Source organism: Ambystoma mexicanum, chromosome 12, assembly GCF_040938575.1.
Source record: "Ambystoma mexicanum isolate Mex_15411 chromosome 12, UKY_AmexF1_1, whole genome shotgun sequence".
Taxonomy (NCBI): domain Eukaryota; kingdom Metazoa; phylum Chordata; class Amphibia; order Caudata; family Ambystomatidae; genus Ambystoma; species Ambystoma mexicanum.
In genome coordinates this window covers 186,812,847-186,884,935 of record NC_090936.1, presented here as the reverse complement: position 1 = coordinate 186,884,935, position 72,089 = coordinate 186,812,847, and the positions used below count along the sequence as shown (strand labels likewise).

Genomic DNA, 72,089 nt, shown 5'->3' with positions numbered 1-72,089 from the left:
TGCAAAGCCTTCAAGTTCCGGGGTGTTTACTAACCATGTTTCCTGTAGCAAGATCAAATTGTTTCCCCCAAACAACAACGCACTCATTTTATTATTTTTAAATGAACTAGATCCCCGAAAGTTCCAACTAGTGATTCTCAATTTGTCACTATTAAAGAGATCTCTGTGATACACCCAGCTTCTGGCAAACTTGCATAATTATCTCTGGTAACATTGACCAAGATGATATTTGTGACCCGCCATTAATAATATTTTCGTTTTTTCCCCGGTTAGTTTCATGCGGTAGGGAGATGTTTCCCTTGGTTAACTCATATTCCGCAGTTTCGATCGTTTCTATTACGTGAGATGGCAATTGCTCATATACTTCCAAACCCACCTCCCTTAATCTTTCTTGTAGATTTAAAAAAGCTTTTACCCCCAATTTAGAAACAAATCCAACTTCAACTAAGCTAATGCATTCTGGCTCCGGGAACCGAACATATTCAATGTCTTTTGTTGAGAATAAATATAATTCTGGAAGTTTTTTAACCAGTGATAGAATCGAGCTCCTATTCAATGGTTTACCAGACTTACGATTTTCCTCATTAGTAAACCACAGTCTCTGGATTGCATATGGATTCAGATCTTCTTGGGGATATGTTGTTCTTTCAGTTACCATCTCGGAGGATGAGTTTCCCGCTGGGATATTTATAGTCTCTTCTCTTCTTACCTCTTTGGTTTGATCGTGGTCATCCGTATTCGATATTGATGTTTGAATGCATATTGTATCCTCTGCAAGTCCCATCCTAGAACTTTGGGTGGTCACTAAATCACTAGTCTTTGTTTTTATTTGGTTGAATATTGGAGCGATTCTTGAGCCAGTCTGGGTCTGCGTTGGTGCTTTGAAGGCATTTTTCTGTTTTGGAAGAAATATTGGAGCTGTTTTTAACAATTTCCCTGTAATCTCTGATCTAATCGAGTCATGTCGAGGTTGATTTCTATCCAGATCAGCTGTTTTTCCTTCTGTTTGAGTACTTGTTGATTTCTTTACCGGATGTACTTCTCCATCTACTTCGGGAATTCTATCAATCTCAAGTCTTTTCCTTTGTTGTTTTCTGGATTTATTTATCCCGGCAATTCTTTCTTGTTGTGGAGAATCGTTACCTTTACTTCTACCATCTTTATCCAAGATATTTTGGTTCTCATTGATTTTCGCAGGATCTGAAATCCCCTTAACAAAGCTGTTTACCTTTGATTTTTTTGATCCAATATTCTTCACATTTTTTGTTTTCTTTTCTTGTCGACCTCGTGACTTTGAGTCTGTATTATTTTGTTTTTGATTCTTCCGCCTTTCTCTCCTCCTTCTCTTATAAGATTGTTGCGAGCTCTTCTTCCACATGTAGTTGTTTTCTCCCTCATCTTCAAGGTTCTCTATAATTTCCCGTCGATCTTCCACCAGCTGTTCCACCGTTGACTCAGCAATCTGTGCTAATCGGCAGAATTCTTCCATTATTGATTCTGATAATGGAGTATCATCCCCAAAGGTGCTCATTTCAGGGACTAAATCTATAGTTTTAGTTGCTAGATCTTGGTTTAATGAAGAAGTCGGTACATTTCTTTCATTCATTTGCAATAACAATTCCTTAATCTCCTTATTCTCACTCATAAGAGAAGTCATTTGGTGCTTAATTTCCATTAAATCTCCACTGTGCTTTGTGTAGCCATCTTCCATCTTTATCATTAGGGGCAGAACTGAACAGTTTATTACATTGTTTTGGCCTACGACTGAAAATTCTAGTTGTTCAATATCTTTTGTCATTTCCATTAAGATCCCTGTATGGGTCTGAACATCTCTTTTTAGAAGGTCAAAAACCTTCACTAAGGAATTTAGAACAAAATTTAAAGCAGAGAGAGAGGAGTCACCATAATTTGGGTCTTGGTTCTTGTTTCCCTGTATCATACTCGGTATTTGCACTGGTAAATCCAATACGATTCCATCAAACGCAACCGTGTCCCCTCTCGATGCCACTGTTGAATTTAATCTTTCCTCATGCAATTGAATATTCTGCACCGAGTTCAACTGATGATTTGGGGTCTTTAAAGGTTCCATAACTAGGATGGATAATTCAGATCCACTAATCTCCGTTTGTGAGTTAATGTTTTGATTGAAAGTTTTTAGGGAATGTGGCGTAGGTTCATTTAAATTTTCTTGAACAGGTTTCTGGAAGTAATAATCAATAGTCCCTTTTATATTAATGGCATGTTCTTTGTTAAGTCTCTTGTAATTTCTCCCTCCATTAATTTATCCGCTTGAAGTTCTTGATGGATTTGTGCCTCTGTTATATTGTTATTCCTTGTCGAGGCAATCGGAGTTTGGAGATTAACGGGATTCACATCCTCATGCAGGGATTTTTCGATATAGGAACCATCCCATTCTGGAGCTCTTAAGTCATCAACGTGTTGTCCACTCCTTAAATTATAGCGGGCCATTTCTTATCCCTTCGTTGATTGAAGATTAGGCCAAAGAACAAAGGGGGATCAAAGGAGTAAAATCTCCCACAGTCTCCCCCTTTTTTTTACTTTTATTGCCTAAACCCGGTCCCAGCCACTTCCTTTCTACTATCCACTCCAAGTTGCCTAGGCTCCAAAATTTCTATTGGTGAACTGCGGATTAACTCAGAGTTATCTCTGATTCACTCATTTAAGGAGATTAGTAAAGGGACTTGCAGCCCGAGAGCACTGCTGTCTAAAAATAAATGTAAATGACAACAGCCCACCCTTTATCAATACCGATATTAGTGTTTGTATACTAGCACAAACCCAGGATTCGCTCACTGTCTCACTGTCTATCCAGCAAGCTTAGGTTCATGCAAGGATGCTGTCGGTATCAATAGAGCTAATCAGGGTGGTTGTCACTAGTTTGACAATATTGGTCACGCGTTAGTACTAGTGTTAATACTGGCGTTTATATGTCGCCCACCGAACGTGATAATTTGTGGAAATAGCAGATGTAGCAGAGGTCGCCGCCGCGGGCTGCTTCAAGCTGCTTCAAGCCGTTGCGAACACTCACCTCTGTGGCCCTCTGTGGCCCGCGAGTATGTAAATAGAAGAACGCTGGGCTCGCTGAGTTCGCTCCCACAGGCTGCTTCGGGCCACCGCCTCCGCGGACACGCCACAGGCACCCGCCTCTGCCTCTGAGCTCGCTGAGCTCAATCTCCACTTTTCGTTCCAACTCCGACGCCGTCCAACGCCGTCGTCTGCTCGATCGATGGTCCAGGTCCTACGACTTCCTGCTAAAGGAAAGGACCCACACATACGCACGTACGCACGCACGCTTACTCAACGCCGGCAGTCAAAGCAGTCAAGCCGCACTGAGGATCTGTACCAATGGATACTGTGCACAGAGTGTCAGCCGCTTCCGACCACCAAAATCTCCATCAGATCCTGCTTTTGGTTCTTAAGGAGAGGGACGACCATGACCGCTTTGAAAATGGAGGGAAAGCAAGTAGTGCCAAAGGACAGGGTGAAGAGTTCAGCTAGGTGAGAGGCCACTAAAGGGGAAATAGGCTTGACTAGATGAGGGTCTGATTGTGCACAAGAGGGGTTAGGCTTCATCAGTAGAGATAGGACTTCTTCAGTATTATCTATGAATGCACATACATTGCACATATGTAAATACATGCCCAAAAGCCCAAATGCCCATTCCTAACCAATTGGTGTCCTCTTAACATTACAATCACTGTGAATTGTAAAGGCACTGTGTGCAGGGACAGCTTCTGCTATCTGTACTATACTGTCGGGTGGTCAAGGAGGGTCCCCATCATTATGCAGGATTCATGTTGTGTGTGCCATATTGATGACTGGGGTGCAGTGAATTGAGCGTGAGTCCTCCTTTTTTTTCAGAACTGATACATTTTAGCATGCGCGCACACAGAAAAATAAGGTATTAAATCCACCAAATGTAAAAACATGTATGCACATTAATATAAATACATGCAGAATTCGTGAATCTCAATATAAGTGGCTATTCACAATGAATCAGAACTCAGTGGTTAGGGCTTTCTTGCAAAATGCACTTTGACTTCTAAATAGGATTTTCAGACTGTAGAAGGCAGTTCAATGTGTAATGTTCTTCGTAAGCATGGGCTATGAACAGACATATCTATTTATTCAATCATTCATTTATTGGAGTCTTATAAGTCACCAACCACAAGCATAGGTGCTTTGTAGCACCTTTGAAACAAACAAAAGGAAAGTGGGAAGATTACCCCTTCACAGGATTGGAAAACATTCAGACCAGCTAGGTGAGAGGGAACATGCCATGGAAGAAGAGCAAAATAAATACAATAAGTGCAGTGGAAATAGGAGGTAACAGTGTTAAGTTCAATAAAAAAAGAAACGTGAACACCAAAGCACAAGTCCATAAATACAACAGATATTAGGCCTAATTTTGTATTAGGAGGTAAGTGGATAAAGTGGCGGTAGCAGAATTGTCACCAAATTCTGGCTGCAGAGTTAGCACCGTCGGATTTACCACTGGCAGAATTACCACCAAGATATGGCAGAATTAGCGATGGGGTTAATTGCGCTGGTAGAAATTGTAACAAAAACAAAAATGGCATTACTGCTATATTACAAGCGGAAACACTGAAAATCGGCCCCAACTCTGCCAAAAACAGTGCAGTTATCTCCACCCAAAAGCTGGAGGTAAATGCATAGAGGTAATGCAAATCAATTCACATGTGCACCCAATACACTCAGGAGTAGTACATAAGGCCTACACTCGACCCAAACACACATCCAAGCAACATGCAGCCACAACCAAAAGCAAATTATGGGATCCACAACCTGCTAGTATTCATCGAGCTACAGGGGCACGCAAGACCTCAGCAGGGAAGGAGGCAGGTACCACAAATATGTAGGAGACATGTGCTGGGGAGGCCACCCATACCACATGCCTGCCATTCCATTGGACACTGACGGACGACCAATTAGTAACACTCATATCGCTTTGGACCATCACACCATTTCAGATCTGCTGACCCTGATCAAGGCTGACCTCCAGAGTACTAACACCATCAAAACTGCCATTCCGCTCCTGTGCAAAGATGGTGTCCGTCCTATATTTCTGCGCCACAGGCGGATTCCCACCCGCTTCTGGGAAGCTGCATGGGATGTCTCAGCCAACATCTCAAAAGTGCTGGAAAAAGTCTTGGATGTGCTGATGAAGCATGCCCATCGGCACATCTTCCTGCCCACCAAAGAGGCGCAGGTGCACGCAACTAAAGCACAATTCAACGCCATTGCCCAGTTCCCCAACATCATTGCGGCTCTGGATTGCACACATGTGCAGGCAGCGGAGCAGGCATATTTGAGCCGGAAACATTATCATTCCATGAACATTAAAAAAACATGTGATGCTGATCTGACCATCAGCCACCTGTGTCTGATTCCCTGTTGCCACAAACAATGTCATGACATTGAGGAACAGAACCCTACCAGCTTACATGAACATACACAGAGGACAGCATACCCAGCTTGTGAGTAAGTAGTCAATCTCACAATGACATGGCACAGAGACACACATGGAGATCGGAATGAGAACAAATGTGAGCAAACTACAATTCCAATTAATGTATTACCAAGAATACAATGAATAGTGCAAGGCCCATGACTGACTATCTGCAGTCCAGATAGTGACCTGAGGTAACTACAAAGGAGATCCTGGCATGCACGGAAGCAGACACATAATTATTGATGCCAACCAAGGCCCCTGTCTAATCCAAGAAGCCAATCCCTGCCAATGCAGCACCATAGGGCAGTACATGGCCTAGTGCCATCACCATAGTGTCAACGGCAGGGGTGATGTCAGCACAAACAAAGGTTCTATGTCTATAGGTTGTGCACAAAAGGTTGCACCTGTGATTGCAGCACAAAAGGTTGCAATCCCGCAGGTGCAACCTTTTGTGTGTGGCCCTCTCCCCTTCCTTGTCGGGGGGTCTGCCCCCAAACTCACTCCTGTCCGCTACGGGACTACCTCTGTCCCCATCCCCCTGCCCCTCCCCTACTTACATCCTCGGAGATCTGGCCTTCAGCTGCCTAGTTCCTGGTTTCTTTGGCGCTCTGCAGAGTGTGTACCCAGAAGCCCTGGGCACAGCACACCGTGCTTTTGTGCATGACCTTTTGTGACCCAGACTTCCGGGTACGCGCTCTGTAGACAGCACGCGCATAGAAAAATACATGATGAATGATGTCAGACACACTGTGAAGGACTCCAAGTGCACTCTGCAGGCCAATGCCCCTCCACTTCAACTCATGCATGGTGCATCATCCACATGCACAGATGAGCACACATAGGCCACCTGCACAATAGGACAATATACATGTACCTCGGCAGACAAACACCATGTGTAACACTGCACATCCTATTTGTTTTAGGTGACTCAGGCTATCTGCAGTTACATGACACCTGTGAGGAACCCTGGTACACCGCACAAGATAGCCTATAATGATGCACACAGGAGAACAGGACATATATTGAACGCACATTTCGACTGCTAAAGACAAGATTCTCGTGCATCCACCGGACAGGTGGTGCACTGAAATACAGCCCTGTGAAAGTTGGAAAAATTGTCATGATATGTGAAATTCTGCACAACATGTGCATATGGCATACCATTCAAATGCCTCCAGGTGAGGCCTACTCCCCTCCTGGCTCTGATGACGAACAGGTTGTAGATTACAACAGGGCAGCTCAGGACATACTTGGGAAGGTGAGAGAAGGTTGTATTGTCTGTCCAGACCTAATTAACAATTTCTTTTCATTACACACATATGCACCTCTCACTGTGATCATTCACTGAATGCACATACATCACTTCCATTGAATAAACACTGGAAACATGATTGGAATCAACAGTGATTGTATTCATATGTAAACACCCACTTCCCAAAACACACCCCCCTCCCCATACTCACATCCCCAACTCCATCGCCTTCACTACACGCATATGCCCAACACCCTCTTCCTCCCAACACCCACTTCACCAACACCATCGTCACACCCACATCCCCAATGCCACCCCTCCTCACACCCCGGTGGTATCCAGTCTGTCTCATTTAAGAGTCTACTTCCTATTCCTCTTGTCCCGTTTCTGTGTGAGCATGTGAGCATGACTTGTGTGGTGCTGGGAGCTCCTTGGTGGCTGCTGGCCACAAATCCCTTGGTAGGGGTGGCTGACATAAAACTAGAAGTCCCGGAGGTACTGCATTGTCATGTTGATGGCCGTAGCCCTGGTCTCATGTGAGGCCGAGATTTGCTCCGCCAGCTCCCACACCCTCTCACTGACTAGGGTGTTACTGGTACTTCATTCAGCAGCATGCCAGCACAGACAGTCAAGGGAACGGCCACCCACCTGAAGGCACCCTGAACCGTGTCATGCATCACCTATGAGTGTTCTAATTATTCCTGGGCGTTCCGAATCCTTGCCTCTTCTCGTTCCTCAATTTTGGTGAGGCGCTTCTAGGCGGCATTCATTGTGGGGTCCTGCACTGACCCAGGAGATGGATGGCGGTGCATATCTTCAATGCTTGATGCCTGGCCTACATCCTCCCCATCATCATGTCCATGCAAGTTCATGTCCTCATGGTGGTCAAAACAGAGAACACGGCCAGATGACAAGGGGTGGGCTACATGGGTGATATGATGGGCAGGGGGGCAGCTGCCTTCCAGGGGAAGCTGCAGATCTTGAGGCTGAGCCCATGCCTGCATGTCGTTGGCACTTGGGTGGGTGAGTTGGTGCCCGGCAGTAGTGGGAGGTGCCTCCGTTGTGGGTGGTCCAGCAGCCTCCATCATGACTGGAGTTGGTGGTTCAGTCATGGCCGTTTTGCCGGTGCCCACAGAGGTGGCTGAAGCAGTGCCCTTGTACAGGGGTGTCTTGGGTGTTTTATGGCTACTCCTCTTCCTGGGTGCAGCATGTCCTGTGGCCCTTTTCTCACTTGCTGGGATCAGTCTGACAGAGGTGCTGGCACCTTCAGGAGGTGCTGGGTGTCTTGTGTGCCTGTTAGGGGACATGAAAGAGTGCATCAATACCTTGATGGGCTACTGTACGGTGTGCTGTCATGTTCTATGAACTAGGGTGGCAGAGGATTGTAGGGCTTTGTGGGGGGATAATTCATGTGGCAGACAACATGGTGGTTTACTGCCTTGATGATTTTGCTTGCATACGGTCAGTCTGGAATGGGTGCCTTGCTTGGACTGTGGATTTATGTGCTTCACTGTCGTACAGGGACGGATGTGTCCATGTAGGACATGACCAATGTTGTTGCATATCCTGTGTTACTGTATGCTGAGGGGTGCCATGCTAGCTATGGTGACATGATTGCAACATTAGGTGGGACACAGTCTTCATGGGGACCTTGCAGCTACTGATCTGTGGCACTGGTTGTTAGTTTGAGACACACGTCTAGTGGTGTTCATGGTTTGGCTGATGTGTCTGCACATAGGTGCTTGGCGTACTGGCAAGGGGTGGTGGTGATGTGTCAGGTGAAGGGGTGACTGTCCTTGTTACTTGCTGTGACATGGTAGTTGTGTCCTACATCATGTCCTTGTCATCTTACTTGGTGGATGTTTTCAGGGGTTCACACCTTCCATGACTCATGTTGTACTGACCTTCAGTGCCACATTGATGGCTCATGCATTGTCTGGGTTACTCTTGCCTGTATGCATGAAAATGTGTGTTTATCAACATGCCATTGGTGTTGCTGTGCAATGGGCCCATCATTCGCTCATGTACTCACTGCGTTCTTCCTGGCTGCTGGCTCTGACCTCTGCCGAACCCACACCCTCCAGACCCACCATGTGGAGGATGCTGCTCACCGTCTCCAACCACGGGATCAGCTGCAGTGGGTCAACTGTTCCTCCACATGTGGCTGCTGTCTCCCAATGGTGGTTGGCGATGATGATGCAGACTCATGTTTTGAGGTCGTTTCACCTCTTCCACATTTCCTCACTGTCCCGTTGAACATGTCGAACAGCCGCTACCATGTCCCTGATCTCTGCCAAGATGGCGTTCTTGTGCTGCTGGCTAGTCTTGCGTTATTGTGACCCATACAGCTTCTCTACATGGGCCACCACCTGATCTTCAAGAACAGTGAGCTCATACTGAACTTAGGTTTCCGTTGGCGCATTTCAGGGATCTTCCCCTAGCCTTTGCCTCCCGACATGGTTTGGGTTTCTTCTGGAGGTGGATGGCACTCCTTTCCAGTAGATTTTCTATGGATTGTGTTTTTAAAGATGGACGCCTCTGTGCTTCCCGTTCCGGTGATGGCGCTATTTCTGCCAGCGGGAATTTCGCCAATGTTAATTCCATCAGCTGGAATTAACACAGAATGTGCATCAGTAAAGGTAATTCCACTAATTTTCACAGAATTACCATTGGGGTTCAGGTTTTCGGCAGTAATTCCACAAGCGGAATTAATGTTACTGCCGATGTGTGGTGCAAGTGCCCACCTACTTAAGATTGGGTGGACATTTCTCCGGACACAACAATGGTATTACCACCCTCCTTTCCGCCAAATTCATAAAGAGGCCCATTGAACTATAATCAAGTTCAAGTGGTATAGGTGCAAAAGAGCCAATCAGCCCAAACGTTTTCATATTCATAGGCCATAGTAAGGATCAAGACTCAAGTTAAAACACTTTCCTTTACAATCTTTGTCAAAGACAATCGTTTGGCAGTTTACTGCTGTTCTTTGCATTTTGCATTTATAGACACCAGGGTGCAAGGAGGAGAGTGCACATTTGCAATGGAGGCTGCGATAAGGGGCACAAGTGTGCAAGAGAATGAGAAGGCAGGAAAAAAGAGCAAGGGAGAAAACAATTGAGAGATGGTGCCATTGATGATGAGCAGGAGGAAATATGATCGCGGAGGGAGGATGAGAGGGATAGAGAGTTGGGGTGAGGGGGTGGGTTGTAGAGATAGTTGAGTGGGGTAGAGAGAGTGGGGGTAAGGTTTGTGGGTGGGGGTAGAGAGAGCTGGGTGGGTGGGGATAGAGAGAGTGGGGGAGGTTGGTTGGGGGTAGAAAGAGTGGGTGGATGTAGAGAGAGTGTGGGTAGGGGTAGAGTGAGTGGGGGTGAGGTGGGTTGGTGTAGAGAGAGTGGCAGTAGGGTGAGTGGATGGTGGTAGGGAGAGTGGAGGTAAGGTGGGTGGTTGGGTGAACAGAGAGTGGGGGCATGGTGGGTAGGGGTAGAGAGAGTAGGGTTTTAGTTGGTTGAACATAGCAATATTGGGGTAAGGTGGGTGGGAGTAGGGAGAGTATGGTTATGTAGGGTGGCCGGGTGGCTGCGAAAGAGTGTATGGGTAGGTTGGGTGGGGGTAAGGTGGGTGGATGGGGAAAGAGAGAGTGGAGCATGGTGGGTGAGTGGGGGTAAAGAGTGGGGTAAGGTGGGTGGGGGTACAGAGTGGGAGTACGGTGGGTGGGACAGAGACCTGATATCAGTAGAGGGAGTAGAAGTAGAGTGGGTGGGCGGGGGTAGAGGGAATGGAGATGAGGCGGGTGGGGGTAGAGAGAGCGGAGGTAGGTTCGGTGGGGTAGAGAGAATGGGGGTAGGGTGGGTGGGTGGTGGTAGAGAGAGCCGGGGTAGGGTGGGGGTAGAGAGAATGGGGATAGAGTTGGTGGTTGCGGTGGAGAGAGTGGGGTAGGATGGGTGACAGAAGAGAAAGTAGAGGTGGGGTTGGTCGTTGGATATAGACAGTGTAGGTAGAGTGGATGACTGGGGCAGAGAGAGTAGAAGTAGGATGGGTGCGGGTAGATAGTGAGAGTAAAGGTAGGGTGGACAGGTGGGGATAGAGAGAGTGGAGTAGGGTGGGTGGGGGTAGAGAGAGTGGGGCTAGGGTAGGGTGGATGGGGTAGAAGGAGTGGGGATAGGATGGGTGGGTCTAGAGAGAGTTGGGGTAGGGTGGGTGGGGGTAGAGAAAGTGACGGGAAGGGTGGCTGGGTTTGGGCATAGAGTGTGGATGTAGGGTCGGTGGGTAGTGTTAGACAGGGTGGGTAAGGGTGGGAATTGGGAGGGGGTAGAATGGGGTTTGCGTGGGTAAGGGTGGGAATTGGGAGGGGGTAGAGAGGGTGGGGGTAGGGTGGGGAAGGGTAGAGAGAGTGGAGGTAGGGTGGGTGGGGTTAGAGAGGGTGAAGGTAGGGTGTATTTGTACGGTGGGTGGGGAGAGAGTGTAGGGTTTGGGTGGGTGGGGTAGAGAGAGTGCAGTAGAGTGGGTGGGTTAAGGTAGAGAGAGTGGGGGTATGTAGGATTGATGGTCAGTAGTGAGGGTTGGGGTAGGGTGGGTTGGTGTATGGTGGTAAAGTGGGTGGGGTTAGGGTGGGTTGGTGGGAGGGTAGAGAGAGAGTAGGGATTGTATGCGGGTTGGTTGGGTGGGGGTGGGTAGAGAGAGAGAGAGAGAGTAGGGTGAGGGTCGGGGTAGGGTGGGTGAGTGGCTGGGGTTAGAGAGAGTGGGGACGGGGTGGATGGGTGATGGTAGTTGGTTGGGGGACAAAACATGAAGAACACAGAATCCTTAGGAGGACTTCTCAAAAGTAGCCCAAAATAGCACAAACAAAACCCAACCAGTACACATAATGGGGTAGGTTTGGTGGATGGGTTAGAGAGAGTGGGAGTGCAGAAGTAAGAGTGGGAGTGGGAGTTAGAGAGAGTGTGCGTGGGGTGTGTGGGTGGCTGTAAAAAAGCAGCCTCAAGAGGACAAAAAACAGATCTGCTGTCAAAAGTAGCCCAAGAATAGCCCCATTGTCCATGAAAACTATCATGATTTATATTCTTGGGTAGGGGTGAGATGATTCTTTTGTTTGGGGTAGCAGGCATGGATCTACATGTTCCAAAGAGTCATCAATGCTTGTAACGTCTGATATCAGCTCAGATTTGTAAATCGGTTTGAAGTCAGAGAAGGAGGCAGTTGCCTTAGGGTCAAGGGCCAGTGGAGCATTCAATCTGGACATGCCAGATACACTTCAGTTTATGCCTTCAATCTTCTCGACCTCATGGGAGGAAAGGGAATCTGCACGTGCACGGGAGGCTATGCGGGAGGACGAGTCTTAGGGGATCTGAGATCTCTATGAATTCCAAAAGATTCAGCGGGTGGGTTGGAGGCCACATGAAGGTTTTTGTCTTTCATAAAATGTTTGCTTGGTATCCTCTTTGTAACCTTTGGCAGGCTTTTTTGTCTCCTTGAGCCCTAGTCTTGCACCAATGCGCCTCAAGAGCAGTGTTTTTCTCTGCCGGGTACCAACTTCCAAGAAGAACCACAGGTTTGATTTAAACAGAGGCTTGATTTTCTTTTTAATAATTGTGGCAATGGCTTCCAAGGCCCTAGAAAGTACTTTTGAAAGGGCAGCAAGGATGGATTCTCCTGAGCCATGGATTACTATGGAACTTTCAATTGCTTCTCGAACACTGCTGGGATCACGTGCCTCATTGGTCTGATCAGAATGGATCCTAGGTCCACAGGTGGGGCAGGATTCATTGTAATACATTTGGCAGTTCCTAATTGTACATACTTAAGTGCCTTACCCTCAGAAGTAATGCTCACTAAGACCCACACTCACTCAACGATTACATACATTAATCCACGCACCACTTACTGCGGGCACATTATGCCCTCCAATTTGAATGGACAACTGCACACCTATGACATGAGCAACATCATGCAAACTTATCCCAATCCGGCTCTGACCCGACCAGCACACATTGCTAACCCCTATCTTAACTCACCAGCGCTTTGGCTAGAACATTTTGCCACTAAACCTACCCCGAACCAACCCTGCACCATACATATTAGGAACCTCAGACTTGGCTCCAGATTCCTGAATCCAACCCACCGCTACACTGCCGCCCCCATGCACTCAAACCCTGCATTACTTTCTAAAAGGGCCTTCGCCACTCCACCGCCCACCTTGACCAAGAACACCAAACTCAATACTCGCAATTCCCACCCACACAAAACAATGATCAAGGGAGCTCTGATTAATGCCAGGTCCATCACTGCTCATGCACTTGACATGGCTGACCTGATCACAACACACGACCTTGACTTCATCGCCATTACAGAAACCTGGCTCCATGCTGCCTCAGGACCTCTCCTATCACTGGCCATCCCCACAGGATACACTATAATCAGAAGTGACCGCAACACCAGTGAAACTAAAGGAGGCGGTATTGCCTTCATATATAAAAATTCAATCAGCCTTCGTATCTCGCCCACACAACAGATCCCATCAGCTGAATTACTCTCCGTGAAACTAGCTACATCACCCAACCAAACTATCACACTACACATCATTTACAGGCCTCCCAGTCCCATATCTACATTTGTTGAAGACATCTCCTACATCCTTGCTGACAATACCAAAACTAAATCACAAATTATCGTATTAGGTGACTTTAACCTTGGCTTCCAAGATCCTAATGATGCTCCAGCATGCAATATCACTAACTCACTATTGAACTTAGGCTTTAAGCAACGTATCAGTGAACCGACCCACATCAAGGGTAGAACTCTTGACTGGTTAGTGGATTTAAACTGCAAAATCAATATTGAGTCTAACCAACCGTGTGCTTGGACTAACCACCACTTAATTACCTTTGACATCCTAGCAAAAAACGTTTGCGCTACGCAGGACATCACGCCTGCCATTCGCACAAGAAACAAGAGACACATAACATGCGAAAAACTGCTCCCACTTCTCCTTCCATCGCTCAATGAACACTCTGCCTCTTGCTCTGATCCCACTGTCTTAGTAGACACGTTTAATCAGACTATGTTGAAAGCTCTCGACCTTATTGCACCTATTAAATCTAAGAAACCCAAACCACGTGCTCACGTCAACTCCTGGTTCACACCACAGTTTAGTCTTACGTAAAGAAAAACCTAACCTGGAAGCTTGTTGGAAAAGCAACCCATCTGAAATGAATAAAGCTAGTCTTGCTTGCCTTAGCCACTTTAAACTACAAGGATGCCATCCTCCAGGCCAAAAAAGACACTTACAACAAACTAATCCTTCAAGCCAAATCAAACTCTAAAGAGTTGTTCAAGATTTTAAAAGAACTGGAAGCCCCCGCAACACCTCTTAACACGTGTACTAAAGATAGTACCTGGTGTGCCAATATTCAGAAAGTGCTCCTTGGTAAAATAGCCACACTCCAAGCCAAAAATACAGACAAAAAAACCTGCCTCCAAATTGACCCGCAATACAAGTCCTAGTACGATAGAACTAAACCTAGCACACACACTCAAAAACCATTTAGCTTCACGCCCCTTTCTACTACTCAGGTTGAAAATATCATTAACAATCTCAAACCTTCTAAATGCCAGGGTGATCTGTGTCCAGCCCCCATTATCAAGGAGGCCTCACACAACCTAGCCCCATTCATTATCACCTTCATAAACTCTTCTTTCAGTACAGGTATTGTCCGAGATAATTTGAAGGATGCTTGGGTCATCCCGTTGCTTAAGAAACCTACACTGGATGCAAGTATACCTACAAATTACAGACCCATCACTACTGTGCCCTTCTTGTTAAAAATTTTAGTTCGAGGAGCCTACCTGCAGAACCAAGACTATTTAGAAATTAACAAACTCTGGGCCTTCGACAATGGGGCTTTCAACCCCGCCACGGTACCGATACCGCGCTTATTGACCTAAAAACCCAGATTGAAGACCTAAAAGACAAGGGCAAGTTAGCCCTACTACTCCTTCTTGACTTATCAGCAGCTTTCGACTTGGTAAACCACCAAATCCTCTGTCGCCACCTTAAATTAGCTGCACACTTCTCAGACAAAGCTACTGCATGGATCAGTGCATTCCTAGACAATAGATCCATGAGGGTCTTCTCCCCCACTGCTGCCGCTGAACCTTCACCAGTTCCTTGCGGTGTACCACAAGGATTGTGCGTTTACCCTGCACTCTATAATGTGTTTACAAAACCACTGTTTGATATTTTAGACTATCTGGGTGTCACCTACACGAATGACGCGGATGACACCCAGATACTCATTTCTATTACCGGTGACTACACAGCTGACACACTAGCCGTAAACACCATTTACCAAGTCATCCATGCCTGGATGGCTCAACACAAACTCTGTCTCAATGACGAAAAGACAGAGCTTCTCATCTTGGGATCTCACCACAGACTCAATAAACTAGACCCCTCCTTCAAATCCTTTGTCATTGACGGTAACACCATTGAAGTTTCTAATGACACCAAAACGTTAGGTATTTATCTTGACTCCACCCTTTCCAGACAAACTAAGCAGTATCCTCGGCAGGAGCCTACACCTGCAAGCTCATCACAGCCTGCCAACCCTTTCTCACACCAGCCAAGTGTACTACATTAGCTAGGACCCTGGTCATGTCCAAAATGGATTACTGTTACGCCCTCTATCTAGGCACAAACCAAGGCAATCTCAACAAGTTACAGGCCATCCATAATAATACCATCAGAGCTGCATTAAACATCCCTAGGAATCAGCACAATTCGGACACCAGGCGGAGCCTTCGCTGGCTACCAGTAACACAAAGAGTTTCACTCAAAACACTTGCCTTGATGCACAAATGCCTTTCCGAACAAGCACCAAACTACCTGGCCTGCAGATTTGCACACCACGCTTCCAACAGACCTCTCAGAAATGCCCAGGCCAATTGCCTCTCCATACCTTGCTTTAAGTTGCAGAGATCAGGGGGGGTGAGCTTCCCAGTACTTGCTGCAAAACTCTGGAACTCACTTCCTAACCCTCTCAGAGCCAAACCTTCATGCCTGGCCTTCAAGAGCAAGGTCAAAGTATGGCTGTCTGCCCAGGACCTTCCCTGCTCTAACTAGCCTCCGCATGTGCTCTCCACAGCACTGCAGTATTCTGCTTGTACATAACCTGTAACTTATCTGCTTACCGACATATTTGGATATACTCTGTGTTCGTTCCTGTTATCCTGCTACCTTGCCAGTCCTGCAGGCCTCCCTTCCGCCCCTTAGACTGTAGAATATGTATATTATTGTAACTGTTGCCTCATATATATAATATTGTAACTGTTGCCTCCTCCTGTATACTGTATTTTATTTTGTATGTTTTGCATATGTCAACTTGTTTTGTAACCTAAGATATGTGCCCGGATGCCTCAGGGCCTGGTGCGCTATATAAATAAATAAAATACAAATAAAAATACAAATACGAAGTAGAAAGTAGTCATACCAAGAAAGAACACATCAGACAGGTGAACGTCTGGCATGGCATTGAGGGTATGACCCACAGCTTATGTTGAGGGGCCAGAGGGACAGACCTTAACAGTCATAGAACGATACAGCTTGGAGAAGTCAAGAGAAGGTTTCACGGAGGAACAGTCCGGCCAAATATTATAGTCACCTTGGATCTAAACCTTTTGAGGTGGTTTGCAAATTGCCAATGAAATCTGCCCGTTGATCACAGAAAAGCCTAGGGGCGCATAGTGGATGGCACATTGTGATTAAGGTAATGCAAATATTGGGGTCGATGAGGCATTCAAAGGAGAAGGTTTAGAGCATTAGACATCAAGGAGGTGGGGATAGAAGAAGAGATGATCAGACCAGCATCAACTGTTGGACACATTAAGAACCCATAACTTAAAACATCTGTCAAACAGTGCCAACCAATGTTGTGCAGTTCTTAGTAAACCATGTCTGTCAATACCGGGAAATCTAGCTTAAGGTTAACGCGAAGGTCCCAGAGAAGGACCTCGTGCTGAACAGGCAAACTGGCATTGCATGCAGCCATGGATCAATTTGACCTTGACTTGCTTGGATTCAATTTGGTTGGCTCAACAATGAAGTGAGGGGGATTTGCTAGAAAATAGAACAATGGCGGACGAGAAGGAAGTTCAGCGTGATGAGCAAGGAGAGACATACAGCGACTAGACGGGCAGGTGGAGAATAGTGGGAGGTGGGAGTGGGGACGAAGAGGCAGAATCAGTAGAAGAGACGAGCAGGGGTGTTGCTACATCTGGAAAAGATCAAGGGCTACACTAATGTTGGGACTGTCGGTACCCGGGGCTAGTAGGCCTTTTGGTTGTACCCCCTGAGCTTTTATTTGGGGCTACAACAAAGAGACCTGGGGCTATAGCCCCCTTAGATAACCCCTAGCAATGCGTCTGGAGAAGAGGAAGGAGAGCAACAAAGAACAGGAGCTGTTTGCAGCTACCTGCAGGCATAATGGGGCCATTCGTGTAGACATTGATGACCTATTTCAAATAGAGAAGAGAGGTATTCTGGATGGTCATTTTTTACCCCCATGTATTTCAATGTAACCTATGGGGGGGTAATACTTCATATGTGTTTTCCCAATCTCTGAGGATATCTGTCATGGTCTCTGTGGAAGAAACAATAATATAGGAAGAGGAACTCATGGGTGGTTTCAAGATTAGCTTTTTTAAAATGTCTTTTTAGCAGATTTGGACTAATTGACAAGAAAGGCACATAGAACAGTCAGGGTGCAAAGAAGGAAGGGGCTAGTGAAGAGATGGGTTGGAGGGCTACAGAGGAAAGAGATAGATTGATGGCTCAGAAATACAGGCTCAAGCCGCGCAGGACGTTGCAAAACGATATTTTTGCTTCAAACAACGTGAACAGCTTCTTCCAATTCCAATTGACTACCACAGCCTGTCCCATTAGCTCAAAATACAGTTTGAGCACATTACCTCTTAATCTCACATTAAAGCTGTACACGTGTGTCACAATGTTAACGTTGTATAACTTGTATTTATCATTAAAAAAACGACGTCAGATGGCGTGCTTTAAGACGCCCCCTCAAAAGCGTTGGATGAAAGGATTTTAAGTGAACGGTATTCACGGTGGCTGGTCCATAGAGAGAACATTTAATATCTGTGTAATGTGGCACAAGTGTCAATGATTCTATTATGCTTCATACGTTGTTCTGGGGAGACTGAGCTTGAAGGGGGGGAGGGCGGAGCTGAAACAGGAACATGGACTGGCAGCACGCAGCCACGTCGCGCCGGAAAGTGTAAAGAGGGCCCTCTAATGCATTTGATGCGGATGTCAGCAGTGCTCGCCACATGACGGAAGGGGCTTGTGTACTTAAGCTGCTCTCGGGAGACTCCATTGGCACGAGGGAACCTGCCTGCGCCAGCTGACACTCTGTGTGTGGGGACATAGACTCTGGTTTCCAGGTGAGAAAAGGCTCGAGATCTCCAATGCCTACGCGGCGCGCGCGCAAAGACGTGGCGGCCATTGTTTACCTCGTGAGCTGCGATGCTTCGGCAAACCTTTGCTGAAACATGGCAACTCACAATTGCCAAAACGTGTGGGAGCGAAGCTGGATTGAATGGGTGAGACATTTTAAAGCATTACAAATGGCGCATTGCAGGTAACACGCAAGCTGCGTTTACAATGCCTATTTAGCTTTTTAGATTCATATTTAATGAATGCCGGTCTTAAACACACCTACCACAAAGCTTTTTGTAGACCACCACCAAACAATATACCTTGCACTAAAAATCTTAACATAAAGGAAGGGTTACGTCATATTTGCATATTGCACATCAGTAATTGATATGACGTTACAATAAATTTTTTGTTTTGTCATCTATATAGCGCGCACATAACCCAAAGGCATTTAGGCACTTTTAGTTTAAGAGATTGGTTACATTAGGAGCTTGTTGCATGAAGTTACATTCATATGAGGTCCAGCACAGTTGGACCAGATTACATGTTACGTAATCATCTTACATTACAGGTACAATTAAGAGTACATGAAACAAAGAGAATTAAGATGGTGTCCATTTAAAACAATAGGCGATGCTAAAGTGTGGTTGATCTGCATGGGCCAAAGTTTGGGGTCTCCTTGGAACATCCTACAATGTCTGTGGAATATACAGTACAGTGATGGTCGCCAGCTTTGGATGGCATGTAGACGTGCCACAAGCCCCACGCCTGCACTCATGTGTCTATCCATGATGGGGTTGTATGAAGGAGGTACTTTACATTAAGACTCTCTCTGAGGCCATGCAACTTTTCTCACAATAGATGTTTTGAAAATGTTGAACTCTATTGGTTGTATTGATTTGTGCACTGGTTGAACTGTGCTAAAGATTATTTGATTTAAAAAAAGTTATGTGTACCTGACAAAGGGGATGGTATGACAAACGTTTTTGCTGACGACCCGAGGATTAGCTGTGCAAATACTTTTACTTTTTATATTGTTTTCTTTCTTTCCAACTGTTTTTTGAAAAATTATTATTATGTACATATGGGTAAAGTATTATTTAAATAAAAAAAGTAAATAATTAAGGCTCTCTTCATGAATCGCTTGAGATATAAAATAAAAGAGACCAATTAAATTGCTCGGAATTAACTGAACCCCCTCTGTAAAGGTGACCAGGAGGCTACTTGGGATCCCCTTTTTTCCCTCCAAAAGGCCACCCTAGGTCTGCATTTAGCATATGCACCTCATTCCGCGACCACCCGGGTGGACAGAGTACAAAGTTTGTCCCTAAGCCTGATTGCCTGTGTACATGATTTATTAAAACAATCATGCACCCAGGAAATGGGATTCTACATGTTCATGGTGTCAGTGGGATTCATTTTGGGCACCCGCAACCACTGTGGGTCCATGCAGTATGAGCAAAAGAGTTTTGAAGCCCCTACTCTGATACCCATGCACCCTCCCTGCCATTCACTCAGGGAATACGCTTTCTGCGGTGCAGCTCCTGGTCACGATCTTCCCTGTGGCACTGGTGTTCAGCACACTCTGGGTAGGTGCTGTCCTGCACATGCCCTACAAAGCTATTTTTGTATTAGCCCATGGAGAGTGTCAAATTGGACGCTCCAATTCCCAAATCTAAGACCTTGTGATGTTGTTTTTTGTGAGTTTTCCTTTTTACACACTGGCCTCATCACGTGTTGGGCTGTAGCCCTTAAATGCGGTGGTAATGGTATTGTCGCCACATTTAAGGGCTGGCTCTATCACGAGTTGGACGCTAAATCAACTGTTTTACCTCCAGCTTTTTTCTGGAGGTGAAAATCCCTGTTTTCGGCGGTATTACAGCCGGCTGTATTAGCACGCAGTATTATCACCGAAAATTCCCCATTGGATCTAATCGACCCAATCAGGAATTGGGATTTAACACTAAGGCCCAACCCGTGATCCGGTGTTAATACCACCGGGCCGGTCAGTGCTAGGGCTATTACAGTCGGCGGTATTACAGCCGGGAATACAGCCCAACTTGTGATGAGGGCCAGTTTTCTTTAACATCAAAATCCAACCAATAGGGCATTTTGGCTACTATGCATATACTTGCAAACAACTTTTTTTAGCAAATCCTCACAGAGTGTGACATTGCTGGGAGCTATTTAGTTCCTGCGGGTAGCCTTGAAGATCATGTCTACCTTCATTCCAACAGTTCCAGGCACATGAGATTAACTGTGGGTGTAAAGGTGTGTGTAAAAAGGAGCATTAGGGCACATCTAGGAGACATTTGAACCATAATGGGCAACATGTCCTAGTTTCCAGCTCCCGTGGAAGTTCGATTTGCAGAACACTCGTTACAGATCCTCCTTCCACAGAGGAAGCTCCCGCTCACAGTTGTGATTCTGAAAACCGGGAGGATAGCTCAGGGGCAACACAACACAGGTTTGAATCCCAGTCTTGCGCTTAGAAACTGGTCTCCGGTATAAAGCGTGTTATAAGAGACCAATTAATTAACCAGGGCACTACTTTTAGGACCTGTTCACTAAATCTTTATTTCGATCCATGCCTAAGCTATTTTTAATATGTTGGACATATCACAGAAAGGGCTGGAGTTGGGCAGACAATGGCTTACTTGTTCAGGGAGAAGAGCTCTTCAAGTGATCAGAAGATTTTGCTGGAAAGCGTGAAGCTAATTTACTAAATTGATTTATCCATGGTCGATAGATGACATCAATTGCCAAACTAGCTGAGATTGAGGCGACGGATTTTGGTTTCTTATGCAATTATTCGTTATAATTGTTCTATTAGAACGTGCTTAGTAGCAGTGAGTGGTTTCAAAGCATGGGATCAGGATTTGAATCTGTTTTGCTCTGCGTTGTCTTGCTTCCAGGACAAACGCGCTGCCGCTGAGCTGTCGTTCCTCACCATGTGCTATGGATCACTTCCACATGCTCTGCTGCAGACAGTCTACACTGTGCTGAGCAATGGGAGATTGTCAGTGGAACACAATCACAATCAAGAAGATGAGAAAAATGGTACAACAGTAAGCCAGAGGGAGACACAAGCAATTTACTTAAAACAGATGTCCGTGGGGCAGTAGGTGTTGGGAACAACTCAGGGTGGACCGGGGCGTGTCACAGACACCATTTCCGGCAGTGAATAATCAATCATCCCACAAGTGAATATTATCCCAAAATGTCTTCACTGCCGTCTGATGTTACTAGGAGGTGCCCTCCACCTTCTAATGATTCCTCAACCCATTGGCCTTGTGCCGGCAGTGGTAATGGTCAGGCCTAACTACTGCAATGGAATCTATTCATTATCATGTAATGTTATAGTTTTATAGAAGGTGGACTAGCTCCAAATGGGCGTCAACACACTGTACAGCGGAGAGAAGAGGTACCACGTCACACAAGTGGATATTCAGCAACATAGACAGTCCGGCAATATTGACACCACTTCTTCTTGAGACAAAAGTCACACTGGACATTTTATGTACTAGATCTGTTCTATGCCAAGCTCGAAAACTAGACCATGTTTCATTTATTTATTTTATTGTGCATTTGCAAGACGCTTTTAAATCAAGAAATTGTGTTTCAGAGCGCAACACAATATTCCTCTTGCACAGGTAGCTGTGTGGGGATAAGGCAAGCGGGCCCCTGCAGAGTAAGGATATGCTAAAAGGGGGACATGGGGAAGAATGAAGCCCCTCTCATACGGGGCAGTCGTAGGGTGAATCAAAGGGCCAAGGTATGTTCGTTTGGAAATGCTATTTCACACAGATAGGCGGTGGCGAGAGACATGTCTTGACATACGTGTCTGTCATTAGGACTATTAAGATTCACAAGCTGGGGCCAGAAGGGAAGGCAGAAAGGAACCCAGCTATGGATGCTGTGAAGTAACCAACTCACAAATCACTGTACTTGTACACTACTTACCATGCCTGTACACACCATTCTGTACCTTTATATTACATGTCTGTAAACCTTACTGCACTTTCATATATGCCATGTATATAAACTACCTTTCTGTAACATATATTTTATGACATGCGCCCAGATGTCTTTGGGCCAGGCGTGCTATATAAATAAACAAAATACAATTACAAATACAATACAAGGGAGACATGGGCTTCTATAGGGATTCATGTAGCTTTGCATGGATACTGGAAAGTGGTTGAGGGGTGATGATGGGGGAGAAGGGGTGTACAGGCATCTGCTCTGCAGGGAGGCCCATGTGGTGGCCTAGGGTAGAAGCAGCGGAAAGCAATTTCTTCAGAGACATATGTCCCTTTGCAGGAGCTAGCAGTTAAACCAGCTGTGCTCTTGTGGTTATGGCCAAGTAGCTTACAACGGTGGTCGGTCAAAATCTCGAAAAAAAAATCTCGACTAAAAATAAGGTTGAAAAAAAAAGTCGAATTTCTCTTTTTTTAATTATATATTTATTTTGGGGTCCGGGATTAAAAAAAAAATGGTAAAAAAAAAAAATTAAAAAAAGGGGGGTTGGGGAGGGAACTCCCCCAGTTCGAATAAAAAACGTCATTTTTTTTCGGCCTTTTTTTCGAGATTTCTTTTTAGAGATTTTTTTTTTCAGTCTTATGACCATTAACCGCTTACAACAGATGCAAGGGGATCCCAAGACGCTATCATGGCTGGCAGATAATCTGTGTAGCATAGGGGTGGTTGGAAAAGGGATACAAGAAGCAAGTTCGGCTCACAGTTCAGCCAAATGCCCTAGGTGCTTTGTGAGGGTGTGACGTATGGCGCGCAGAGACGCTAAATCACTAGGAAGCAAAGAGATCAAATGAGATTGCAGAGGGATAGGAAATGTGTCACGCCAGGTAACCTGGCACTGCCAGGGATATTTCAGCAGTCGTCTGGTAAACTTCCTACCAAAACACTGCAAATCCTTTGAAATATTTAGAATTGTGTTCTTCAGGATTTTTACTCCCTGAAAAAGACAGACCACATCAGCTGCATCTGAAGTCCTTTCATTGGTTGCCAACTGATACTTTGCTTACTTGCTTCTAACGTATGCCGACCCTAGCATCCAACCAGATGTCTAATGTCGACTCCCCACAGCTTACTAGAGTGCTGCCTTCTGTGGACAGCACTCTGTGTAGAAGAAGATGTTGTGAATGGCCATGGAGAGAAGTGTAGTGGTGACTGTTGGAGCAGTAGAGCTTGTGCTTCAGTTTCCAGCGCTAATATAGACCATTGCCATCATCACCACAGCACCGAGGCGTAGCCAGGATTGACGTGGGGCCCGAAGCTAATGTAGTCGGACCCACTGCAAGGGCATTGACATCTGCCCACACAGTGCTGCTGAGTGGACATTTATGGATTTTGGGTGGCCCTTGCCCGCTCAGGCCCTACCTGGTCTATGCCTCTGCCATTGCATGGCCTGGCCTCCAGTGTGAAGCAGATCAGGGAGTGGTGGAGGACATTCTGCGGCAAGCCCTCCCACTCCCCACATTGCGGGGACCTGTTCCGCTGATGGCCCAGCCTCTACGGCGGGGACTGGATGATGCTAATGTCACCTGCTAGGCAAAGCAAGGAGCCCGTCATTTGATGAAGGCAGCAAAAGGGGGAATAGGCTGGGCCTGGGAGATAACGCCTGATCCCCTCCATCACCACTTCACTGGGGCGTTCCTACGCCTAGGGCAAGAAATCATCCATAGGAGGAAAGTGGTTATCTCCCCTACCCCTGTCTTCATAAACCCTTCCTGGGAGTCATTGTTATTCCCTGCCCAGGATATGAGGAGTGGAAGGAAGAAAGCAGGGGTGCCTCAGTCTTGACACCTTCTAGCCTTTAACTCGTACGGGGTCCTGTGGGCGACCAAAAATAATTTGCGAAACACGTCTTTGTACAAATTAGTTCAACCTCCAACACCTCTGTCGCGACTCAGTAGGAGATGCCATACCCCTTAGGCCTCACATTGGCTTCATGAACCCTGCACAGAGGAACTGGTGAGAGGTGAGGGTGGCACCAGTTTATTTTTGAGAAGCCTTAGAAATAAACTAAGAGGGGTGAGAGGGGTTTGAGATGCCCGAAGGCCACCTGCAACCTGATAGGTGTGTTGAGATGTTTCAGGAAACGTTTGGAGTCTAGAGGGGTGCTTAGAGTCTGAAAAACACAGAGAGCACGGTAGGAATATTGAGAAGTTTTAGAAAGTACATAGAGAGCGAGGTAGTGCTGAGAAGTCTGAAAGGTGGCTAGAAGGAAAGAGGGGCGTTGAGACATTTTAGAAACCACCTAAAGGCTGAGAGTGGCGCTGAGAAGCCCAACAAAGCGATTAGAGTCTGAGAGGGGTGCAGTGAAGTTTGAAAGACACCTATTTGGTAATCGGGCATTGGTGCGGGGTAGAAAGCACTATGTTGGAATATATTTTCAATGTATCCATCAGTAAACATTGGACCCGACTACACTTCTTTCATAGTATAATCCTGGAATGGCAACCTTCATTTAAGGCACATTTAATTACAAAACCATTAATTAGCCAATTCTACCATTAATTATAGGAATCTGGGTGCAGGTAACATTGCCGATTCATCCTAACGGGGCTGCTGTGCCCGGCAGGGACAGACCTGCTGGGTGCAACGGCCCCTGCAGGCAAACTGGTAGTGCTTACCGGCACCCTTGTCTCTGGACCGCAACACTCATAATGAGGCCATCTTGAAAATGCCTCTTCCTTTAGGAGTACATTTAAATCATATAACTGCTGTTGCATGATGGTCCTGAAAGGGAACATTATGCGCCTGCTGCTGGCGAGGCCAGCCAAGAGAAGCATCTGAACAACAAGCATGAAGGCTGGACAGTGAACATGTGTACTAACTCTTCTTGGACCACACTCCCCCTTGCTGGCAAGCCGATGGCCTGTCGTCTTGATCGCTCAGACCACACCTACAGCCCAGATGGAGTTAAGCCAAACAAGTAAGAAACTAATGAATTACTGCCACTTTACCACCTGTCACCTGCACCACTAGATCCATAATTGGGAGGAAAAATTGAAGATTTGCCTCCAGCATGAAGCGAGAGGTAATTTCTCCCGCTGTCCTCCAAACATAGTTGTATTTACTGTGCCAGAATTACTGCTCAAGCAAAATCAGCTGATTGCCCTGTGGAGTAATGGGAATTACCCCACTGTTACCCTACTCACACCCCTGCAGTAAATTTGTAGGGCCGTGTGGTGGTAAGGGCACATGAGTTTGGAGGCAATTCCATCAGAAGGGGGTTCCTTGTGTCTGAGGGCCATTGGCTCTGTGATTGATCCCTTCCTCGTGGAGTCATAATCCTGCATGAGACTAATCATCGTATTGATTTGATAAGAACACGTGTTGCATACTATGCTTGTGGACCGTTTCTAAGTATTTAAATCGAATTGTGTATTACATTTGGGGCCAATGCGGTCAATGGGCCCCATGAGCAATTTGTTGATGTGGCGAAAAAGTGGCAGTTATTATGTTACCACCACTTCTTTGCTGGTAAAAGGTCTATAGCCACTTTTACCTCACTGCCTAATTCCAAGTTTGACCTTGAAGTGAAGGATTTACTTCCTGTAAAATTCTGGGGCTAAACCCTCCACTTTAAGGACAAAACTCGCAGCATTTACTGCACTGGATTACGCCTAAGGGTAAATCGCCAAAAAATCCCCAAGGAGTCATGTGGACTCCAACAGTGAGATTTACCACACTACACCCCCGCTCGTCATCCTGTGGGAATGCTTTTTGCGGTAAGTCGTTATATTTATGGCTGATTAACAACTAAACTCTTACTGACCCCTAAGGCTGTGCTAGGAAAATGTGACCTCAAAAGTTGAAGAAACTAGCAAACTATGCATTCTAAAGTGAATGCCTGTACGTAGATCTCCTGCTCTTAGGAAGGTGGATAGAGCAGGGCAGCAGAAAATGAACAAAGAGGATATTATGTAGTTAAAAAAGTGAATCTGAAGACAGATGTTTCTACAAATTGTGAGAATGTACTACTTGAACTGTGTGAACTAGCAAAGTGTATTTCTTTGTATTTGCAATTTCATTATCAAACTGCTGACATGTTATTCAGTTTTGTCAGTTTTGTAGAATTTGAATAAAAGGTTATCCAACTCCAGTCCTCGAGGGCCGGGATCCTGATGGGTTTTCGGGATATCCCTCATAAATATTCGTGAGTAAAAAAATTGCATACATTAAGAATCATTGTATGCAGATATATCTCTTGAATATTAATGAGGGGTATCCTAAAAAAACCTGACATGGATCCGACCCTCGAGGCCTGGAGTTGGACAACCACCATATTATGATTAAGCAGAAATTGAGGAGGCGTTGGCAGTTTTCTCACCAGTTTTAGCAGAGACATGGAGGATTTGGAGTGGCTTAGTAAAGGAGGGAGATTCATTTTGAGAATAAGGGAATGTGTGAGGTGTGGAATGGTCGTAGTTAAGGCAGCGAAAAAGTCTGTAATGCATAGGAAGTACAATCTTTCAATATTTCAATCACTGCTCCAACTCGCCACTCCTACCAATATTCTGATATGTAAGTGCCCGTTAAATACTCCAATTTATAAGAAAACTACTGAGACTTTCACAAAGTAAGCTAAAACTCTTAATTGGAAAAGCTTCAAGTCTTCTGCCCAATCTAACTAATGATGTGGACCCATTTCTGAAATTCAAGATTTGATGTTGTGAATGCAGTTTTTACATTTATATCATTTCAAATGTGCATTTCAGTCTTCAAATTGTTCACCTGGTGATGGGTTTCGACCCTAAAATCGTTCCCTTTAAATGTAACATATTTAAACCGTTCTAAAGACCGTAACTTGAATGTGGTGGATCTAAACTCGCTACCACCTGATGTGTGCCCTGGTTTGCTGAGTTTTTCAAAGATGTTTACATGCATTTTTTAACTTCCACAGTTTCACAGTTCATTGGCTGCAGGATTTTCCAAAATGTCCAAAACTGGAGAAAGTGTTGACCCTAAACCCATCCACCTCATTGTTGCCGCCTGCCGAAATAGAGGGATTGGACAGAATGGAGACATGCCCTGGAGTTTACCGTAAGTTCAAAAAAAAGAACACCCCGAGTGAATGGGTTTGGAGGAGTAAGGAACACGCATTGGCAAGTCTGACATTCTCGGCTTCTGTCTAGGCATTGGATAGGGATTTTCCAGGCAGTGCCATAATGGTACTACCTGCAATACGCTGGCAACAGCTGGCAAATAATGTTATTAAATAATGGATTTGCCTGGCATATGCCTATCTAATGCTTATGCACTTGGGGCCTCATTACGAGGTTGGAGGTAGTCATGGCGCTATTAGCGCCATGACTACCTCCAATACCGGTACCGTGTCCTGTCCCGTTCAATGGGGACTTACCGGTCTATTCCGACTTTTGTGGGACCGGTAAGTCCCCATTGAAAAAGCCATTCCCCATTCCCATTTGAGACCCCATAGGGCTCAATGGGAATGGGGAAGGTGCTAATAACGGTACCGCAAATTGCGGTACCGTTATTAGCTCTGAAGTTCCTTAACGGGTCCCTTCTATAATGCCTGGTAAAACCAGGCGTTAAGGAAAGGACCCGCTAAGGGACCTCGTAGTAGGGCGGTAAGGGATTACCGGTGCCCTTACCGGTGCCGGTAATCCCTTACCGCCCACCTCGTAATGAGGCCCTTGGTGTTTTCAATGCTTGTTTTTAACAGGAACTCACTGGAAAATAGTGTGAATACCTGGACATATGATAACAGCGCCTGGCAAATGCCTGTCTAATGCTCATACACAAGTTCAAAGTGTTTGCCCTGTGAGAACATGTTTTTAGCACGATTTCAGTGCAAGGAACAGATGCAACACAATACATACTGCTTATAAATCAAGTTGCTGAAGGCACACTTGGTTAAGACTTTTTAAAATTACATGAACATCTAATTTACAGCTACAAGCAAGCCATGCACTATCAGAAGACTGTTTTGAAATGACACTGGCAATTTCTATACAGAGCACTATTTGATACTGCTCTTGGATAGGCAGAGACTAGTAATGGGTGGGGATGGCCATTAGGATTAGCATTGCAATGGGCAGTCAAAGGGTGGGTAAATAACCAAACAACACCCACAAGCTGTGTATTTTTCCTCATATTCCATCCCCCTACTATCGGTACTTCAGTTAATTGCCATCGAACAGCCAACATTAAAAAAGCTATTGTCTTAAGAATGTGCATAGCAGTTAGTTTCATTTTCCATCCATACAAACATGTTGGTTAAGCTCAGCAGCCAATCATGGGATAACCATGCGTTAGGCAGCTCATTATCAAGAAGGACAGGGGTAGTTAAGGGAGGACATGCTTGATTAGTTGATTTTGGACATATGGTTTATTCTAGTTTGCTTATGAGAGTTACATTCATATACTACACCACCAAGTGACAGGCATCCCGGGGCCCGGATTTAATTAAGATGTTCAACACCTAGCCAGGCATGCGCACTGCAAGGAGGCCTTGAAGTGTCTCGCAGTTAATAGGGCAAGTGCTTCTTCAGTGTGCATCCAGGCATTTGTGCATGTAACCATGTGAAAAACAATGAGAGGCGTTCCATGTCTGGCCCACAGCGAGCCTGACTGTGCAGACATTTACTGCGCCGTGTTTGGCGCGCCTTCCATTCCCTCACAGTCCCCCTCCGAATGTTATGCAAATGCGCTAGAGGGGGAAGTGCGCTCACCCTGGCTCCTACCACGCTTTTCCTCTAAGTTGCTTAGAAGTGGGGATATCACCCGTTTACCCAAGTCTCCCCACCTCCAACCCTTCATCCACCCACTTACTTCCTTTCAGGACTGCAATGACCCACAGTGCTTCATACAAGGCACTCATGCCGACGTTGGTGCAGAGCCGTAAACCCGGCCCGCCCCACCCAGCACAGGTATGCACACCGCATTCACGCCGCTTCTTTACCGAGCAGCAAATACAGTGCTGCAAAGACCTGCGCTGCAATTGCTGCGCAGTAAAGACATGTCGCTAGGAGAGGCTTAGGGCCTGATTTATGGAATTCTTAGCACGGTGCAAAGTGACTTTGGGGGACAAGTTCTGGCTGTGGATATGGGCCATACAAGTTGTTTTTTCATTCCTTTCCACGGGGAGGAAGGATATCTCGGGCAAATCGTGTGTCTTGGAAGCAAGACAACACAGCACAGCACAACACAGGTTCGAATCCCGATCTCTGTGCTTAGAAACCACTCTCGTTGATATTAAACATGTTATAAAAGAACAATTATAATTATCATAATAATTTACTCCTGAGGGCCCAGGCGTTCCTTAGGTAGTTCCTGATTAGCAGGGCGTTGATATCCTCCTTGAACTGCAAGATCCATGGGCCATCCCAATGGTTAACATGTAAAATGTTTGTTTCTTGTTGTTTTCTTTGTATGCCATTTTTGTTTTGAAACGTACAATGGTCTGACTCTTGTAGGAGCATGTGCCACCTAACCCTGTGAGTTTCCTGGGCAGATAGGAGGGAATCTAGGTAGAATGTGAGAAAGGATGACTTGAAGAGTATCCTAGTTGGGAAAGGAAACCTGTAGCGTGTCCTTAGGACTGTGTTTTAGGGCAGGGAGATGTGGTCACTTTTCTGTGAACCTGTGATCTGGCATGAAGCAGACTACTGAAAGGTCCTCAGGGGGGCTAGGTGTGTGGCCGGGACACTGGCAAAGAGCGCATTCCCTTCATGGAGGAGTGAGATTGCTCCAACTCGGAAAATGGTTCTGAAGTCCTCTGGTGGAAGGAAGGGTTTTATCTTGCGGAGGAGTACCATTTGAAACTCGGCAGTCTTTTGTTTTGTTTTGGTAATATGTGGCTTTTAGGAAAGGTCGCTGTCAATAGTAAATTGAAGTGCTTTGGTGGTTGGAGCAAGATGAAGAGTGAATCTTTTAAGGGAATGCAATTTTCTTACCCTTGAATGGTCTCTGGTTTAGCAGAATGGCTAGGTAGGACGAATTCTGTCTTTGTAGAATTGAGCTTCAGGTAGGGGCTTATCAGACATGCTTGGATGGAAGAAAAGCATTCTTTGGGGTGAATGATGTCATGAACACAGCTCACTTCGAGTTAGAACCATGTGACGTTCACATAGTGGTTAAGTAAGATGTTTGGTTCAGCAACAAGTGGCCCCACTGGCTTCATATAGCAATGGAGATCAATGGGCAGCGCATTGAGCCTTGAGGGATTATACTGGTGATTGGACACGTCAAGTTGCCCATCCAAACTGCTTGGTGTCTGTTTGAGAGATAGGAGGTGGACCAATTCAGGACTGTGCCCTAGGACTCCATTTTGCCAATGAGAAGCTAGATTAGTTTGGCATTGTTGCCCATGTTGAAAGCAGCATAGAGGACCTGGGATCAGGAGGCAGGTTTCTCCTTTATCCATGATCTGGTGAGCATCGTCTAAGAAATGGATGGGTGTAGTCTCCTTGCTGCATCTGGGTCTGAATCCTGATTGCTAGTCACAGAATACGCCTTGCTAGTTTATCCGGTCATAGAGTTGGTTGGCCACTGCATTCCCAATGATGTTTCCAATGAATGGAAAGCTAGGGAATGATCTCTAGTTGGTGCGCTTGTGATGGTTTAGTGTGGGGCTTGAGGAGTAGTCGGATAAGTTCTGCTTTTAGGCAGCTTATAAAGATGCCTTGTTTGAGCGAGACATTCACTGTTTGGGAGACATGGCTGTGGGCAGTGCCATTGACGTGTTTTATGATGTTGGCAGGTAGATCTTCGTCCTCGTATTAGGTAGGATTTAGTGACACTAGAATGTCGGCGAGGCCATTATGACTGAGGGGCCAAAAGGTGGGATATGGTTGTTTTGCAAATGGTGGGATTGTGTGTGAGGAGGCTGCAATTTTAGATTCAATGATTTGATGTCTGATTTTGTCTATCTTAACAAAGAAGAAATGATAAGTTGTGTTACATTTTTCTGGATTAATGGCGATGATAGCACATTGGAATATACGCTTGCCACAAAGAGGGCTTTGCTCCTTTTATCTGCTTATGCAATGGTTGTAGAGTAATGTGCAGATTTACGTATGGTGATGAGTGGCCAATATGTTGTGAAGGCTCTTTAAGATAAGGGGATGCTCCTCTTTGTGTGTTTTAAACCATCGTTTTATGTGATCAGATGATAAGTTTGTTCTTGGTTAGTTCCTCTGTATACTGTGAGATGGAAGGTTTACTCCTAGTATGATGTGTCTTCACTGGGGCTTTTTCTTTATAGTGCAGTTAAATATTGGTAATAGGGAAAGTTCTTGAAAGAGTGACATTAAGATATATTAGTACCCGGCGAGGGTGCGTGTGGCAGCTTCCCAGCAAATGAGGAGGCTCAGAATGGGGTCTTTACTACACTAGTAAAGGCTCCGCTCCAAGCCTCCTCAGAACGGGAGGCCGCCATCTTCTCTTGCTGGGAAGCTGGTAAGTGCGCTCCGCCACGTCCACTGCCCCTTGCACTCCACGCCCACCCCCCCATTTCCACATCTTCAATCCCCCCACCTTTGCCCCACTTACCTTTTGCTGCCATTAGTGTTCCTGGCGCGTCCCCAATGCGCAAGTGGCCGCCATGCAAAGGGAGAAGGGACTACCTGTAGTTCCCTTCTCCTCAATCCCAGTCGGTCATCTATTTTGTAGTTTTTTTTCAAGTTGTGAAACGGTTAACATGCTGTTTCTCAACTTGAGAAAAATACACTATTAGTATGCTATACAATGTGCTTGGGTACTAATATCAATATAAACCTCAGATTGCGGCATTACTGGTGAGGTAACGACCTGGGGCTCCTGTTTACCTGGTTATGCCCTCACTTCACTCGGGCTTCTAACTGCTGCCCCAGGGCATTACTTTACTGGTAATGAGCCCCCCCCCTCCCCTTGGGTTATATTGCTTAGGCAATCTTACCTTGTAACCTGTTAGTAGGGAGGATGCAGGTGAGAAAGAGGAGGATGGTGGCATGGTCTGTCCAGCCAAGTGGGATTGAGTTGAGATCTTTGACTAATGAAGAGGAGGAGAAGATGAGGTCAAGTGTTTTTGCCCCGATGGTGAGTAATGTTAAATACTAGTGAACCACTAAAGAAGATGTTTATTGAGTGTGAGACTGGTGCTGATGTGATGAGGTTGGTGATCTCGATGAGGAATGCCCAAGACCTGGATTAAGGATGACAAGATATGGAGGGAGGTGGTGGTCTATCTTCGTGATAGCGGGAAGATTCACATAAGGTGCTCCATGGCATCCATTACCATGCAGTTCTGTATGATACATGCTACAGTCATATATGTGGATGACTGCAAAGCCTCCTCCTACCTTCCGCATGTAGTCGGCATGTTGGATGGAGTATCCAGGAGGGGCGAGGGTGTCTAGCATGTGGCAGGAGTTGTGAGAAATCTCATGCCTCAGTAATAAGGATCAAGCTTGTGTGTGGTATAGCGAGGTCAGTGATGTGCGTGCCATGAAGGATGGCTGAGTGATCATTAATAAGCATTAGTACCTGGCGTGGCGAATCCACGGGATACACTGCATGTGGATTGGATTGTAATAAGCATTTAATAAGCATTTAGTGGAGAGAGTGGAGATGGAGACGTGATGGGGATGAGTGGGATGTGGATGAGGTTAAGATGATTTGCAGTGTGGTGGTATGGTGAGCGTTTGTATGCCCATATCCTTGTGTTCCTGGGGATGTCCTGGGGATGTCCTGTGACTGTTGAAGACACACAGTGATGTCTTATCGGGGCAAGAGAGAAGGAAGAAGTTAACATCGTTATGCCCCAAAAGGCACACACTTGAGATGTCCTTGCCTTCCTCCTTTGCTAAGGATACCAGTGGTAAGGATGCCTAGTTAAGGCTGGTTAAGTGGTTAAGTGGTTAAATAGTTGTATGGGGGAAAAAGCTAATGGAGGTGATCAGGACAGGTGTGTGGCAAAGCTAGTCGCAAGACCAAGGCACTGCCAGCATTGCCAAACATCGTCTGTTTGTGTCCCCTAAGCATTGGATGCAAGGGGAGAAAGACAGCTGGAAGAGAGGGGCGGGGCAAAAGGGAGGAGGAGGAGGAGCTGGTCATGTGATCAAGGCACTTCCAGCACTGTTGAACGCAAGGTACATGTGTCCCCTAAGTATTAGATGTAAGGCGTGGTGGTGGGTGGGGTCAGAGCTGGTTTTATGAACAAGGCATTCCCAGCACTGTAATTTGACAGGGACTTTCGCTACTTTTGCTTGAGACACCACTTTTGACATGACCAGCTGAAAACACTGTTTTCAAATTAATGGTCATGGATAGCTTCTGGTAGAATTTCATTTTAGCAACCACTGAGGAAACAATAACATATCAGACCACTTGGATAGAGCGATTTAACTAACAGTAAAGGCCGAGTTCTGAGCAACGATAACTACACCCTCATTTTCCTCTGGATGCGCTTTGCTGGCACCACCACTCCATCTTCTGCTTCTATCATCCCACAAGAATACCATGGAAATAGAAGAGGGTTTCAGTCTGAGGCCCGGCCACCATTCCTACCGTTTCCATTTGAAATGTTGTCACTCAAAATAACAGGCCTTAGCTCCCCAAATGTTACAGGGGTGGATGGGCTGGTAAAGACACCCAGTCCTCAGTAATGGCCCTCACTTTGCTCTGGCTGTTACCTTAGCCTAGTAGAATGTTAGTGGCAAGTGCAGCCCATGTCCAGGGCCTTATGACTAAATTAGCACCCCAGGGAGAAGTTACAGCCAATCAGTGAGCTTTTAATACAGACTTTATTGAAACTTGTAAGTAGGCATTTTGAGCTGGCTGAAATGTGCCTTATGCAGCTCCCGGCATCTAACTGCATGCATCATTTTATGTTTAGATAAAGGTATATTAATAATACCTTTCTCCATGTGCACACACTGGGGAAACCATGCCTTCTAGTGCCCTTTTCAATCTCCAGTATCTGTGTGTAATGAAGAGCGAAAGGGGACTTCAGGAAGATATGTATGGCTAAAAGACAAATATAAACAGAAAGATCAGGTGTTTTCCTTATTTCCTGTTTTCAATGGTGTTAAAACACAGGCAGGCTGCCCTCGCTGGTAACGAGGCCTCCAAGCCCTCTTGAAATTCTCTTTATAATATGGGCAGCGGGCTATTACTTGGCAGCACAGCCTCCCTTTCTGGGTTGTACCACCTAATTGGTAACCTTGTGATCTGGAGCAATACATGAGTGGCTGGAGGGTAAGAATCTCTGCAAGACCACCAGGTTATTCCTCAATTGTTTAGACAGAAAAGGACCATTTCTAGAAGTAGGTGGCTAGCTCAAGCCATGTCTTCGTCCATTTTAATCTTTCATTTTCAGTAGAAGTTTTCTCTCCCAGTTACTCGTCGTTACATTTGAGGGTTTCTGGCACATGATAGTATGAATGGTTATAGATTGCACTCATTGGGGGTCATTATGACCCTGGCGGTAGCGGTGTTGGTAAATACTGGAACGGCTGCTGCCGGAGTCATGAATTTACCAGCACCTGGCAATGGGGACTTACCAGGGCATTCCAGCCCCGGCAGACCCGGTAAATCTCCATTGCTGGTTGCCGGTAATTATTACTCCCCATTCCCATTTGAGTTCCAATGGACTCAATTGGAATATGCAGGCCGGATGCACCGGCACCCTTCCTGAAGGGTGCCGGTGCATCCGTCGAGGTCTGCTCGCCGGTGCTGGTCTGGGCACCCGCTCACAGTACTCGTAGTTTGCTGGTCCATTAACAATGGTGCCGGTAGCTTACACCACCGTTGTTACCAGACCGGCAACCTTGTAATGAGGCCCATTGTTTTAAATTTAAGGAAAGTATATGAGCAGTAATGGTGATAGGGAAGATCCCTGCTACAGATAAAGGTTGGCAATAGGCAATAAACCATTTCCCAAATCCTGAGCACTCATTCATTCAGTCATTCAGTCAAGACCTCAATGAAAAACGGAATACTGGTGTGCGGATAAGAGCAGTGTTAGTGAATCACATATCAAAGGCCAAGGTGGTATCACTGCGGCCACTATGCCAACATTCTAATTCAACCTGCCAGACCCCTGTAATCTCCATTTCCTGGGACAGTCTAAAACCATCCTAGCAGTGGTCCAGTAGCTCAATGGAATCCAACAGCTCCTTCTATTATCTCAAACCACTGTTTCCAACAGGCACGGTATATAGGGACGATAGTTTAAGAATCATCTGTTGCCACAGGGGCCTTCTTCAATATAGGGCAAACTACGCTCCTATTCAGGGCGCCTGAGACAGGGACCTTCTTTAAAAGATATGTTGATGATGTCAAAGGTAGAAAAGTGCACCACTTGATCTTCCAAAATCCTGACAGTGGGTGAGGCCACGGTAGAAATGTTGGTTGTGGTTTCTTTTTGAAGGGATATAAAATTAGTGGGAATGTGCAGTACGAAGAGAAAAGATGCTAAACTGCAGTCAGCGTTGCAGAGTTACCAACCAAGGCCCAGTCCAGAAGCCATGAATCGTAACAGCCTTTTGTGGCTTCCCTTAATTTTCCTATTTTATTTTAGGAAACAACACACATTCACTTACAAATTTGGAAGGTGATGGGTGTCTGCTTTATTTATGATTATGACGATGGAGCAGTGTTCTAGTTTAATGCCATGAACAATGAGTTTAACTAACATATGCATTTATATTTATGTTTCCATTAAGGAATGAATTTAAGTACTGCCTAAATACAATAACATCCGTCAAAACACCTGGTAAGTTTTGGATTATTTTGTTGTTGCATGTTTTCTTTGTTAATATATGTTTGCCAAAACGTCGCTACCTGCACCTTCATTTCTGGCCCGCCAAGCTTGTAATGAGGCACTATGTCTCAATCCACCTTAGTTTTAAGATGCATTTTTAAAATATATTTTACATTATCATGTTTAAGTTATCAGGTATGGGCATTTGCATTATGACCTAATTATTCTGCCAGAATTTGAGGCACTAATGAAGCAGAACACTTAATACTTGCATCTTATGATGTAATGAAAACACCTTCTGTGCGCTCATTAAGGCAGATAAAACAACCCCACAGCAAGAGGGAAACAAAAAACCACCGCCCCATTTTAGGGTCCTAAATTCGGACTCGGTTCAGGATCATCTCATCTTGTACTGTGCCTCATTCTGGTCGTTCAATTGACCAGATTAATTTACTCCAGCTGCTATTAGAATCACAATTAACATATATTCTATTATAAATACTTACCATGTGTAATGCCACAATACACTGAATAATCTGAAGGCAGAAAGTAAATAAACTGGAAATACGTTAGACACCCGCTGGGCAGGGTAACCAGAGGACAAAGGCCTCAGAAACATGTAGGCAGCGAGTAAATCTGACAGGGTGGTGGCAATCATGACCACTCTTTTTAATGTGGTTCTTGGACAGGGCCCTGGATGCAGATGGATCTTCTCAAAAGGTTCCACTGGTCGTGGAAGAGCAAAGTTACTAGACACTATCTGGAAGGCCTTAGAGAGGGCTAACTTTCTTGCTTGGGGAGGAGAGGGCAGAAAGATATTTAAAGAGTGGGTGCATGATGTGAAAATAATCTTTCACCTTTGCCCTTGTATTTAATATTCAAGCCAGCATGCATCACCTAGAAGGTAGTCACACCCAAACCACCACTATGCCTTCCTGGGAAACTCACCATTTCGAGGTCAAGGAACCACTTGAAGCCACGTCATCACTAGACTGGAAACAAAGAACTGCAAGAGAAAAACAAAGACAGGAAAAAGACATTTTCCTGCAAAGCGCCCTGTCTTCGTAACAAAGTTATCAATTTACAAAAGACTGCCCACCTTCCTCTTACACTGCAGGAAGGATCGGAATAACCTACTATTTAAGGAGCATCTCGTCAACTACTGATCCGTCTACCCAACCTTACTACCTCCTCTACCTGCTGCACTCTACTTGCAACTCCCCGAGTATGTTCTTTATGGACAGCACTCTGCAGATCCCCATCTAGGTTTCTGCTTCATGCATTAAATTAGTTAACTAATGAATTAATTACTCTTTTATAACAGCCTTAACCCCCGAAGACTACCAGCCTTTGAGCAAGGGACCGGATTTCGCAACTGTGTTCCTCTGTGTTTCCCTGCTTCCAATACAAATGTATTGCCCCTGAGCTATCCTCTGGCCCGACATACATAATATCAGGCTTTATATAGCACTAGAGTAACGACGGAGTCCCAGAGTCGATGCGCTGATAAAGAATTGCATTACTTAGAACTTGGGTTATTTCATTAATGAAAGTATTTTCGATATCATGAAACAGGTGAAGCTTTGTTGTATTGGTTTTGTGCCATGCCAACACGTGTTTCGACCTATGCAGTCTTTATCAAAGCAAGGTTAACAAAATCTGTGTCTTCAGTTTTACACAAACAAATAAAAATGTTACATTTCCTCATCACATTATCATTTTTGTATGGCGAATGAAAACAATTCATAATGTTGGGAAGGAATCAATAAGTCTCTTGGTGATAACCCAAACAAAGTGATAAGTTGAATGCATAGCGCAGATAGCATGGTGAAAGGAGGACGATGGGGATGGGGGGAAAGAAAAAAGTATGAGAATGTATGTGAGTTTAACCCAATACTGGTTGTTTGTTCATAGCAATACTGGCCAGACACAGTCTGTTGCGAAAAAGTGCATTCTGCTGTTCTTGATTGTACGGTTAACATAGCTCAAAAGAATTACTAGGTTCTTATGACAGTTAGAATAAAAATGGAGAATCATTTCGATTTAAAATGCTTCCATGATCCACTCACTACTCTCAACGATAGGTATTTACTAAACACTGTACTGCAGGTCTTACGTCTATATGTTCTCATCATAAACAACACTGTGCTTGAGCCGTGTTGTGCCCTCCAGGTCTTGAAGTCACATCTTTCCGAAAATCAAATACCTTATGCGACCCCCACTACTTACCCACTGCGGGACTGTGCCCTTTGCGATTAGAATTGTGTGAACCATCCACTTTGGAATTTATGTTTTGGAAGTTCAACGTATATAACGTGCTGAAAAAAACAGAATAAACTCTATTTGTCAGTTGGAATAAACGTGAATGTGGCCAGGATATGCAACAAACAATCACGTAACCAGGGGCGTCATTTCACCAAAATGGTAGTAGTAGTGACATCACACGACCCTTGACCTCTGATGACATCACAGGAAGTGATGTAATTTGACCCTACACCGAAGTGACATCATGGGAAGCGATGAAACTCGACCCTACACCCCTCGACAAAACAGGAAGTGGTATCGCACAGCATTGTTTTAAGTACACTATGAAAAATATGGTTACTGTTAGGCAGAATCCTGTGCAGTGCCCTTAGGGACCATTACACCTGATTAAGACCACAGGTGGCAATACAAGTTTTACCTTTGGTACAAGCCTGTACTAGTAAGTTATAGTGGTAACAGTAGCAGAGCAGTCAGGCTTATCTCAAGAGTATATGAGCAGTAGCAGAGATTACACAAAGGGACCACAATTACTTTGACTCAAGCAAACACTAATTCAAGGTTTCAGGTAAAAAATATAAATACATTTATTTTTTAAACCATCAGTTATAAACACAACACCTCTATTAAACTATAAACAAAATCACACGTTAAATATACTACAACTAACCAATTCACTTTGTAGAGTAAGTCTCAAGGTAAGTACCCTGTGTTTGAATGAACCGGTGTTATGAACAAAACACGATACCGCGAATACGGTGCGATCACTTTTGACAGTTCGGTCTACTAAATAAACGCGTATCCGTGACCTGAAATGTTACCGGGGCAAAAACACACTTAGCACCTGAGGTACCCAGAGGGAGTTGGAGGCAAACATCACAGGCAATATTTAGGTTAGGCAGACAGTATCGAGAAACACTCAGAAACAGGAGTTCAAAAGTCAAAGGGTCAGAGCCAGGTTTAGGGGACACTGGAGACCTGTGCCGAAGATCACACCGTTAGACAGTTCGCGATTCAGGGTAGCCAAAAAGTACTTGGATATTGTCAATGTTTGGAAGCAAAAGTTATAAGAAGGAGGGAAGACAAGGACGAGCCTTGAGGATGAAGAAAAAGTGATTCACCCAGTTTCCTCGAGTATAGCACAGTACCTTATTCCAACGATGCAGCTGGTGCCCTGGCAGTTGTTCCTGTTGGCTTCCCGCAGACCCACGATTCCTGGAGCTTCTTTGTGAAGGAGGACGACTGAAGGGGGTCTGCACCACACAGGGATGAAGCCGGCAGCAGCGACAACGCAAAGGTGTTCTCCTTAAAAGCAGGAGAGGCTCAGCAGGTGGCTATCCGGACCACTGCAGCAGTGTGCAGCGATTTCGACCACAGCTGAGATCTCTGGCTGAAGAAGATGAGCTGGTTATCCCCACAAGGCTCAAGGGAAGAAGACTCCGGACTGGATCTTCCCTTAGTCGTCGAAGGGAAGATAGCTCAGGACTGCAGCAGGGCTTCACCGGGACGGGGTAGTTGCAGCAGACGTCGTTCTCTCCAATTCTCTTCAGTTCCTTGTAGTTCCAGAGGCGACTCTGACTTCTAGCCCAAGAGACCTGCCTTTTATGCGCAAAACCCCCATTCACACAGCCTGGTTGTCAATCACGCAGCAGGGGGGTTGTCCAGGCGGGACAACCACCTCAGCCAATCATGGCAAAGTGCGACTTGGGTTTCCTAGGATACCCTGTGCAGGGAGTGACTACACCCCTTCCCCACATTCAGTCTACCTAGACACCCAGGCGCCAAGAGGAGGGCTTCTCTGCAGAATCCCGCCAAAAGACGGTGAACAAAGAAGGCGAACCTAGTTTGCCGCACAAAGTAAAACACAAGAAGGACTTTAACAAAAAGAAATGGCGAATAAACCCAACTGGAGCCAAAAGAAAGACGATTTGGTCAAGTGGGTTTATGTTCGAGGCTAATATAATAGCCAAGAACAGTACCATGTTTATCAATGGGTACAGGACTGCTGGTCATTCCCAAACACAGACGAAAATCAGGGCTGGGCAGAGCCTTCGTGGTTCTGGCTCCTCAAATGTGGAACAGACTTCCTGAGACCTTGAGAATGGAGGACAATCACTTGGCTTTTAGGAAACGTCTTAAGACACTTATCTTCCAATATGAATTCTCGGACTTCCTCTCTTACAGCGTGTAAGGATGCTAAGGGCGCATCTTTTTGTCTCAAAGCGCCCTGATGCCCGCGGGCTACCGGCGCTATACAAAACCAAAATACATACATACATACATCTAATATAATCGCGGTAGAAAAGTTAGGGTAGATACCACTGCCACCAGCCAAGTGTAAATGTTAAAAGAACAAAACAATGCTCAGGGAGGTACAGACAGAAAAAGGGGTACAGATTAGCCCTTTCCAGTACTCCATGTAAGATGGGGTGTACTGGATCTGTGGTAAAAATGACTACGTAAAGTAAATGGCAACTTTACCTTTCTCTGGGGGACAGTAGTCAGCCCCAGCGAAATGGAGTCAAAGGGAAGTCTAAAAGACAACCGTGGGTTACTACACTAAAGGTGCTGTGTAACCCATACAAGAACAGGGGCACTTGGAGTGGTGTGTTCCAGTGCCCAAGATCACACAATGAGTAACAACACATAGGCCAGAACACATGTAAGAGTGGAAAAAGGATGTATACTCTTACCAGGTGGAAAAAAATAAACTCCAGAAATCCAGCAAAGCTGCTGGGGGACTCACTAGGTGAGGGAAATTAGCCCTAGAAGGAGAATTCTCCCTAAAAGTTACAATATCACTGTAAAGTGATATGCATTTCATACAAGAATGGATCACCATATGTATCGTTGATATCAGTGCGTATAGACCCATATTACCAAATCACTGAATGCAAGCAGACATCCAAGGCCAACAATAATGATGTGTTATTATATAGCACTTATACTTAAGAGCTTCATATAGAAAAAATATACATCCAATATCACCCAACCTGTGTTGGTAATCATTTATCAACCTCAGCAGGATGAAAGGCTGAGTTGATCTTGCTGGGAGTCGAAACTGTAACCTGCAGATCACACACATATTGCAGCAGCCAGTGCTCAACCCACTGGGCTATTTTACCAGCTATAGCTACTAGAAAATTAGTCACGCCAGAAAAAAAGAAAAAACGTTTTTTCAGGGGTAGCAAGGAGACCACACGGGTAGCAAGGGAGACCATGACGTCCATGCACGTAGCTGTAGAGCAACATGATATGACGTCAAAACAGGGTTGGCAATCACCTTGTAATATATCAGCATGACACAATCTTGCACAAGTATCAAGGGGAACCACCACTTTGGCTCCACCCTGCCACACTACGTAATAGGAACTACGTAATGCAGAGTTTATTCTGTTTATTTTAGTACGTTATATACATTGAACTTTCCAAACAGAAATTCCGAAGTGGATAGCTCCCACAATTCTAATCGCAAGGGGCACAGTCCCGCAGTGGGTAAGTAGCGGGGGTCGCATAAGGTGTTTGATTTTCGGAAAGATGTGGCTTCAGGAACTGGAGGGCACAATAAGGCTCAAGCACAGTGTTGTTTATGATGAGAACATACAGACGTATGTCTAAAACCTGCAGTAAAACAAACTCCAGTGTTTAGTAAATACCTATCGTTGAGAGTAGTGAGTGGATCATGGAAGCATTATAAATCGAAATGATTCTCCATTTTTATTCTAACTGTCATAAGAACCTAGTAATTCTTTTGAGCTATGTTAACCGTACTATCAAGAACAGCAGAATGCACTTTTTTCGCAACAGACGGTGTCTGGCCAGTATTGCTATGAACAAACAACCAGTATTGGGTAAAACTCACATACATTCTCATACTTTTTTCTTTCCCCCCATCCCCATCGTCCTCCTTTCACCATGCTATCTGCGCTATGCATTCAACTTATCACTTTGTTTGGGTTATCACCAAGAGACTTATTGATTCCTTCCCAACATTATGAATTGTTTTCATTCGCCATACAAAAATGATAATGTGATGAGGAAATGTAACATTTTTATTTGTTTGTGTATAACTGAAGACACAGATGCTGTTAACCTCGCTCTGACAAAGACTGCATAGGTCGAAACACGTGTTGGCATGGCACAAAATCAATACAACAAAGCTTCACCTGTTTCATGATATTGAAAATACTTTCATTAATGAAATAACCCAAGTTCTGAGTCATACAATTCTTTAGCAGCGCATCGACTCTGGCACTCCCTTGTTATTCTAACAATACACCAGGCAGGGGTTAGCCTGGTTGTGCCATAGTCTGCAATTTATTAGCATATATATTTCTCACAGTTCTATCAACTTTGCGCCACAACACCCAATACCTGGTACACCCCTATATCGCATAGTCAGGTTTATATAGCACTATATACCAGATTCTCCCGTATATATAGGAGTGGCTTTTATTTTGCAATGTGATGGCACTCAATGGACGATTCTCAGATGGATGGAAGGTTGGTTCTGCCCTGGTGGATTCAGCTCTACAAAGTGTAGACTGGCCTCTTATCACAGGCAAATGCTTAACCCATGAACTATCCACCTGGTGTATTTGTATAGTGGGAGTCTGGAGATTTTAAGGTAGTCTAGGTGAAGGGGCCTCTTCCAGGTGCATGGAGTGATCTGGATTTGTATAAATAGGTGTGCAGTTCCTACTAGCAACCTGTAGGTGAGACACAGCATTTGAAAATAAATGTCTAGCTGAGAAAGGGAGCCAGTGCATTTTGTCCCATGCTCTGGTAATGGGCGTTTAGATTTGCGCCTGCCGCTGCCCTGATGGCTATTTCTATTTGTATGTGTTTTATTTGTATAGCGCAGACCAGGCCCAAGGGCAACCAGGCGCAAATCTTAACCATATCTATGCTATAAAAACCTCTGGAGTGAGATTAGCTGACACTCAGTGCGTCCAGTGTAACGGTAATTTGGACGGGTGAATATAGAGTTTACGAAAGAAGCGAAGGCAACTGCATGGAGACTAAGTATGGCACTGACTTTCCGGGTAGTCCTGTTTGCTGGAAGGACCTCACGGATACAGCACTTGTCTGGATGCTAATAAGTGAAGTGCTTGTTCAAGTAGACCATGAGGTTTCTGATGTGTGGAAGAGAAGTGGTTTATGTGTCAAGGGATGAAGATGATAACATCGGATTTGGAGTCACTGAATTTATGGCCACTCTCATTCAATAAGTGTTTGATGATGGCAATATGGGCAGTTATATTTGAGGACCGTTATTACGAGGCAGACATATTTGTCCATTGTGTAAGAATGAGATAATGTTTTCATAGATCTTTCCTGAAATTTGATAGATATTTGCTGAGACATGAGCGGGGGACCTGCACATGTTGATAGGGGCAATCCTTGGAGGGCACCTAAAGTGACATAGCCAGGTTGAGAGTTGTAGGGTTGTAGGAGATTGAATTGATTTTTTTTGGAGTAGTTGTTCAGGTGAGATGAGAACCAAGGGTGAAGCCAGACACTCTTGACAGGTTGGCAACTGTCCATGTGAGTAGCGTGCTCGATGTGGTGATAGTTGTGCTGCACTCAATGAGCATGAGCATAGAGTATGAGCATAGAGGTTTTTTCCTAGTAGTTGCTTTTGATATCAGCTCATCTCAAACCACGAAGCAGGTCATTTTGCTGCTGCGTCCTCATTGGAAGTCTAATTGGCAGGAGCCTGAGATGGTTTCATTTCATTACACTGTCACTGGGAGATTACCATCCTTTATAGAATGATGGAATGCCAAGAGAGCCTATTATTGGATCTGTGTTTACCTAAGAATTAAAGGTCATGGGATTTGTGAGAATTGCCTACAAAAGCATTAGAACAATTAGTGTGTGAAGGAGGGACCAGGTTATGAGATTGGTTTGGCCGGGGTGGAGATATGATTGTGTGATGTTGTCGTCCTCTTGGCCTAGTGTGTATACACCAACCTAGCTTTCCTGGTTCTAGGTCTAGAATTTCTCCCTCCTGGAAGAGGCAGGCAGCTAGAAGATCCAGGCATATCTGTATACATATTGTCTTCAATTAGTGCCAGCCGCACACAGCATTGCCTTTGCCTGCACCCCTTGGCTCTCGGTTTGCCTCTGCTGGGGAGTTCTGGCCTTTTCCTGAACTGTATTCAGCAACAAAGATAACCTTCCTATCACCAAACCATGCTGAATTGTGCCACCAGTAATGTCCTTTTTCTTCTACTGATAACATAATGCAACTGGTGTTATGAAATCCCCATGCCTGGCTCTGGGACAACCAAGGTGATCACTCAGGGGGCCGGTGCATAATGACCCCAGTGGCGGTATGCGGTGGATCCCCTGGTCACACCAACTTGGACCTCATCCTATGGCAGGGGTCAATCACAGTGCCACACCTTAGGCTAGTATTGGTGGTACAGATTTCTGCGCGTGGTGAAAACCCAACTAGGACTTCTTGATTGCAACTCTGCTATCTCCTACTGATGCACCAGCTTGAATAGAACTAACCGCCCACCGATCTTCAAGCTAACCAATGGCAAGACCTGTGAGCCTACCTATGAGCACTTCACACATGTCTTTTGTGAATTACCTGGATGGGCTCACAGGCTCTGCACTGAAGTGAAACATCACCTGTGAAGTCAGTTTAGCTCCAGCCCAACCTCCTCTCATAAGCTTGCTGGAAAGCAATGGAAGAGGAAGTTAAGACAATTCTGGAACATAGGTTTATTGAGCCCTCCCTGGTCATCCCCCATTGTCCTCATGTCTAAACCGGAAAGGCAGTTTTGGATTGGTTTCTGGGAGGTGAATGGCGATTCCAAAAACCTAGTGCCTCCCCATTGCCCTTGATTGAGGAGATGATCAAGAAGATTGAGCCTGAGAAATGCATCTTCAACTTCAATCCCCAAAAGGGTTATTGGCAAATACTGTGGACCACTGAAGGCAGGACAAGATGGCATTTGTCACATACATGGGACTTTGTCACTTCACAAAACTTCCCTTTCACCTCAAGGGGGAAGTTACCTTCAAGAAAGTGATGCATGTGGTGTTCCAGCCCCATCTGGGTTTCTCATGTGCTTATCTGGACGGCATTGTCATCTACAATAATAGCTGGGCGGAGAATGTAAAGCATTTTTATATGGTGACCCGCAGCCTCAGAAAGTTGAACTAGCAATTAATCCCAGTAAATGCCATTGTGTCCTGTCTTCAGTTAAATGCATGGATTTTCAAGTTAGGGCATGGACAATCTAGACCAAATCAGTCAAGGTGAAAAGCATGAAACACTTTCTAGTTCTCCAATCCAACAGATAACTTCAAGCCTTTTTGGGCCTGGCCAGCAGTTATCAGAGTTTCATAGCAGACATTTCAACTATCGCTGGCCCAATCATGGATCAACTTGAGGAGTCAAAGTGCAGTTGGATTCAATGATCCGTGTGTAAAGGGAGGCCTTTAATCTATGGAAGTGTTCCCTACATCACCCTACCCTCCTAATCATGCTAAACATTGAGGAACCATTTATCCTCCAAAAAGATGCCTCATGAGTCATTCAGAGAACAGTGCTGTCACAAACTAGATATGGGGGTGAAACAGCCCACATTTTTCATTAGCAGTAGTAGTGCATAGCTATACGTGGGCCATTGAGACACTTAAGTATTATCTTGCCGGATGACACTTTATCTTAATTGCAAATCATGCCTTCCTGACTTGGTTATCAAGAGCCAAGTTGACCACTTAGAGAGATGAGTGGTTTTGCACCCTCAGCCCTTGACCTTTCCATCAGTCCACAGAGAAGAATTCTGCGAAACCAATGTGGTCTATATGAGCAGATGGCCTTTTAACGATCGAAAGAACCAGTCAAAAGAAGAGGAGATGTGTGATAAAGCCCCCCACCTGGCTCAGTGGACCACCAAGATGGTGACTCAGTGGGATGGGGTACACCACAAGCCGGAAGATGCTGAGCCTGGGGTGATACAGGAAGGATCCCTGGATCACCCCACATTGGTCCCCACTTCTTTGGGGGGGGGGGGAAATCACAGTGCCACACCTAAGGCCAGTCTTGGCAGTATAGACTTCCTCCACATCACCAACCCAGTGGGGTATGCCCATCGTGACAGCTTTGCCCCTACCCAAACCATTTGGGATTCGCTGCAGAACAACACTAATTCACCCTCAGCCCAAATGAAAGTGCCTGAAGCATGCCCTGAACAGAACCAAACTTATAACATTCGAAAAGGAAGCTTTAGATTTAAGGAATAAGGTTTGCCGGAACCTGTCAATTGTGGTGGGTGTTTAGATACTATTACAACTTTTCTCAGTACATCAAATAATTATTCTCTGATAGTTCACCAGACCTGCAGTGAACTCTGAGGGGCCACAGGTTCACAACTTCCCAAATGCTGAGAGTGCAACAAGGGAAGGATAGTTTGACTGACATTGCTCGTCAGAAAGACATTCTCCCGCCTCCCGCGAGGATACAATGCTGCTAGTCATACTCATATGTCTGGGGAAACGAAGGAGTACAAACGCTTATCCAGTAGGTTGCTAGTCTTGCAATCACATGCTCGAAACACCGAGGAGTTCAGCACATCACCGGCAGCAGCCAGAAGAGTGGGTGGAATAAGACCAAGATGGTGGACAACCCAGTTATAGACTTGATCAATCCCCTTGAGCCGAGAACTGCCTCAGGGGCACTTAGCGTGGGCAACCAATCACGTCCTTCACCAAACTGCCAGCCACACCCACAGACCCTCATTAGAAGACCCATCCAGTGGAGAAGGTAACAGACTATAAAAACACTCCGCTCTAGTGAGGCATGATGAGTTGTTGGCGAAGGCTGCTTCAAGTGGCGAGACAGTGGTGAAGTGAGGAGTGATTAGGAGATGATGAAGGTGACAGAGGGAGAAGAGTCAGGAATAGGCAGCAACATCATCAGTGGAGGAAATAGTAGAAGAGAAGGAGGTAGAAGTGGCATTACAGGAGGAGGGGAGGACATAGTGGGTGTAACATCAGAGGAGAAGGCTGCAGCTACAATAGTGAAGGAGGGACACCAGAGGAGGAGGTGACCACAAAGGAAACAGGGATAGTAAGTGTGGAAGTAACAACAGCAGAGGCTACGAAGTAGCCTGTAGCTCAGACGAGCAGTAGGGTATGAGGAGGCCAGGCCAGCCCAAGGCAGCCAGTGGTGCTGGGAGGGGCAACAAGCCCCTGGCAGGGAGGAGAGAGGAGGAGTTGTCCAGGTTTCTAGGAGTGGACCCAGGGACTTGAAGAGACAGTGATCACAGAGTTGAGTAAGGACGAATAGTCAGAGGAAGATACCAATAACCGTTGGACCACTCTCACTCTGAGAAAGATACAACAGCTGTGATAACACCTAGTTCAGGGGACTTTGCAACTGGTGGAGAAACTGTTTACTCTTGAGGAATAAAGTCAGAAGAAAAGGAACCCCTGAGAAACCTGCAACATCAATGGGCAGATGACACAATATCACACCGGTTTTGTTATCTTACATAACAATAAAGTTCAAGGGAAATTCCTCCTGTGTTTAGTCTTCTGTGCTTCATGCACAGGCGACCTGACACAGGTCGTTGCATCTGCAGCACCACCACAGTGTGCATGAAGAAGACAGCGCACTTGTCTTCATGGTCAAAAGGGTACTCTGATCAAAGATCCATTTTAGGTTCAGGGGGGCAGCGGCTGCCAGAAACACCTGTTCCCACCTAGAAACCAAAGGGTTCTTCTGTCTTCAACTCTTCTAGCCACCTGTTGCCGTTTGTGGTTGTCCTCTGTCACAAACACCTAAGCACAGACAGCCACATACAGGAAGTGTGCACGCGTTACAGACCCTTATGCACCCAGGTGGAGGTAGAACCTAAGGAGAGTTGGAAAACAGGAGCAAAAACACATTATTTTCTAAACATGCACATATGCCTCATTACAAGTATGGCAGTAACCCAGCCGGTGCTGCCGGCGGGTTGCCGCCCGACTTGCAACATTTTCCAGCGCCTGGCTTGCCGGAAACACCGAGGGATTACGACCCCGGTGTTCCTGGAAGTCAGGCGCTGGAAAAGCATTAATCCCCATTCCCATTCGAGTCCCATAGGACTCAATGGCGATGGGGATGACGGAAGCACCGGCACCGTTAAAAACGGTGCCGGTGCTTCCGTGAAAGTCTGCGGGAGACTGCTGTCCCGCCCGCAAGGTCAGACCTGGCAGGCAGGATGGCAGCCGCCCGCAGACTCGCAGTGTGCCGGTCCGGCAACAGCAGTGCCAGTAGGCCTACCGGCAACGTTGTTACTGGACCGGCACACTCTGAATGAGGCTTGCAAATTCTATTAAGTTCTAAGGATCTGACTGTGAAAAGGAAGGGCTACAAAGGACAACGCGTACACTTCGTGTCCAAGCAATATAGCAAGGACTCACATCAGAGGAACTATAGCCCTCGCTATAGCCCGCACCCTGCCAGGCAACGCCGTGGTCACATTATAGAACTGTCTGAGGAAAAGCTCTCCGAAAAACATCCAGTGATAAAATTCAATGTCAGCAATAGAGACGAGTGATGCATCCCAAGATACTGACTATGCGACCCTTGCACATCTAGTGTCAAAGGTCTCAGTGGTTAGTAATGCCATAGTCAAAAAAAGTACCACGGCTATGGGTAGAAACGGTTTGATTCTGGGATATCCGTTATTTTCTGTATTCCTTAGAGAGCCGGCTTTAGGCATGGGTGACCCGGGCAGTCGCCCGGGGCGCCACATGAGCCCGGGCATTCCAATCACAGAGGAGTCTTTCAACGGTCCCCCGAGCTGGTGTGGTGAAGGCACCCTATGAAAATGTTCATTTCAATAGAGTGCTGCTGCTGCAGCAGCAGGGGGCTGCCTTTCAAAGCTGCCCGCTGCTGGTGTTGCAGGCGCTCTAAGTGATAATCGGCCAGCTCCAGCACAGGAGTGGGGCACTTTCCATTTCAATAGAGCGCATCTGCCACACCAGCTTTGCTGCCCCCTGCTTGTTTGGCAGCGGCATCAGCGCACTGCCAAATTTGGCACCCCCCCTGCTGTCTTGGCTGGTGGTGGGGAGAGTGCTAAATTTAGTGTCTCCCCGGGCGCTGTAAGGGCTATGGTCGGACTTGTTCCTTTACAACGTCTTCAGCCACTGCCTGCATATTTCTTGCATGCAGCACCATTTCTAGAGGTGGGCAAAGTGTGCAGCAGCTCTGGGCGCCAGGAAATACCGGGTACTGCTCCACTACCGCTGACTCTGTCAGGGTGACTAATGCTCTGGATGCATGGCTTCAAGCTTCACAGTGGGAGAAAAGTAACAGCAAAGGAACATGAGAAGAGCAACGTTTTTTTCAGCAACTCTGCCACCCCACCTCCAGCATCCCCTGCGTTAGATGTGCTCCACTCTTTGTGTCTTAGTCCCCGCCTTTGCATAGATCGGGGTCTCCAACCTATCGCTCTTCAGAGGTTTTTGGACTACGACTCCCATGATTCCTCCACATTGACTATGCAGACTAGGGCTGATGGGAGTTGTAGTCCAAAAACATATGGACCCAAATGCTGTAGAGCCCTGGATGATGCCCAATTGGAGAGTGTGGGATAAGAAGAGAGCTCAGAGAGCGACAAAGGCTGAGTAATGTTAATGTTGAAAGAGCAACAATTGATTTTGGAGGAAGGAATGGGGTTAAACCCCCTGCCGGCCCAAGTCTAGCTCTCTGAGGATGCCTTCAGGAGCCGTGCGTCGTCCCTAGCAAAGCAAACATAAGTGAGCAAGTGACCCAGCTCTGCCTTCATGTGCAGACGTTTCTGGGACGGTTCAGAGAGATGTAATTAGTCTTTTTAGCGGTGATTGGTTGGAAATCTGTGGGTTTTTTTGTTCTCTTTTCTGACGTTCTGTTAAATATTGTGTGTGAGCGTTGTGAGGGCACATCAGTTAACAGCCAACTCTCCTGTTTATCACCTTCCATGCTAAAACATTGGTTAATCGATCATACGTATTCTCATTCAGGAAGTTTGTGTCGTCAATTAGTCGTTGGGACCCACGTGACGTCGCATACCAGCTTTTGCTCCTAGCAAAAGTATTTCGATAGCTATTTACATACAACTAACAGATGGAATTATTTTCTCACGTTTCAAACGTTAACTTGCCAAAAGGTGGCAGCATTGCTTAAGAATACAGCTGTCTTTCTAGGCCAAAGTGCCAGGCTGTTATGCAAGTCTATGCAGTGCCAGGCTGTTATGCAAGTCTATGCAAAAAGGACGTGCATACTCGTCGCTGGCACTTAAGGGGTTAATTCTACTCCACGAATGAATGCCTCATATATATTGCGGGACCTGTTTTAGGACCACTCAGGCGGAACACATCTGCAGTAGCACATTCGTTTTCAAGGTCAACCACGGGATATCTATGGCGTCACAATGAAATGACTTGTGCAGCCACAGTAATAGTGGCAGCAAAAATATAGAACACAAATATTAAGATTGGAATATCGGCAAAAAACAATAGCTAGGTAGTACATTTTGTAGAAGCGTTGATGGTTTGGTGGATAGGTTTAAGAGTGGCCACAGTCCCCAGGTAAAGGGGAGTGGGGGCAATGGTAGCCCAAAGGGTATTGGGGAGGAAACTATATTATGATATGTAAAAAGCAATTGCACTGCCCCCATCACCACAGTCATGGTTTTACAGTGCCAAAGCTTGCCTGAAGAGGTGGTGTATAGTGCCCGCGGAAGAGAGGTGAGAGAAAAAGAGAGGTGGGAATAAGATACCATCCGGCAGACAAATGGAAAGAGCAAATGGAATATGGGCGAAAGGGATTATGGTTATGGTAGTGTATGCGTGCAGTCATTGCTGATTGGTTATATGGATTGCTGACCTCAGGGCAAGCAATAAAACCTGCTCATAAAGCCCAGCATTTTCTGAGATGGCAGATTCTAGCGGTAGTACTGGGGACACTGCATGGTTCCCGGATGTCTGCACTTATGCTTGCACTTGCCACCAGCTGGCAGTACTTTACTTATTGTTATTATTCTTTATCCCATGTACTGCACCCCCCCCCTCCGTCACACTTTTCTCTTTCCCATGCACTTGCGCGATCTGAACGACACCTGGCCTAGTAGGATCGCTGTCTGTCTTCCCTCTGTCCCCCCTCCCTTGTCTCGTCGCGCCTTGAAACACTTGTGTGTAGGTGCGTTATAAATGCCATATCTTATCATATCATTGTGTGATGGATGTGTTCAAGCGTACCCTTGAAGTATGGAGGCTTCTTCCCCGAGGTGCATCAAACATCCACTCTTTCACAGAGAGGATAATCTGGGACTTGCCAAGCCATCTGAGAAAAGTGTCAGCGCCAGGAGATGGCGGTGTATAGGCCAGCGTGGGGAGACACACAAGTTAGGGGTCGAGAAGGGAAGAAGGGAAAACCGGATCCTTCAAGGGCTCCATTAGCCAGATACTCGATCAAAATCAGCTAGGAGGATACATTCAGAGGTGCCTGAAGGGGATGGGACTATTTATACAAGGGTGATTTGAGAGATAACATGATACTACCTTAAATAGTGTACAGCTGTGTGATGGGCTCAATATGTACTCAAGTGGACCCTTAAGGAATGGCAGCATATACTGCCGTGTTTCATTTTTCCTACAGAATTGTTATTCTCAGTCTAGACTGCCAAGCCTAGTGGCCAATCAAGAACAGGCTGCGCGATAGGCAAATGTGGATAGTGACAAAGAGGGCAGGAAGAAAGGGATGCTGCGGATAACGTCTAGCATCCTTGTGTGTGCAGTATTCAGCTCAGGGATGGTCAGACTTTGAAGCCTTCCATAGCTGCCTGGGCATCATAGGATCATAGGGCATTGCAGGTGCTACTATGGAGAGGGATATGTGCATTGTTGGCGTTCAGCAGTATTAAAGTTTTATTTTTTATTTTACTATTTTTTTCAAAATAGGTTGCAGATATTCATGTATTTTACATTTTCACAGTTACTAGATGTGTTGGTCTTTATTATCACATAGGAGTCCAAACTTATTAATGAGAGAATGAACAGACATATTTCAAAATAAATCTTGACAATCATTGCTGCATGGTAACACAAAGATCTATCGTGTGTTTGCTCATCGTGCTACTGTTTGAGGTTGCTAAGCGTGCGCTGTCTATACGTAGGTGGGCAGTGATCATGCCTGAATATACTGGGTAGAGAGGATGGATTGTCTGCACACTGGCCCTTGGTGATCATAGATACCCATTTAAAGACATCCTTCTGTTTGAGGGATATGCTTGTTGCTTAGACATTGAAGATTCCACCATGTGTCTTCAGCTCTTAGGCAACTGCGGTGGTTGCCGGTGGCATGCCAAAATGAGTTCAAGTCGTTGTGCATTGCACACAGGGCACTACACATGGTGTGAGTCCTAACTTCGTCCAGCAAGGGTTTCTGAAATGCTATGCCCCTACTTAGATTTCTGTCTCTCTCTCTCTGGTCATGTCATAAACCAGACGGAGACAAATGAGTGACCCCACATTCCCGCTTTGTGCAGCATCACTTTTTATTGTCATTATTAGTAGGGTATTTATTGAACGTAGACCTAGCTTCGGGGAGCAACAGAGAGCTTTACAAATCATAGGGGGGGGACGGACACAGTGTTGGAAGCAGAGATACAAGGGTGTGGGAAACAAACGCAGGGGGAGCGGCAGGGTCGACAATTTGGCAGCGTGGGATCTGCCAGCAAGCAGGGGAGGAAACAAGGGGGAGCAGATCACACTTACCTAGGTGAGGTGGGGGGAAGTGGTTGGGAGCGGTGCTCCTCTACTTTATAAATTGGGTTTTACTGTTCCTATATTTTATTTTATAATTTAACTGTTCCAGAATGGTTCCGTTTTAAAATAAAAGTGTAGGAAGAAGTTGAAACGTGCACTTCAGTGCACTGTCCTGAATGTTCCCTTAAGCATCAGGTGCATTTGTTTAGGGGTTTGTATTGTGTGCTGGAGGGGGGGTGGCAATAGGGTTTTTGGGGAGTGGGGGCAGGCCACCAAGGAGCATAGTTCCACTGCTTCTTTTCATACACTTTGACCACCGGTGGGGAGTTGAGGGTGTATGGACCTCTGTTTTAAGGAGGACCCATTCCTTGAAGAGGAGGGTCTTGAGCTCCTTGCTGAAATGTAGAAGCAAGGAGCAAGTGTGGTATTGATGGGAGGGGGTTCCAGAATCTGAGGGTGTAGATGGAGAAGGCCTGTCTTCTGGTTCTGCACCAGTGGGATTCAAGTCTGCGTATGTCCTTACTTCTGGTGGATCAGAGGCCTCCAGAGATGCTGACTTACTCAGGTAGCTTGGGGACTTCAGGGCATGACCTGCAGGAATCCATTTTGGAACTTATTTCCAACTCATGTGCACTCTTTGGAAGATCACCTCCAGTTCAGAGGAAAACTCAAAACCTTCCTCTTTCTTGTTTGAGTCTGATTCATTTTTAGACCTTCAACTATTATGGATGGCCATTAGGTTTAAGAATTGCATTTAAACAAATGCTCTTTATTTATTTAAATAGTGGTTATGACATGACCAGTCCCTCACTTCAGATGAAAAATGTGTTGTGTGCAGGGAGACAACATGTGGGCGTGGGACCTGAAAGGTGTCTGCCGCTGCCTAACACACGTAAATAAGTAAGGCAGCATCAATTCAAGGCAAGTAGGCTGCCTAATTGTGGATATGTTGACTGCGTTTAAATCGTGCAGTTCATTGCATTGTGGTAATACTAGAAGGGCACACTTTCTTACCAGACATCTTTGATAGCATAGGATATTAAGCGCTCCCTTTGCCAATAGGATGTGGAGCACATAATCTGTATTCAGCGGTTCCAACTCGCAGAGGGACTATTTTAGCACTCCTTATGAAGTTGATACATTGACTGACAACAAACTGATTATCATTGACAGCCGAGAAGGGGGAAGTTGAAGTACTATACCAAACCAATTGTGTTCTTTTTCAATACAGTTGTCTGCTTCAGTGCCACTTAGGTTTGATCCATGCCGTGTATTTTCACCTCGTCCCGCTCAAATAAGAGGCGTGTGTTGGGGTCTGCGGAAAACCTCTCCTTCGGTCTCAATCACGGGCCTCTCGCTCAGAGAAGGGGGGAAAAGTCACACAACCTGCAGCCAGCCAGGGAGGAACATTTTCTGTGAAACTATTCTTAGAGCTATTTTACTGCAACCATGGTGATTAGGGCCAGAAGCGTTGCTACGGGGCGACTGTGGGGCCAAAAGCCCCAGATCATGTGGTTGTAGCCCCGGATAGAAACTCAGGGGCTACTCTCAAAATGCTAGCGAGCCCCGAGTCTGAACAGTCCTGACATTGGTGTAGCCCCGAATCTTTTCCAGATCTAGCAACACCCCTGAGAGGACCAAAGGCGGAGGGCGGAGTGGCTCACAGCTCTCTGAGGATACCTTGCCACGGTCTTCCACCCAGCCCAGTTCCCTGGCGTGCGTCACAGTGAGGTGATGGATGGGGTAAAAGTGGAGTGATGACAGGCACAAAATCAGATGTAATCTAAAAACGTTAGTGGTACACCATTTTGTCCTCCTCATTTGGCAGGGGCCCCTTTCCTTTAGATGTCCCGTCCACTCAGCAAAATTACTCTACGACAAATTCATCACAGTCACCGATTTATCTGTAGTTAGCTCCTTGCAAGTGTGACGTCACTGTGGAGAGTTGGTGACAGTAGGTCTGAGTTCAGCCTACACGGTCCTGTTTGTTGTCCTGACTAGGTGGTGACCTAACGATGTGGCCGACGCATAGCTCCTGTAATCTGAAGATAGTGTCTGTGTGCACACTGTTATAATGTAGGCTTATGAGCTTGTGGAATGATGAGGGTGTCATCGTGTGGAATGTGTGGGTTCAGGTGTTCTACTATTGACGGTTGGGACTAGTCAGTGGAGTTAAGGTGCTTATGGGGTGTGGGGCTGTCCCATTGTTTCTCCCTTTTGCTTGTCTTAGTGTTTCCCCTACAATCCTGTTATGTGAAGAAGGAACTGGACCTGGACATTAAAGAGTACAACTTACCTTGAGAGGTGTGGAGCCTTCTTTACTACACTGGCGACGAGGATGGGATACAAACCCACGCGTGTTTGGGTTCTTCTCTGTTTTTTTTCGTGGGTTGCGGAAGCCGGGTGGGTCCGCGATTCCGGTGGATACATTTGGGTGAGTACGTCATTCTCACCTTGTTCTTTGGACTTATTTGAGTTCATTTAGAGGCATGTGCCCGTCTGAGGAGTTGGAAAGTATGTTTCTATGCCAGGCTGTGGCATTTTGTCCTGGCAGTGGTATTACCTTGCCCCAATTTTGGTCATACCGTTTGTGCAGGGGGCGTGGTGAAGTGGTGAAGTTGTCAATAAGCCTTTTCAGATCTAATGTTGGTTAGGGTGTTAGGTCATTACTTTTTAAGATGTTGGTGCAGTGGACTGTTGGTTTAATTGCGTGGTACCTCGGTGGTGTTGGGCATTTGTTGTGCTCTTTTGAGCGGGTTTGTGCTCAGAAGTGGCAGTTCTGAGACTCTGGGGGGCATACCAGAGTGGGAGGATGTTAGTGCCATGTTGGTGTTGGTTTTGTTAGGTAGTTGTGTTCTATGATGAACTGTGTGACTGGGAGTGGCAGTCCCGGTTTCCGAGGGGCAGCTCGGAACAGTGGAAGTGCATTTCTTTATTATTTTTGTTCCTCGCAGGTTTTCACCGAGGTGTTTGGAATGGAGGTGTTGGATTCGCTGGTGGGTTGGTTAGGTTATGAATGTACTAATTTCGGAATTAATTGGGCATTTGATCTGGACTTGGTCGCTGGTGGTAGTGTAGTGGTTAGGTGTGGTTGTGGTCCTGGTGGGCCCGTGGAGCACCGTTGTGGTTGTGGTCTGGTTGGCCCAGTGAGAGTTTTCCTTATGTGGGTGCAGTACTGCTAACTTGGACGGCCGCCATGTTTAGTAGTGCAGTGCTTGTCTTGTGATGACTTGGGTTTGTTCTGGTCATTTTTCCCTTGTTCCTTGTTGTTTTCCCAAGGGAGGGGGAAGTATTATAATGTAGGCTTATGAGCTTGTGGAATGATGAGGGTGTCATCGTGTGGAATGTGTGGGTTCAGGTGTTCTACTATTGACGGTTGGGACTAGTCAGTGGAGTTAAGGTGCTTATGGGATGTGGGGCTGTCCCAGTGTTTCTCCCTGCTGCTTGTCTTAGTGTTTCCCCTACAATCCTGTTATGTGAAGAAGGAACTGGACCTGGACATTAAAGAGTACAACTTACCTTGAGACCTGTGGAGCCTTCTTTACTACACACACCCCACTCATTTTGGCACACACTGAATGAAACATCCTCATTACGAGTTTGATGGTAATTCGGTGGTGTTTCTAAATAATTACAGCCAAAACTATTTGCCATGATCACCACTCGTCCCACGCTTTTACTGCAGGATTATGAGTGCTGGTAAGGCAGTGTTGAACCTCATCTTTGGAGTCTACATGACTCCAGGGGAATTTTCAAATTTACCACAAGCGGTAATTCTGCCAAGTAAATTGCCTGATTTTTTCATGTAATGTGGTGGCTTTACCTCCAGCTAAATGCTGTGGTGCGGTAAAGTTGGAGGCAATTCCATTGCTGCCAAAAAAGCAGCAGTAATGGAATCTCTACCAAAAATGTACAGCACGCCAACCATATAATGAGGCCCAGGGGTGCTCTCTGGAAACTAATGCCAGCTAAACTTTATGTAATGAATATTCAAATGATGTGCAAATATAACAAGTGCTACCGAAATTATAATATGAATGTGCCATAAAGGACAGCTCACCAGGCTGAATGCACTTGCACATTTGTACCTATGCCAACCCTAATGTGTTATGCTATCATCGAATGCCTGCTCTCTCTGCAATGTGTAATTGTAAAATGTAAAGCTATTCACTCTGCATTGTCAATAAGGATTGTGTTTGTAGAGGACACACCCACAAAAATGTGTTTGCATCATTCAGGAAAGAAGAATCTAATTATTTGGGGACGAAAGACTTCTGCTCAGTTTACAGGGGACTACATGCCTTTGCGGAATTGCCTAACTGTTCTTTTGACCACAACCATGAGGTATGCTCTGTGAAATTGCCTTTTGTGTCACATGTGTTTTCTGAAGTGAGCTTTTGTGACTCTAAAATCTGCTTGCCATCATTTACAGCTAATCTTGTTTAACCTTATAGACTGAGAGAGGTGTTGTTATCGTGGGATAGTGACCCGCTACCAAGTTATGGCCAGAGGTGAAGTCCAGGGCCATGAGTTGGGGAAAGTGTCATTATCCCAGGGCCATAAGGTGGGAAAGGGTCACCATCCCAGGCGAAGCCCAGGGCCATAAGGTGGGGAAGGGTCATTATCCCAGGGCCATAAGTTGAGGAAGGGTCACCATCCCAGGCGAAGCCCAGGGCCATAAGGTGGGGAAGGGTCATTATCCCAGGGCCATAAGGTGGGGAAGTGTCATTATCCCAGGCGAAGCCGAGGGCCATAAGGTGGGGAAGGGTCATTTTCCAAGGGCCAAAAGTTGGGGAAGGGACATTATTCCAGGGCCATAAGTTGGGGAAGGGTCATTATCCCAGGGCCTTAGGCTGAGGAAGGGGCATTATCCCAGGGTCATACGTTGGGGGAAGGGTCATTATCCCAGGGCCATAAGTTGGGGAAGGGTCATTATCCCAGGGCCATACATACGTTGGGGGAAGGGTCATTATCCTCACCTCTGTGATCTCCAGTTGCCTGTTTATATGTGTTTTTTTCTTCATTATTACTGTCATGTTTTTGTGGAAATGCTGATTTGCTTTCCGAAATAAACTTGAAAATGTATTATTTATTGTAAGTGACATTTAATTTAGGTCATTTAACTTGACAAATTAAAGAAAAGCGTGTGCATTTTCATATTGAGAATCTTATAATCCCTTTCTTCCACCTAAAATTCGTACCCATTATTCGTTCCCAATCCTGCTCTCTGCATCTTAATGAAAGAACCAGGGCATAACCGGTTGGACGCCAACTGGCCCAATGTTGGCCACCTTCACCCAGTCCCAGCTTCCAAATCAGTGTTGCGTGGCCTCCTTGGGCTCGTAGACCATTTCCTATGTTGGTAAAACCTCCCATGCGTCCTTAAATGAAAAGTGATTAATGTGTCACTCATGAGGCCACATCGTAGGTCCCTAAATTACTTGTATTGATTAATGCCAGCTTGAGTCCGCCTGTACATTATAGGAACACAGGAGAGATAGAAAGAGGTGGAAGAGATTGAAGGGAGGGCAGAAGATAAATGAGAGGATGATGGCAAATAGGAGGTGGGTTTACAAGTGAAAAAGGACTTAAGTAGAACAGAGTAAAAGGAACTAGGACCAAGCGTTTCCAAGAGAGACCATCATTCCTTTTTCTTTTGTGTCGCTCAACAGGCCCTCCCTTTTTCGGGGTTCTTCCTGTTCATATATACATGTACCCATGAAGCCCACAGCTAAACTTAAGAAGAAGTGGGAACACAACCAGGTGCATACTGCTTCATTTCTGAAAGAACATCATGGTTTGACGAAAGTTACCCCGCACCTGGTGCTAAGGGACATGCCGTTAAACTCTCATTCCCCAGAGCAGCCAATTCACCATAGCAGCTTCTTTGGACTGAGAGCTGTGCCAAACGTCATTTCACCAAAATGCCAGGGGTAGCGGATGTGACATCACACGATACTTGACCTCTGATGACATCACAAAAAATGAAATATACAGAGTGTTTTCAAGCAAATTGTTTTCTAAAACCATGGCTCCTTAGAAGCTATCATATCTAGGGTTACGTGTTCTTTCATGTCGAATCTGAGCAGTAGAATAGCCACTGTGCATCTAATGCGCTGCAACATCTTCATGAGGTGTCGTGGATTTCCAAGGTAAACGTTGATCACGTAATTGATTCCTGATAGAACTAGGATATAATGGTAGCCTTTTTTGTGGGCAGGTGAGGTACAGAATAATCTGCCTGATTGAGCATAGGTGGGTGGATTTTTTGACTTTAGAGTTGACTCGTCGTTCCAGCGTGCGGATGTTGTCCAGTTTGTTAATTCGAGGTGCTATGGTTTGGTTGCAGTTTACAGGTATTTCACTGTTCGTTCCATTCCTCAATGCTACAGTAATGTTATGCTGCATTTTTTCCACTTTATTTTTTGAGTGATAGGTGATATCCTCTACATTTTTTCCCTAGGGATTGGTAGCTAGGTATTTGCTGTAAGATGAGTTTTATTTCCATTTCATTAATGATTTGGGAGAGTTCATTCTCTTGATGAAAGGCCTTAGTGATGTGTTTCTTGGCTTTTAGATTTTTTAATTTGTAGTCGTGAATATATCTTTGTAATATTTCAGCCATTTTCTTCTAGTTTTCAGTATGTGATTTATATACATGATTTAATCACCTTTATTTTGTCTTTTTAATTTGTAGGTCGTTACCAAAGCATGCTCACTACATCTGCAGTGACTTGGAAAGTGCCATTCAATTGGCTTACACACAGAACCTATCTGAAGAAATCGAAACCATCTGGGTTTTGGGAGGTGTTAAGTCCTTCACAGTGAGTACTTCTCATTACCAATCACAAATACTTTCTTACTACAGGACTTTTCAGAAACCACAACTTCATGCAGGAGAGTGTGTTTTAATCATTGCAAAGTTCATTCCAGATAAACACAGAAAATACACTTAATTATCGTCTCAGAGCCCACTCACATATAGCCAATGTTAAGGAGACATCTACAAAGATCTCAGTTAATGAACACATTTTAGAAGTATTTACATAAAACGTTCTTAAACTAGATGCATCATTGCACATACTCATGAAGGCTCGGGTGGTGGTGGCAGATTAGAAATGAAGTTCACTGCACTCTATGGAATATCGCGCTGTTGTAATTGGACAAGGGATTCATCATTATGTAGGCAGTTATGAGACAATTCTGACAAGAGGAATGTTTTGGTCTAATTCCAAAATAGCCGCTCTAGTCCGCGATGCTGACATGAATCAATATGCGATTGTTTGTAGTTTTACCCTAAACATAAGTTAAAGCTGCGGTAGCCCTCATTTATATTTATGGAGTATAGCTGCCTATATTAAATGCTGAAAGGTCTGAACTCGAGACCGCTCTGTAGTAGAAGCTTTAGGGACTAAAGACAGGTGCCTCCCTAGAATTGTTTGGAATGCGATTCGAATTTTCTCTACCTTCAGGTGACTCGCATTTGGGATTTTCGTTTATTCCGAAGAATATTTTGAGCTGGTTCAATTTGAACATTCTGAAAAATCAATACATCTTCAATTTTTTGTTACACAAAGAACATAGATCAGTTCTTGGATATCTTAGCCTTGACTAACCCAATTAATATGCCCAGTTTGCTTTACAATATGGGAGGACACTAATACAAATACATTTTGAGGATTGGCGACAAACCTAGACAACCTGTCCCTCATATGGAGTCTATTTGAGCTAGTATCACACATGTTTCAATTGGAATTTGTCTCTTAGAGTTGCTAGAAAGATATCTGAGAAAGTTATTTATGAAGGTTTGTTTTAATCAGTTGCAGATTTTAGAGGCAGAATAATTTGGGGCCAAATATTTCACAAGAAAAACATCCCTGTAGTTTGTGGCAAAGGAGTGAAGTAGAGTCAAACATTGTTTACATTTTTGATGGTGATGGAGAAATTGCACTGTAGGAATGCGTGGGATCTTTGTTTTTGGCATGCAATGCACACCACAGAACACAAGCGTTTTGGATATCTTCCAATAAGACACTTTTCATAGACTCTACAACAGAAATTCTTTAGTTCCACAACCCATCTGTGAGCAATTTCTACATTAAACCTCCACAGAGTTCTTGTTCCAAAATAGAATTTCACCAATTCAATAGTTCTCGGTGAACATATCATCGGCAAGTCATACAAATTCTCTCTACCGGTTTCAGATTTCATATCCTTCATTGGGCGATGAAATCTTTGGCATGTTGGAGAGGACACAAACAAGTGGAATTTATGTTGAATAGTCAGTGAAACACAGTTTATTGAAACCTACGTGAGGCGTGTGTGCTCTTTGCAGTGCATCCTATGCTGGATTAAGGTTACTACATTTTTATTGACGTATACTAATACAAGCAGTATTGAGTGTGCAGCTAGGATAGCACCTGGGAAGTATCATTAGAATGTCTGCAAAAGTTTGTAAACAATTATAAAATGATAGATGCACCTAAGATAATTAAGCATGGCTTCTGAATACACAGTTTATATTTTATTTTTGCTCTTAGTACACAAATTAACTAATTTTGTAACATGTGCTGAATTTACCGGTCTAGTTTTATCATTCTGAAATAAAGTTCCATATCGGTACCTTTCTGATTGAACTTTAATGATGTCTTTGCAAACTATTGATAACTTAAATGTATAAACAAAACAAAATGCAATGTATTCTTATCTGGAAACAGGAAGCAATGAAGCATCCCTTGTGTCGCCGGATACACTTCACTGATATTATGGCAGACTTCAACTGCGACGTATTCTTCCCAGAATTTGATGAAAATATCTTCAAATTGGTTGAAGAGTAAGTACTCATAATAGGTCACAGTTTCTCCCTTGCTTTATTATAGAGATTTACAGAATACAGTACTCCCATTGTACATGGTAAGTATATTTTAATGTAAAATACAAGAAGAAAAAATCCTGGACTCTGCGCCCAATTTTATGAATACACGTTTTAATGATTAGCCCTTAAGTTAATGACACGTGTTTCGGCCTTCCTCGCCTTTCTCAAATCAGGGCTCTTTATGTTAATGTCAAGTGTGTAGGTCCTTCTCTCATGTACTTGAGTTATTGGTGAGGTACCTTGATCAAAGATTTAATAATACTCCTGTCAACCGCATTGGCTTGCTCTGGGTATCTAACCAGAAGGACCTACACACTTCACATTAAGTGACCCCCATTGAGGAGGGGCACTTTCTTTTACATTTATTGTGTATTACTTTGTGACATACAACAGCCCTGATTTGAGAAAGGCCGGGGAAGGCCGAAACACATGTCATTAACTTAAGGGCTAATCATTAAAACGTGTATTCATAAAATCGGGCGCAGAGTCCTGGATCTTTTCTTCTTGTATTTTACATTGTTTTTGACAGGTTATTTTTTGGCTTACCGTCAATCCAGTGAACTGCGACCATTAGAAATTAACAACTAGTGGGTATAGGTGCCCACTACCCCCCACCCATTGTTCAGATCCATTAAATTAACATGGAAGAATAACCCTATTTTTTCTCATTAAATTAAGAGTTGCCAAACAGACCAGCTGTACCGATAAGCCTGACATTTACCATAAGTATATTTTAAGGCATTAGTGTTCTGAAATCATATGAAGCACAAAGCTGCAGGCTCACAACTCAGAGACGGCTTCTAATATCCATCAGATGTACTTGATGGGGGCCCATTGTGCTAAACAAAGCTAACATAATGTGCATATTTACAGTGAGTAACACTCAGTATTGGCCATGCCAAGGCTCTAGTTGTAAGATGGAAACACCTTCTTTTGTGTAGTCTTCACCTCCATGCAGCACATTAGACTATTACTAAAGGTTCCATTTCTTTTGCAAAATCCAGCTCGCGAGTGCACCTACGTGATTTCATTATGATAAAAGTAGAAGCGTTTCATTATGTTGAGCTATTCTGGTTTCTACTATTCACCACTGACAATGAAAGATTGGTCTTCTCTGTGTTGATGCATGTAGACCGGAAGAACCCTGAGCCCTACGTGCGTGTGAGTTTCTAGGTGTTTTGTGTTAAGAGCAATGAGGTGTTTGTGTGCTAAATGGATATCGTGTCTCCCCAAGAGACAACAATGCATTGGCCATGGCTACGGTATGTGCGTTGAGTGTGCAGGTGTAGTGTTCTGCTGTTTGCTTTCTTGTGGAAAGGGTAATTTCAAGTTGTGTGTGGGTAACAAAAGGCAGGAGTAGGACATTAGAGAGTGGCTATGGTTTCATTGCACCTATTGTATGCGTGCCCATATGTCAGTCACATTTTGGTATGGTGTGAGGTGACACTTGAGGGCTGCATGATAAATGGGCCAGTAGTGGCATGGCCCACACTACCACATGACTGAAGCCTTCTTTTTGCAGTAGTATGTATTTTTTTAGCCGGTCAGATAGCACAGCGAGTAGAGTGCTCGCTTTGACATCCGTATAGAGCCTGCAGACGTAGGTTCGAATCCTGTCAGGGCCAAAGTCAGCCTTTCATCCTTCCGAGGTCGATAAATGAGCACCACACACCGTGGGGTAATAAGCAGCGCTCAGATGCCTGAGGGTTCGTAGCGCTATATAAATAGTAGTAGTTTAGTTAGGACTAGTGTTGAGATGTATTTTACGTTGCAATGTGCACTTCTTTTCTTTTGCATTGTTGTGTGAACTTGTAGTCCGACATAAACTTTGATGATGATTATGATAGTATTCAGAGAGACAACCTGGGGCAAAAGTCATACTAAGGCATGCATTTCATAGTGGTGGAGGGGAACCAGCATGATATTAAGAGGATTATGGACTGAAGATCAGTATCTGAGTATCTGCCAGTGGCTCAGTCCAATGTTCAACTTGCCATAAAATGGTGAGGGGCCACCAGCTGCCGTGCAGTGTCAATGTCGATTCAGAATTGAAAGGTCCAGTCTTTAGCATGTGTATGAAACTAAGGTGAACATGGAGTGTCCAGAATTCCTTTGGCAGCATGTTCCAGAATTTGGCCACCATGTTGGATCAAACCATTCCCCTCTCTCTACGTCTCTCTGTCTCTCCCTCTCTCTCTATCATGAGGTCTCTGTTTAGTACTCTGTCGCTGGATATCAGTGTGCTATCTGGTTAGTTGGTATGGGTGATCGTTCCGGCGATGAATTCCGCTCCATCACTCTGTAGTGTTCTGTGAGTGATGGAAAGTGCTTTAAAGCACATTCTTTTTTGACCAGCAGCTTGTGGAAATCGCTTAGCGTGGGAGTTATGTGTTTCCTCCTGTTGAGTCTGAGTCATAGTCTTGCTGTTGCATTTTGGATCCATTGAAGTTTCTTAGTAAGGTAATCTGGAATACATGATGTTGGGACAATCGATTCTGGATAAAGCCAAAGATGTGATGGCAAGGGCCTCGTGCAGTAAGGTGAGGAATTGCATACTCGGCCTCACTGAGTGAAGATGGTGGAAGCTTTTCTCTACTAAGACTTTGATTTGTGTTTACAGATTAGGCCACATTTTCTTGAGGAACCAAAGGTTTTTGAATATTTTTGAGGTGTTTGGGTAGTGGTGCTTCTGGTGCAGCATTGGTTGAAAAACTCAAGATGACTGTTTTCTCTACACTGAGTTTGACTTCGTTAGTCATCATCCATGCACTCAATAGCATTTGGACGTAGACAGAGCGTTTCAGATTGTTGGCTGGGTATGGAATATTGTCGTTCTTTAGTGAGATCATGCAGATTTCTGGTGATATTTTTAAGAGTTGTTTAGTGGAAGCTGCTTGGGATTCTCTCAGAACAATTCCTGTCTACAGTGAAGAGCTCATCAGATTGTGACTTGTTGTCTATGCCTGGGAAACCCCGTGTATTTGATGGGGAACCTGCTTTGTTTCTTTCTTTCACCAGTTTATGGAAACCTGCTTCCGCGATTGACTTGAATCGGTTGAACGGTCGGGTTATGATTGAATTGCCATCGAGAGGAAATTCTCTGCGCAGCATCTCTGGCTTGCCGGATGGTTTTCACTTTACTTTGAAAGTGGTTGGTGATATCATTACACAGTATCTGGGAGGGTGTGGGTGCTTTGCTGCAGGAGGGGCTTTGTAGCATTGCTTTGCCGGATTGAATCTATTGTTGACATGCTGTCTTGTCTTGCCAAAGCCAGTTTTACATTCTGCTGTGTTTTCTTTGGAGTTGGTAGCCGAGAGTAAATCTCCTCACTGCTGTCTTTTCATCTGAAACGTGGAGACATTTCATCAGTGTAAGGTGGCTCATTGCCTCTGATATCCAATTCTGGAACATTTCTGTCTTTTCCTCCGGGAGCGAGGGTTCTGATTCTTGTGGGTTGGACTTGGTGTCGTCAATCTTTAGAAAGGCTGCCTTTTGCTCTTGGAAAGTTGACTATTTGTTAATGTGCACCCAGCATATGTTCCTTTCATGTGGAGAATGGCCCCTGAGGTCTACAACTGTTTCCAGGAATCTTTGTTTCTTGTTAGTAAGTCACCACCAATGTCACAACTCCCTGGTTATAATATATGAATATAAATGGTAAGTTGTGATGTCACATTTAGAGAATAATAGGATATAACAGACTGGTATGTATGTATGTATGCTGTAATGGGTCTCCTCTTTTGACTTCGGCTTTGTATTTCTGTTCTTTGTCTTGTCCTCGTGCTTCTATGCCTAAGGGTGATATTCCAGCGCATTACAAATACATTAAATACATAAATATTGGAAGTACAATATCACACTGAAGCATTATGACTCTTTTTTAATGCTTACATTCACACAGATGAAGGACTAATATTTTCCAACTGGGTTTAAAGAGATGGTCCTATTTTGGCCACTGGTTAAATCCTTGCAAAGACTCAAAGAGTGGAAGCCCTTATCATCCAGTAGCAGCTTTCGTAATATGCCCCTGCACACAGGAAATACTACCCACTTCCCAATACAAGTAAGAAATGCTGCTCACTTGCCAGGCGGCAAGGCAGCAAAATACCCCTTTGCTGAAAGCATCAAAAACCCTTGCAATTGGCCTGCTCTTTGTGGCTAGAAAAAAGAAAGGATCACTTTGTAAAAGTAAAGACAACTTTAGCATAGGGGCTACGTAGATGGTTTAATGATTCAATTTGCAATGCAGCGCCAATTCTAGTGGAACATCAGAAGGGCAAGAAAAGAGCACAACATCAAAATGCAATGCAGAAAAGTCATGCTGTCCATTCATCAATGACACATATTTCAATGTTCCTTTCAGATTTCCTGGAATCCCCTCCGGAATACAAGAAGAAAATGGCATCAAATATGAATTCCGAGTGTTTGCAAAACATTCAATTTGCACAAAGAATATTAATTAATTGAATATTATTGAACAGTGAAAAAGAAAACATCAAGATCAATTAAAAAAGAAGGCGCAGGAAGTCCTTCGGAGAAAGTGGCGTTAAGACAGAAGACTTGCATTATCCAAACTCTAGATAAGATCAATTTACCAATGGCAAACATGTCTGAGCTGAGCCCTGCCGTCCCCTGCTGATGGATATCCTCTGGGTAATACTCATCGACGAGAGACCTCTTGGTTTCGCTTGTGTATTTGAACACCTCTTTTATATGCTTACACTATCTTTTTGAAGAACTTTAGCTCAATGTGAACTTATTCACTACTGATCTCAGACCCAGGGCCTGATTCACAAAAGCATTTTACTGTGGTGCAATCCCATTGAAAAATGCTGTGTAAATTGGGCCTTCAGTCTGTGGTCAATCAAGTGCTCAGAAAAGCGTATAGATTTTGAGTGATTTGCTATAAAGCTCCATGAGTGGTCCATAGATGCTTGGCTTTCGGAACTGAAGTGCAATCAGACCAGCGTGTGCATTCTCAAACACAAAGAAGCGCCGAGGTGCGGGACACCAATCATGGCTTTGGAATGTCTTTGTAATTTATTTTGGAGGTGGTGTAGGTCTATTGTGGATGGCAATGTTGGTTTTGCCTCCTCTCAGCAGATGTTGTGATTTTTCGTTACTGGAGATGATAGTTGGTCACAGCTTTTGCTCTGGAGGTTGGGGGCTGGTCCTCTTTGTGGTATTCAATGTAGTGCCCTCTCTGTGCTACAGAAAGGCATTGCACACACATCGCTAATCCAGTAGCTGGAACTGGAAGATTGCAGAGAATAGGTTGTTGCACAAGCAGGCTGAGCCGCTACAGGCACATAAGCCGCCTTGGAGAGGTTTTTTAGCATTTGTTATGTGTTGCCCACTTCTTCAATGGGGATTAGGCATAGTCTAAAATGTTATGCCACAAAATGCTCTTGTTCGGGCTTGACACTGAACCAGTCCAAGACGAAAGTAATGGTATTTAGGCCAGCAAAATCCAAACCATGTGTATGTCACATGGACGTAGAGGGGGCTGAGCCCTACTACGACTACTATTTGGGGGTAAGATTTGCCAAAGGTGGTTCTTGGATGCTCCAGATGAATAAATCACAGATTGTCCTTGATAGGAATAGTGGAGGCATAAGGACATTTTTCGTTAATCACAGTGAGAGGGCGGTTTGTCCGGCCATACATATTTACAAGATTCAAGCTGTGCCAAGCCGCCGTGTATGGAGGTGAACTGTGGGGTCATTATAACAGTCACAACCTTCGGAACACTGAGAACAACATCTTTAAAAGTTATTGCGACTCCTGAACAGCTTCCCAAGTGCACCTCTTCTAATGGAGTGTGGCCTACAGCCAATCAATGCCATGTTAGCTTGGAAACCAGCTTTTGTATTGGATAAGACACTGGGCGTCCCCTGACCTAGCAAGGTTTCGAGAGGCAACTTCAGCTCTGCTAAATACACCATTTGGGGGGGGTCATTGCCATGGGCAAAGCATGTAGGGAAACAGGTGAAATGCTTGGGTCTTGATACCATCTGGGACATCCCTGAGAGCATATCCAGTCGAACAAGAAATGAAGCAAAGTCTGCTATCAGACAGGCAAACAACAATACTATCATAAATTACTGTCTTAAATTACAGCTCTGTCCTTAAAAAGTGAACAGGGTACTGAAAGCTATGTGGACTTTGCAACACCTGCTTATGCACGTACCTTGTTTTTGGAATTCAGAATGGGCACTCTTAAAATTGCCAAATTTACAAGTGGCTGCAAAGGTCAAAATTCGCAATGTTGCCCATTTTCTTAGTTTGACAATGGAGTCCATTAGGCACTTCATGCTATTTTGCGAGAAATATAGCGATTTGAGAAGACCGTACTTAATACCGCTGTTTAAAAAAGCTCTTGTAGCATGCCACACGGAAGCGGTATTACTATGCCAGTCTACCAAAAATGCGAGTGATACGTTTTTTGTGGCAAGATTTGTACATCGGGCATAGACACGTCGGAGGTATTTGATTAACCACATGTAGTGAAAGTTTGATGAGCTCAAACAAACCAGTGTTATTATGAATTGCGCCAGATTTATGGATTTTATGTATTTGCTCTTTTTATTAATTTTAATCCATTGTTTTTAGCTTGTCCAATATCTGATGATTCATTGTGCTTAATGTATCACTATCAAGATAATGATCTGTCCTGTCAAAGAAAAGCATCGTTGCTAATCTTAGATACATATTAATTTATCTATTGTAATGTTTTGTATTGTATTGTTGCTAAAGACAATTTGTCGAATAAAGTATATGATGACGATGATGATATTTTTATAGCGCTGTTAACTACTACCGTGGGGTGTTATGGTAGCCTAGTCATCATAGCTTTTGCACGCACTGATTGGTGTCAGAAAAGTAGTCCCTGTGCAGACAGATTGAGTTGTTGCTGGTGAGAAGGGGGGAAGCTAGGCCAGAGCTGGGTTGGCAGGGATATCACTGTGGCATGATCTAGAGCTGAGCTTGCCATACAGTCACTATCTGGACCACCCAATCTCTTGCCTGCTCAATCTCACAGCAGCCTGGTCCCTCTCAAAGCTGGCTGCTCCACCCCATGTTCTGCCTCAAACACATAGGCAACAGGGTAGTGGATTGAAAAGGGTTGCAAAATGGCTGCCAACCGGGTTTGGCAGTAATCACAGACAACCTTACAATCACCAAGACAAATGCTGTGGCTATCCTCAGGGACAGCAATAAAGAGAAGACTGAGGTTATGGATGTATCAGTGGAGGCAGAGGAGGATTTAGGGGAGGTCGAGTCCGGGAATGCAGAAATGCTTTTGGGTGGACACCACTACCAGGAAATAGCAATCCTGGAACAGTTGGATGCATTGAGACCCGGGTGGGACAGAGAGACCTTTTTTTCTCAATCCACGATCTGAAGGGACAGTTAAAATAAAAGGGAAGGGTGGTGCAGGGAAGTTAGGGTCAGAGTTTCAGAGTCTCAGCCTGGGGCCATGAGCTGAGAGGGAAAAACAACATCTACTCAGCCAGGAGAACAGGAGCAAGCAGCAAAGGACCAGCTGTCCTCAGAAAACTAGCAGAAAGCTCACAACGATGGATGGGCAACATTGTCCGGTCATAGAAACGCTATATGACCCTTTTCTGTATACAATCGAACAATTCCATTCTCTAATAAATGTCTATTGACTGTTGGACCACAAATACGTGTTGATTAATAACCACTCAGTTAATAGCCAATCTTTGAATGCTGTCTATTCCGGTTACACCGTTTCTATGTATTCATTATTATTTAGAATACGTATAATTATTTTCAGAGCATAACGTCTCACCCGAATGCAATGCTGGCTTTCACTGTAGTGACATGGAGTTGTGGGACAGGTGGTCTTTTAAATCCACTGCCCTGAAAAGAAGAGAGGCCCAAGAAGGATGACTTTCTTCGTTTCATATTGCTTCCACAGGAATCTATTATAGCGTTAACTGTCTCCTTCTCGGGCCGGCTTCATAGTTAACAGACCATGGTCTGAGATTTAACGGGGAAAGCCTGCCTCAGAAGGTGGCAATCAGTGAGATTATTGCACCGAGGGTCCAGTTGGCGTTGCTCTTTTTTGAAATTTATTTTTTTAAAGAAAATCGTCTTTGGGTGCATTGCATGTGCCCGATTTCCTTAAAAGAAAAATACTGACAAAGAGGTCTGGTATTAGTGATACAAGGCGAGAAGTATTTTTTCCATTTCTAAGACTGTGGAGTGGCAGCTGAGTTGCAAAGTGACGAGACGCCAGAGGGCAAGTCTGCAGCCAGGAGGAGGTTGGGTGGGCATGGGGTTCATCGGAGGGGGTTCAAGATGTAGAGAGAGGTGGGCGTTGACGCGGGGGGAATTCGGGATATGGGCATGGTATAAAAGAAAACATACTTGTTCGGGTCAGTGGCGCAGAAGGTAGGAATGGAATGCGGGTTTATTCTCACAGTTATAGATCCTGTTCCAAGCCTCCTGATTGGATGTTGCCACTCCCCGGTTACAAATAACATATAAATCCTGTACAAATGTAGCTGTCTTCCTCACAACGATGACATTTGAAAGTTATATTACACTTCTGTGCCATGAGGTCAGAGGACTACAACATTTTCTCTGCCTCACCCAGGCCTCCTTAGAACTGAAGGATGCAGATGTAGCAAACAGAGATGTCATATTGTCTGTGCCTTGTTAAACAAAACACCTGTGACATTCAGTGACCAAGTGACGAGGGGGTAGGCTACGCTAGACCCATAGGTTGCTGCGGCTCCCAACAGTAGCGGAGGCAGCTTTGGTGCCGGGGGGAGGGGGGGCGGATAATAGGTGACCAGCAGGACGCTGGGGGGCACCCTGGGCCTGCACTGGGCACCAGGGAAAATAAAGGGGGGGCAGCTGACCCTCCCAGGCTCCACCACTGGCTCCCACACGGTTAGAGAACCAAACTACCATTGCGCGTGGCGTGCTCTGTAATAGAAGGCTGCTGCCAATCGAACCCTTCCCGACTGACAATGCCCGAACCATGGCCCTGTGACAGACAAGCTCCAGTGGTGTTTTTTTAGACAAGCTAAATGAAAGCAATTAGAGGAAGAAGGAGAAACAGCAGAGTGAGGTGTGTGGGGGGCAGTAGTTACCTTAGGATTGGGGAACAAGCTAACCTGAGGGAGGAAGGGGAAGGTGGCAGGAAGCCAGCTATTGTTTTTTATGTTCAGTAAGAAGGAAGCCAACATGATGGGGTATTCAGTCTATTGCTCGATAAACAACTGGTCACATTTTTTGAGTTTGATTTTTTTTCATCGATTTTCCCCACACAATGTAAATGGTGAGTTACTCTTAGGCACTGGAGGTTGGGGAGGCAAGGAATTCATGGGTATAGTCGGTTCCATGTCTTTATAACTAATGAAAAAATAACAAATGAAATGATGACAAAAAAATTGCGAAATATACAGTTTAAAAAAAAAGAATTGGGGTGGTTCCCTCGCCAAACCCCCCATTTATTTTTGTTTTAGACCCTACCGCGACCCCTTCCCCAAGCCTTTTATCCCCTTTCCCATCCCCACATATATATTTTAAAACAAATTCGGTATTTTTTCGTTATTAAATTTTCTTTATAATTTCATTTCTTTTTTTATTTTCGTTAGTTTGACTGTATAGAGGTAGAGTCATGCCAGTGTTGAGCCATGGTGCCTGGCTTGGCTTTAAGAGCCGAACACGACCCGAGACGGAAAAAACATGTCAACCTGGTTCCCTCGCTCTCCACCCATCAAGATTAAACCCGTGCCTGTCATCCTGCCTCCTCAAGCCTCCTCAAGCCCCCACACCCCCCCAACAAAAACTCAAATCCTGGCATCTTCGCCCTGCCAATCTTGGCTGGGGGTTGGGGTGGTGGGAGACATGAGTGGGGGCCTGGGGGAGGGTGCCCCTGCACTGCTGGGGGGTGGGGGTGGTGGGAGACATGGGTGGGGGCCTGGTGGAGGGTGCCCCTGGTGGCTGGGGGGTGGAAGTGGTGGGAGACATGGGTGGGAGCCTGGTGGAGGGTGCCCCTGCACTGCTGGGGGTGGGGGTGGTGGGAGACATGGGTGGGGGCCTGGTGGAGGGTGCCCCTGCACTGCTGGGGGGTGGGGTTGGTGGGAGACATGAGTGGAGGCCTGGTGGAGGCTGCCCCTGGTGGCTGGGGGGTGGGGGTCGTGGGAGACATGAGTGGGAGCCTGGTGGAGGGTGCCCCTGCACTGCTGGGGGGTGGGGGTGGTGGGAGACATGGGTGGGGG

The 72,089-nt window shown here is 45.2% G+C and overlaps 1 protein-coding gene across 1 annotated transcript; it reads left to right on the top strand.

Annotated features, from left to right (window-relative positions):
* The first annotated feature begins 18,101 nt into the window (after nt 1-18,101).
* On the top strand, nt 18,102-68,617 carry LOC138513427 (dihydrofolate reductase-like). Its single transcript, XM_069628272.1, has 7 exons — nt 18,102-18,197; nt 27,125-27,264; nt 35,892-35,941; nt 57,190-57,295; nt 59,649-59,775; nt 61,669-61,784; nt 66,191-68,617. The coding sequence occupies exons 2-7, from the start codon at nt 27,158-27,160 to the stop codon at nt 66,288-66,290; spliced, it is 606 nt and encodes a 201-aa protein (XP_069484373.1). The 5' UTR covers nt 18,102-18,197; nt 27,125-27,157; the 3' UTR covers nt 66,291-68,617.
* The last annotated feature ends 3,472 nt before the right edge of the window (nt 68,618-72,089 follow it).

Coding starts and splice junctions, on each gene's coding strand:
- LOC138513427 (XM_069628272.1), top strand. CDS start 27,158: ATGTCCAAAACTGGAGAAAGTGTTGACCCTAAACCCATCCACCTCATT. Junction 27,265..35,891: donor GACATGCCCTGGAGTTTACC/GTAAGTTCAAAA, acceptor GTTTCCATTAAG/GAATGAATTTAAGTACTGCC. Junction 61,785..66,190: donor ATCTTCAAATTGGTTGAAGA/GTAAGTACTCAT, acceptor TGTTCCTTTCAG/ATTTCCTGGAATCCCCTCCG.